General features: G+C 31.0%; 4 protein-coding genes across 5 annotated transcripts; 1 reads left to right on the top strand and 3 right to left on the bottom strand.

The window, feature by feature from the left end:
* Nucleotides 1-10,925: 10,925 nt before the first annotated feature.
* Nucleotides 10,926-14,340, bottom strand: LOC107644542 (RNA-binding (RRM/RBD/RNP motifs) family protein). 2 transcript variants are annotated; one of them, XM_016348423.3, is made up of 6 exons: nucleotides 14,047-14,340; nucleotides 13,757-13,797; nucleotides 13,441-13,604; nucleotides 13,231-13,330; nucleotides 12,474-12,643; nucleotides 10,926-11,682 (listed from the first exon to the last, which is right to left on the bottom strand). In XM_016348423.3, exons 1-6 carry the CDS (start codon nucleotides 14,208-14,210, stop codon nucleotides 11,173-11,175), a joined length of 1,149 nt encoding a protein of 382 aa, XP_016203909.1. In that variant the 5' UTR covers nucleotides 14,211-14,340; the 3' UTR covers nucleotides 10,926-11,172. The 2 variants fall into 2 exon arrangements, with proteins under 2 accessions (XP_016203909.1, XP_016203910.1); XM_016348424.3 differs by lacking the exon at nucleotides 13,757-13,797 and having other exon boundaries at nucleotides 14,047-14,322.
* Nucleotides 14,341-17,194: 2,854 nt separating this feature from the next.
* Nucleotides 17,195-18,817, bottom strand: LOC107641362 (uncharacterized). The gene is made up of 6 exons (XM_021103043.2): nucleotides 18,789-18,817; nucleotides 18,640-18,680; nucleotides 18,379-18,542; nucleotides 18,185-18,281; nucleotides 17,752-17,906; nucleotides 17,195-17,642 (listed from the first exon to the last, which is right to left on the bottom strand). The coding sequence occupies exons 1-6, from the start codon at nucleotides 18,815-18,817 to the stop codon at nucleotides 17,256-17,258; spliced, it is 873 nt and encodes a 290-aa protein (XP_020958702.1). The 3' UTR covers nucleotides 17,195-17,255.
* Nucleotides 18,818-20,809: 1,992 nt separating this feature from the next.
* EMB3012 (embryo defective 3012) lies at nucleotides 20,810-40,599 on the bottom strand. Its single transcript, XM_088486364.1, has 36 exons — nucleotides 40,226-40,599; nucleotides 39,399-39,664; nucleotides 39,074-39,240; nucleotides 38,782-38,998; nucleotides 38,117-38,463; nucleotides 36,066-36,242; nucleotides 35,716-35,845; nucleotides 35,472-35,620; nucleotides 34,880-34,991; nucleotides 34,211-34,797; nucleotides 33,981-34,104; nucleotides 33,629-33,903; nucleotides 32,795-32,902; nucleotides 32,538-32,600; nucleotides 31,912-32,103; nucleotides 31,642-31,701; nucleotides 30,962-31,030; nucleotides 30,591-30,737; nucleotides 30,369-30,488; nucleotides 30,123-30,242; nucleotides 28,881-29,036; nucleotides 28,726-28,788; nucleotides 26,999-27,108; nucleotides 26,233-26,641; nucleotides 25,719-25,821; nucleotides 25,520-25,632; nucleotides 25,163-25,234; nucleotides 24,227-24,302; nucleotides 23,039-23,146; nucleotides 22,775-22,916; nucleotides 22,616-22,687; nucleotides 22,304-22,520; nucleotides 22,041-22,107; nucleotides 21,831-21,922; nucleotides 21,482-21,542; nucleotides 20,810-21,361 (listed from the first exon to the last, which is right to left on the bottom strand). The coding sequence occupies exons 1-36, from the start codon at nucleotides 40,420-40,422 to the stop codon at nucleotides 21,006-21,008; spliced, it is 5,844 nt and encodes a 1,947-aa protein (XP_088342490.1). The 5' UTR covers nucleotides 40,423-40,599; the 3' UTR covers nucleotides 20,810-21,005.
* A 3,830-nt stretch (nucleotides 40,600-44,429) lies between these two features.
* Nucleotides 44,430-44,867, top strand: LOC148566253 (uncharacterized). The gene has a single exon (XM_088487473.1). It carries the CDS (start codon nucleotides 44,430-44,432, stop codon nucleotides 44,865-44,867), a length of 438 nt encoding a protein of 145 aa, XP_088343599.1.
* The last annotated feature ends 18,886 nt before the right edge of the window (nucleotides 44,868-63,753 follow it).

Genomic DNA, 63,753 nt, shown 5'->3' with positions numbered 1-63,753 from the left:
AATGAGATTTGAATCTATATTTTGGAGTATAAAATATCTCTCTTTTATCATTGAACTAGAAGGTATATTGTTAAAAGTTTTAGACATTATATTAAATATATTTTAAGTTTTAAAAATTTAGGGGGACATAATCTATGGTGTTCCCTAAATTCGCCTCTTATCACAATTGTAAGATAATAATGATGATTTTTTTTATAGGATAATAACAATGAAATTAAATACTACTTGAAGACAGTAATCAATTATTTGTTGATATTATGAAAAAATAAATAACATAGAGTATTGCAAAGTGTTTTAAAACAAATAAAAATAAGGTTCCTAAATATTGAGTAGGCTAACTATCTAGTTTCCCATATGAAGTCAAATTTTTATTATATTTGAAATTGCATTATTGCTGAACTAATTATTATTAATCCATAATTAATCCTAAATCACCCAAAATAAGTTGAAAACAAGCAACGAGAAATTAGTTTTATTTATTTATAATTGATTAAAAGGAAAAATATATATTATGATTGAATTAAATTTCACAACTTATCCAAACATCCTTAGTCGAATCTAATCCATATTTAGGAACAAGAATTTCCATTTTTTAAATTTCATTTGCCAATTGTCATTGACCTGTAGAAAGAAATAATAATTCAATTATTGAGGGAACGAGACAATAGAATTAGATAGTTTGTCTGCCCATTCCTATACCACATGCTTCCGTTGATTTTGTGAATGTTTCTTGCTAAAAGATTCACACTAATTTTTTTAGGTAATTTTTAATTGGTTTCCCTTTCTCTCTTTTTCTTAATTGATATATAGAAAGAAACCCCCTCTCCCATAAAAAAAGCTGCTGTAATTTAAATATTTGTAATTTAATTTTACCACCTATAAACGAAGAAAGTAGAGTAAATCTCTAAAATGGTCGTTTAGATTGAACCCGTGCACTAATGTTGCACCTCAGTTTTTAAATGTTCTAAATGCACTCTCCAATTTGAACTCCGTGTGAAATCCTGGTCCTTTCACTCAATTCCGGCATGACTCAGCAGCCGGAACACTGATCTGGCGCTTCCACCACCTCCACGTAGGCTTCATCACCCTCCACCATTACCATTGTTCCTCTTCTTCTCCCAACAGAGCCATTACCCTTCTCTCTTCTTCCAATCCTCTTTTCTTTTTCTCCTTTCCTCAAGCATTGTAGTCCTTTCCATTGGCCTAAGGCTGAACCACCACCGCGAACCACCATAGCCTCCACCATCTATGACCACCGCGTCCAACCTCCTCCCTCTATCATTTCCTTCCCCGTCAGGTCCAGAGACGTCGAGCTTTTTTCTTGGCGAACCACCTCCGCCGGGTCTGAACTTACTGTCACCGCCAATCTGCCATCTTCATCACCCTCTTCCACGCACCGAGCCCTAGCCCTATCGCAGCTGCCAGCATCTCCATCGCCACCACCATCACCTTCGGCCTTTATCCAGCGCCGCCACATCTTCCTCTCCCATTTTCTCTTCTCAGCTAAAGAGCCGGGTTCCTCATCACCGAACTACTGCTACCGCAATAGCCGCTGCAACCACTACTCTGCCGGTGTCCTCCCCTCGTCTGCTTCTCCTTGTCATTTCCATCACCCACGATGACTAACCCTCCTCTCCTTCCTCACGTTTGCCTTCTTTCTCTGTCTGACCACCCCAACTTCCCCTATTAGTTTAGGTTTATTTAGAATTTAGTTTTAATTTTCACCAGTTTTAGGCTTAGTTTAGTTTAATTATCTGTTTTAATTGATTTTAGGTGGTTATGATAGGTTAATTTAGTTTGTTGGATTCTGATTGTTACTGAAAGTGTATGGAAATATTCTCCAAACTTGAGGAAGAAGAGAAAAGAAGAGAGGAAAAAGAAAAGAGAAAGGGTTGCGGCGGTGGTTCTGAGATAGTGATCTGGAGGCTGGTGAACTGAGAGAAGGAAATGGTTACAATGCTTGAGGAAGGGAGAAAGGGAAAGGAGGATTGGAAGAAAAGAGAAGGGTAGTGGCTCCGTTGGGAGAAGAGGAGGAATGATGGTGATGGTGAAGGGTGATGAAGCCTACGTGGAGGTGGTGGAACCGCCAGCTCAGCACTCCGGCTACTGAGTTATGTCGGAATTGGGTGGAAGGACCAAGATTTCGCACGGAGTTTAAATTGGAGGATGCATTTAGAGCATTTAAAAACTGAAGGGCTACATTGATGCACGGGCCCAATCTGGAGGACTATTTTGGGGATTTACTCTATGAAAGTGGCCATTATCATATATAAAAAACGCTCAATTTAAGAATGTCGTACAAAATGATATGTCATAATTCTTAGTATCATAAATTATTATTTTGGGTATTATTTATTAGTTCAGAAAATTTATAAACAAATACAAAATTTTGTTCTCGTCTTTCATATTATGATATGTTGTAAGGCCAATAAATTGATTCAATATTTTACTATCAATTTTTTGGTCTAAAAAAAATATTTCTCTATAAAATTGATTAATTAGGATAAAATTTTATCCTTTAAGAACCTACATATATCTTTAATTTTGATGCATACGGTTCATAAAGAATCGAAAAAATAAATCAATGTGTAGATTTTATGTATATAATTTTACAAAATATTTTTTCTATGAATAGAGTTAAAAAATACAAAATTATACAATATATACCGTTAAAGGACACGGATAATCAAATCAATTTAAAAAAATTATGTAATTTTTTTGTTGGAATGAAAAATCCTAATTTAAAATATAGAAAATTTATTTTTTGCATCTGAAAAATGTCTTCTATTATTATTATTATTATTATTATTATTATTATTATTATTATTATTATTTAAACTAACTTAATTATAAAAACAATTTAGATGAGTTGCGAACCAAAAATAATCTCCTATAAATAAATTTAAATAAAATAGGTTTACAAATATCATTTGATAGCAGAGTGCTTCGTGGATGGTCAGGGCGTCAAAATGGGTCAAAGTTTGGAGCCATATCCCATCATTTGTTCTTAGATAGGGCCAAATTAGGGTCCAAAATTCCAAGACCAATATTATTTGCATGAATATTTTTATTAACATTGATAACTACAATGATTGATTTATTTATATTTATATGTAGTGCATCGCTGTGATCCTGAGTTTACTATCATCATTTGTACTTGTATATTTGATTAATGAAGAAACTTATATCGCACGGATATTTAAGTTATTTTTTATACATTTTTTACATTTTTTATAATGTAAAAGATATTTTTTTTTTTCATTTTTTATCAATAATTTTTAATATAAAAGAAGTTGCACAAAAGTGATACTTAGTGTTTGTTTGGGTACCATCATTTTAATAAAAAAAATCTTTTTTCAATATAAAAGATCTTTTTTTTAATGTGTTTGGCAAATTTCTAGTAGTAAAAGTAAAAATAAAAGCACTAGAAAAATAAAAAGAACATCTTTTTCGAGAAGCTATAATTTACATCTTTTTTTAAAAGATTTTTTTTAAAAAAAAAAAGATGTTTTTCATGTAATAAATAAACAAAAAAGTACTTTTATATCGTTATACCCAAACATAATTGATAGATAAAAAGATCTTTTTGCATGAGATACCCAAACATAAAATTACTTTTACTTTTTCATAAGATCTTTTAAAAAAAGATAACTCAAAAAAATATTTTTTTTAGAAACTCATCCAAACAAGCTCTTATAGTATTCATTTTTATATATTTTTTCTCATATATCTATTGTTACGTGGGTATCCTGAAGTTAGTGGGTTGGGCTTGTGAAACTGGCCCACGCATTTGATGGAGGTGATCTCCGACTAGGTTCGCGTCTGGAAGCTGCTCTTCGACTTATGTACGTGGAAGAGTAGGGGTAGTACCTGCAAAGACACTCTGATGCCTAAATTAGCAAAGGGTTTTAGCAGGTTTTGAGAGTATTGGAACTTAGCCATACCTGAAGGGTGTCAGTGTATTTATAATGGTGAACCAATAACTACTGTTGGAGTAGTTCCACCTTTTAGATGGATAACCGTCCCTTCTTAGGGGAGTTGAGATATGGCTCCTGAGAGTGGGTTGAGAGATTTTAGAGGCAGTTACTTATTGGAATAAGGATTATCTGCCAGCTAATCTTCGATCCGACTTCCTTAGAGCAAGTCTGTGTAGGATCCGACTTCTTGCGAGAAGGTCAATATTGAGTGAAGGCTAATTTTTGGATTGGGCCTTTTATTTAGTCTTGGACTTTAATGTTGGGTTAGGGTATGAACATCTATCATTGAAGGAGAAATTCTATTTCTAATATTTGTACCGTGTTATTTAAAAATTTATCTACTTTAAAATACGATTTCCATTTTTTTTTCTTGAGTTGAATAATCATGAGACTTTTTTTCTTCTTAAGATTAAAACTTAAAACTCTAAATAAGATCAATTTGTTTTGCAACCAATGAATTTGATGTTTATAGAATACCCTATGTATATGTTCATGAACATGTTAATTAAACCTCTTTATTTGGGAAATAAATGAAAGAATGGTACGGATCGAATTGCTAAAAGAATAATTAAACTTCTTATTTTTTAAATCATAAAACTTAAATTTTTTTAAATTTTTCAAAACTCTCTGAAAACAAAAGCGTTACAAAAATTTGAGAGGAATCACACTTGAGAATTCGAAAAAACTCACATGGGAGTTAGTTGAGGGAAAAAGCAGCATAGAATGTGGAAACTCCAAATTAAAATAAGTTTATAATATGATTGGCGGGAACAAAATTGGAAGAAGCATTCACATGCACACACGTGAACCTGACTTGTACCACGTTGATATTATTCATTTCCAATAAACAAATCAATCTTCAAAATTCCAACTAAGATTTATTTCTCTCTAATTTTTCACCGAGAAGAGGGACACCCCCACACCCATGTTTTTGTTTTTCACAAATCAAATTTTCTATTACTTTACTCTCTCATTCATTGGAACCAATTAGAGACATCACATTCAACTTTTGCTGTTTCTAACCACCCTCTAGTTTTCATGCAAGCCTACCAACAATTCTCATCAAACAACCTGTATACACACACTCAGACTTGGTTTAGTAAAACTTTTCGAAGAAATATTTGTGTTTTTTAAAAGCTTAAACTTCTCATTTTGTATTTGATAAATAAAAAAGATTACGTGTTTGTGTTTGCAGCTTTTAAAAGATCAGTGTACTTTTGAAAGCACATAAGATAGAAATTTTAAAGTTGATTTCTATTTTTTAAAATTTAAAAGTCTAATATAACTTCATATATTAACTAATTTTCAAATTTAATACTTACATTTATGTCTATTATAATATTTTTAAATTTTAAAAACTATTTTACCAAATACAATTATTGTTACTTGTGTTTATTGAAAGTTATTTTTAATTTGATTTATTAAACATAAATGCTACAATTTTTAAAAAACCATCTTTTAAAAGTTAACTTTTATAAGCTACTCTTGAGAAATAAAAACTTTACTAAACTAAGTATGATTTTGAAAATCGAATTAAACCGAGTAATTAGACCCAATTAAACCCAGTTTATAAAAAAACACTTGATAGCAAACTGGTTGAAAATCTAAAAAATCAGTTCATGGGTTGAACGAATACAGTTTTTTAATTTAATACTTAACCGATTTAAAATAATTATAAAAAAATTACTTTTTTTAAATTATATATTTTATGCATAAATATATTATTCAGTTCAATCTTAAATGAACATCTATCAGTTAAATTTTTAAATCTTTAAAGATCTAATCCCATTAGTTGGATAACCGATTCGATTTTTAAAACTTTGAATACTAACACATGTACATGGGTTCCTTAAGGTGAAAATAGAGGATCCCACGGTTCTTCTGTTTGGGTTTTGCATAGTGCAATGGTGGGACATCAATGGCCACAAAGTAATTTGTTAGTTCTAAAAATTCTAATGATTAAGACCACATACATGGTTTTCCAATAATCATAGGTCTCACTGGTCTTTTAGGCCTAGCCCCACTACAACTAATCCCATCTATTAATTTAACTAAGCAAAATAATTAAATGTCATCATATAATACATCAATTTAAAGTATGTAGTATATCGTCCATCAACTCAGATTTTAATAAATAATAAATAATAAATAAAATATAAATTAAATCTTTTTTAAAAAATATTAAATAATTAATAATTTTTTTCTTATTTTATTTTGTATTTAAACAATTGAACCAACTCTAAACAATTTTTTTTTCATATAAAAATATTGACATCCTAACATTTTTCATAATTTTATGTTAAGTATGTGGTGTAATATAACTCTTTTTTCAATCAATTAGGAGAAGAAATTAAATCCCCAACTTAGATTGAGTTTCTTGAGTTGAAAAACTCAAGGATAAGATTGACAGTCTGGGGTAGCCAGATTTTTTATTTTTTGGTTGTCTATGGTATTTTTTAATTCGATAAGTTAAAAACTGTTTTGTCGTAGATTTGAGCTCCAATTAAAAGTTTGTCATTGGTTAATGAATTGCGAACGAGTGAGTTGATTAATCGACCAATCTAAATTTGTTGGAGTAGCCAAGTTTATAACTTTATACACATGTTTGACACGTGTAATAATTAGGTGGGGTCTAGAAGACATTGTGCAACATGTGGGGACCACAATGATAGGAGATATAACCAATGACCTAAACATGTTTCTAACAATAATTTCCATTGATAACCTGTAAATTCATCATATATATGCTTTAATTTGGATCATCAATCATTCTAATTAGCTTTAATAAGTGGAATATGGTGGCACTTTTATAGCTTTCTTAAACATGATATTATGGACTTAATATACAATATAATATGTTAATTATATTTAGTGATTTTTTCAGCAGATACATGATATGATATGATATTTGACTAAATATATTAAGAGAATACATACATATGTCGTATATGTTGTAGATTTGTATTGTCTTGCAATGTATGATGAATATCTATAAGATTTGGAACTTATGAAAAGTTTTGAGAATATTATTTGCTGGCAGTAGAAAAATAATTTTATAATTTATATGTAGATATTATAATAATAATGATGTGAATGCTTTTTGTAATCATCAGTTTTTTTCCTTTATAATACATCATCAATACCTATATAACTTATATCGTCTTAAGACATAATTTTAAAATACGCCAAAAGTATTTTAAAGAATCAAATTTGGTATGTTATGAAGGTTTCTACTTTCTATACACACAAGATAGACTATGGTCGTCATTGGTTAATTATTGTGTACTTTTTGTATCATATAAATTATATATATCTCTCTATCTAGAAATATGATTTGATAGGCACGGAATGAATGATCGATAAGACACTAATATAACATAATCTTGATCAAATAGAATTAATAATGAGCATGTACTTAAATTTTTCATTCTTTTCTATTAGTTGTTTTTTTTTTTGTTAAATACTAACGTATTAGGTTAAATACTAATCTAACAAAATGTTATATCAATACCGAATAAAATGAATTAAGGTTAAAAATAAGAGCGGTAATACTATCCGAATTTGCGAGTCTACCTCGCTTCTATCCATTTGGGGTGAGAAATTATATGTCTCGGTGTGAGAGTGCGGGACGGATTCTTAACAAAACAGAGTCTTGAACAGAGCAGAAAAGTGCGGGATCGAATTTATGTAATACCCGCCCCTACTCATTGCAGTATATATATATATATATATATATATATATATATATATATATATATATATAATTTTAATATAAAATAATTAGTAAAATATTTAATAATATTAAATTATATTTAAGTTTTTAGTTTAATTTATGTTATATATGTGATAATAGTTATATAAATTTTAAATTTTAATTTTATTTGTTAGATTTTAATAATTATAAGAGTAGGGTGGGTGGATACCTATAAAAATAAATTAGAGTTTAATTTTTTATTATCTAAAAGTAGAAGTGAGGCGGATTCTATACAGATTATTATAGAACGGAAAAAAATATAGAAAAATAAAAAAAAATATAGAAACGTAATAGTTACTTGAGTCTAATAAATTATTTTCTAGAGAAAAAGACAAATAGATCCCTGACCTTTTGTCTCGTGGACATTTTTGTCCCTGACTATTGAAAAATACTTTTAAGTCCCTGACCTTCACAAAACTTGGACGAATTAATCCCTCCGTCCAAATGCCTCCGTCAGGGACTGATCCGTCCAAGTTTTGTGAAGGTCAGAGACTTAAAAATATTTTTCAATGGTCATGGACAAAAATATCTGCGGGGCAAAAGATTAGGTACCTATTTGTCCTTTTCTCTATTTTCTATATATATAGTTACATCAAATTTCTTCAACTAGTTGAAAGTTGAAGGGAATGGTATAATAGTTGAAAGTATTGATAAGAAGGAAATTAAATAAAAATAAGAGAGCATGAAGATGAATAATGCAAGAATCTTAATCTTGTCTGCAATATTGGCAACATAGGCTTTTTTTTCTATTATAAAGTTAAAAAAAAAAACCTTTATTTTCTAAAAGAAAATAGATAGAAATTATTTACTCACATTATTTTTTTTATATTGCTCTCATTTCGTTTATTGTATAAACAAATTATATTATTTTTTGTAGTTTGCTTAAATATTGGATGAACTGCAACTTCTAAAATGTGAAATGTGATACAGTTCGCCGAAACATGCATTAGCAAACATAAACAATAATGTCTAATTATTTTATTTTAGTAAATAAAGAAATTTTATTTATAAATTGGCAACATAAACGACAAGGGCATGAATAATACAGGTACTAGGCATCACAGGCTGTTGACCAATGAGAGAATAAAACACAAAGGAGAAAAAAAAAAAAAAACATTGCTAATTTGTTTTCCACTGAGTATTAAAATGAATTGTTGGGGGGCCATAGCTGATGAGGTTTCTGCCATTCTTGCCGGTGCTGCTGCACGTGAGGTTAGGACTACTTGCCATAAATTTCATAACTCTTAAAACAAATGTTTGGAAGCTATCTTACAAAGATACAACTTGGATTTTCTTTTCTTTTTTCTTTTCTTACTAATAGACTTCATTCATTACTCAAAATTCAATTTTTGGTTTTCAAAATGTATTTATTATTCCATGTAATGCAAGAGTAATTCTTTTCATGAATTAACAAGAGAGTCATTTTTTTTTTATCAATATTAGTCAATTTTTAAACTTTAAATTTTAAATCATGAATCTTAACTTTTAAAAGTTTAAGATTTAATATTAAGGATAAAAAAATTTAATTTTATAATAAAAATTTGATTAATATTAACTAATTAAATTTAATTTCATTTACTTATTCTTTTTTCCTTAATCAATTTAAAACGATAATGTAACTTTGATAGACTAACCAATCTTTGACTTATCTAATTTTTATGGCATGAATAAGTTAAAACCTAGGTGGTTTCCCCCACGAACCTAGTCTACTTTAGGTTGAACTCTTTTTTTGGGGGGGGGGGGGGTGTCATAGTATTTGTTATATCATATATTGGTACACCTTTGTTATTTCTGGGGTGTGTGTAGTTTAAGTATTACTTTGTTACAAAGATTCCATTCCCATGGGAATCAAAGATATCCAAAGGGAATGTGAGAATTGAAATGATGGTATTTTGATTCCCTGAAATCAAATTTGCTTAGGAATAACTTTTCAAACTTTGAACCAAACATGAGAATATGATGTTCCCATCTTAAAATTCCTAAGAATTATTTATAATTCCTCCAACCACACACCTGGATTAATTGGAAATAATACTCTAAAATAGTCTTTCACCATTAACCTCTTCATAAACCTTTCATAATAATTTATTTATTTTCATCAAGAATTGAATTATAAGAAAGGCTTCTTATAATGTTCGATTATAGACTCCAACTCTTACAAGGAAACAACAAATGTTGGATCACATACTTTGTTTGCAAATAAGGTTGCTCTCTCATGTACTACTAAATTAATTACCTAACACACTAGTCTTATGGGGGAAAAAAAATATATAAGTTTGCTAATAATAATAATAATAATAATAATAATGTAGTTACCAATATACAAGTTAAACCCTTGGAGAAAACTATGAGGTCTGTGATGTACTTTGTCCCCTTTTCTTAATCATACTTTCTTAAAATGAACGGAGCTTTTTAATTTGCTTTCGTGAAAGGAAATTAAAAGAGAAACAAGGAGATAAAAGAACTAGTACTACAAATCTCCTGGTATCAAATGGAACCAGACAAGATATACTCGTCAAGATTTTTGTAATGATACATCCCATTTTAAAATTAATACTCATCAAGAATATCTAGTACTTTTTTCCCAATGAGATGAAATGGTAACATTTTTTTTCTTATATGGAAAAGAAAAAAAAGGAGAGATTAGGCAAACAAGCATAAGTTCCTAGTTTTTTGGACAAAACAATTCCTCTTCAAACCAGCTTTCTAGATTTGAAGCTTCAACACTCATAAAATAGCACGAAAATGTGCTAATTGTTTGCAACTCATGGTTGTCTTGGTGGTAGCGGAGTGATTTTCAATCTTCTTCCCATATTCTCATGTCCATGCTAGGTAGTAATGTTTATTAGATTTAAGTAAATGTATTCTTCATATTTTAGTAACAGAAAAAGTTTAGGTATATCAAAAGCACCTCATTCTACCACCATCATAGTACTCCTTCAATTCTGAGAATACATCTGCTTTACACATCACTCAACAAAATGACTCTTACATCAATGGGGAAACAAAATGAAAGAAGAATCCATTCTTCTTTTGTAGTTGGTTTTTCACCTTTCTTGATTTCAGTAGGAAAAAAAAAAAATTCTCTTGCAAGAAGCACCCAAGACATACTTCATATCTTTCATGAATGAAAAGTCAGTAATCAAATCAAAATAAAAAGACAAGTAAAAACCATTGTAGCAACTAGCAAGAAATGACAAACAAAATTAATACATCCTCTTTGTAATTTGCAGCTCTTGCATCAATCACAACTAAGTTCAACAGGGAACCAAGGAGAATTTTAATCTAAAACTGAAAAGTAAACAGTTCGCAGAAATAAAAGTGTGCGGGACAAATTTTCTTTCCTCCCGAAGAAATAACCCTAAAGAAACACAATACAAACTCTGGCTTTAATTTGGTGCTAGACATCAGTCCTAAGATTAAAATATGCTTTACAAGCTTCTACCTTCCATAAGGATGATATCGACCAGCACCATATCCACCTCTACTCCCATAAAAGGAGCCTCCGCTAGCCCCTCCATATCCGCCACCTAGTCCAGCACCATAGCCAGTTTGATAGGCACCACCAGCAGAAGAACCACCTCCAGCAGCAGCACCGCCATATGCCCCATAATTCTCACTAGCTCCACCATACCCACCAAGATCATAGCCTCGGCTAAAGCCTCCTCCACCATAACGACCAGCATATCCCAAGGAAGGATCTCCTCTGTAAGGCCCCATTGCACCGGCATATCCTCCATACCCGCTGAATTCGCTTCCATAGCCACCATAAGCACCACTCCTACCACCGTACATGCCACCTGACCGATAACCACCAACACCAAAGCTGCCACCAAATCCATCATAAGCATCTCCGTATCCACCACCATATGAAGACCTTGAGTCATTATAGCGCTTGGATGACGTAGGTGGTGGGTTTGGCTTCTTTGGTTCAGCCTTCTTGATTTCCACCTAAAATAGAAGACAACAAACTTCCTTAATTGATAAGAAGTTTCGCATAATAGGAAAAACAAAATAATACAAGTACCTCAAGTTTTTGGATTAGTCAAACAATTAGATTACTATGTATAATATGGGGGAAAAAAACATGATTAACAAAGCAGCAACCCACAATAGTTGTCCAAACAGTGAAATCAAGAAACTTGATGACTCGGGATAAAGAATCACTAGAGGCATAAAAAACACTCATGCAGATGAGCTCATGCATTTAAACATGAGGAATAATACAAATGAGGCAAATTTCTGACTCATCAGAAAAGAAATTACGGCAAGAACTTCCTCCCCACACCCTACTCCTTCCACAAAGTTTCTGCACACTATCCAATGACCAATGCTAGCCTAGCCACCATGAAAATTCCACTCTATTCAAGCAGTATGCAGACGGAAGAAGCTACATCCAAATCCAATTATATACAAAAGTAAACAATCATAGCAAATGAATATTTGCCTAAAGTGCATCATGATTAACGATCCAAAAATATTTGGACATGAACAACAGAGCTATAATAAACAACAACCAAAATCCTTGAACTTTTAGAACTGTTGATTCTGCCAAACACAAATTTTAAGAAGCACTACAGGTTAGCCACAAAACCAAGACATCAGAAATTTACTCCAACATGAACTTCAAGATTTAGAGAGTCAACCATAGAAGTAATAGCCCTTTGAATTCCATATATGACATGTGTGCTATGTACAATAAGACAATGCAGAAATAAATTTAGAATTGAAAGATTCTTCACCTGAGCTCCAGCAAACTCAATCCTGTTCCCCATGGACAACAGATCATCAACAGCTTCCTCAGAGTCGAAGGTGATAAACCCGAATCCTCGAGAACGATTGGTGGAGTGGTCCCTCATTATTTGGTGATCCTTGACTTCCCCATAGCGTGTAAAGAAGTCTCTAAACTCATCTGCACATGCAGAACATACGAGTTCAAAAACAACACCAAAAAAAGTATGAAGCCATCTGTGCACAAACTTCATGATTGACAAGTCTCTTTTCTTTTAAAATCCAATAAATTCTTTTTGTGGTTGAGAAGCAGCAAATTGAGTTACTTAGAAAAATCTTTGAATCACAAAATTCAAGTAATGATGAATACATTCAATCACTTATATATTACCATGAACTGATGATACACAAGGCACATCTTGCATATGTAAATGATGTGCACACAAGTGATTCATAAGATTTTCTCCAATGCAACACATATTTGAACATATCAAATAAAATAAATTACGGAGCTCTGTCTCTGAATACAATATCAGAGCAAAACCACCAAACTCACGACAAATCCTAAATAGTACTCTCAAACATGAAAAACAAAATCGAACTATAGAAATCAAAACTTAGATAACTTCTTATTATATATGATTATACGTCCATAGTGTCCTAAAATTTTGGAGTACACCCTCTCATGTCAAGGTTTTGTGCCGGGTGACCCTTGTTGACACCTCCTATTCAAGCAGCAATAATTTGGTCACTAACGAGGCAGCCTACCTTCAGTCACAGTTGAAGGAATTCCACCTACAAAAATTTTCTTTGTCCTAAAATCCTTAGAGCCAACAGCTCCCCTTGGTATCGTGCGCTTAATCTCAACCTATATATGATCCCAAAACCATAAAAGAGGCCATCAAATCATACATCCACTAATCACTAGAATAAGTCCTAAAGCTAATAGATCATAAAGTGCAAACCTTAGTTCCTTACCTGTTTGCCATTGATAACATGATTGTCCTCAATGACTTTATCAACCACAGAGGGATCGGCGTAAGTTATAAACCCGAATCCACGAGGCTGGCCGGTTTTGCGGTCCTTCATGATCACAGAATCCGTAATCTCACCATATTTACCAAAGTGCTTCACAAATTGGGCTGCAAATCCATACACAAACACAACTCATATTGTAAAAAAAGAAGTTAAATGAGCAGCAAAAAGAGCACTAACCTGTAGAAGTGCACACTATAGAGAAGGGTTTGGAACCCTAAGAACTTATGATTCAGAAATTATAGACAAAAGCACTAACCTACGGTCGTATCTCTTGCTAAACCACCTATAAATATCTTTCTGCAAATTATGGGGCCGAGTTAAATTAGAACCAAATCTAAGAATACCAACATCTAACAACATAAACAACATATAACGAAGGGAAAGCAAAAACTCTTTTCACCGAATTCTCAAAAAACCTAATCTTTCCGAGGGAAAAGGTGAACTGAATTTAATTCATCAAGGTTGAATTTTCTTGCGTACGAAGAATACAAAAAGGGAATAATTGAAAATCTAGAGAGAGAGAGAGAGAGGAGAGAAGTAAGTTACCCAGGGCTAGCACCATCTCCAGAAAGAGGTTGAGAATTGTGGTGATGCTCGTGTTCTTCGTCTTCTTCATCTTCTCTTCTGTGGTGTTGGAGTTCGTGTTCGTCTTCTCTGTGGGAGAAGGGTTCTCCGCCACCGACGAATTGTTCGTTGCCGGCAGAGTCCATCGTGAGAGAGAGATTTAGGCAGCAGAGAACGGTGCAGAGAGAAGAGAGAAGAGGAGAGAGAGGAGAGTAAAACGTAACCCTAGATATCAGATTAGGTTTATATAGCAGACTCACTCACTCTGATTCCTTTTTATCTTTATCTACCATCCAATAATATATTTTTTCATAAATCAATAAAAATAAGAAAATATCTTTTTTTTTAGTTATCTTTTTTTAAAAGATTTTATGAAAAAATAAAAATAATTTTATATTTTGGTATTTCATGTAAAATAATTTTTTTATCTATTAATTATATTTGGATATAATAATATAAAAATATTTTTTTGTTTATTTATTATATGAAAAATATTTTTTTTAAGAAAAAAAGATGTAAATTACAGTTTCTCAAAAAAGATGTTTTTTTATTTTTTTAGTACTTTTACTTTTATTATTAGAAATTTTTCAAACACGCTAAAAAATAAAAAAATTATTAAAAAAGATCTTTTTTTATCAAAATAATGACGTCCAAATAAACACTAATAATTAAAGTATTATTTTTAAATTACTCAAATTTAATTTAAATTTTTACCCATTATATAACATAATACTAAGAGAAGTTTTTGTAAATTTCTCTTCTAAAATAACAATTATGACTAGTATAAAATATTTAATTTATAAACTAATATCACATTATTATAATAGAATATTATATATATACTTAAAATTAATTTAAACTGATAAAGTTATAGACTTATTTATGTACTTGAATAAGTATCCAAAATTTAAATTAATATAAAAAATTTAGTTCAAATATCTTAATTATTCTAGTATAAAATATTTAACATCACTTAAATAAGTATTAAAAATTTAAATTTTATATTGTATATATAATAATTTAAGAATTTTAGTCCATAACAAATTACACTTTAGCTTATTAAATTGAAAAATATTCCGAAAAAATATAATATATACACATTTAATAAATAAAATAATAAATTAATCGCCAATGAATAATAGCTCAAATGGCATAATCTTCTATACTCAATTAAGAAGTTGCGAGTTCGAGTCTCCTATCTTTAGTAAAAAAAAAATAGTAAATTAATTCTCACGTAAACATTAATTAATTAACTTTAATGTACCCCATTTGTCTAAGCATTTATATCATCATATTATTTTACATGAAGCATTATAATTTTACTTATTTAAAATTTCCTCGCATATTCTTATTTTCAAACGAAAAATGCTACCTTATTATCTGGTAAATTAAAATTAACAACAATAATAATAACAATAATAATAAAGTGTTATGTTAGACTATTTGGAGGAAAGTGTTTTCTATTTTTTAGGAGAATTTTTTTTATTAGGAGGTTTTTTCTAATAGCAGCTTAAAATAAAAATATCGTTTTTTAAAAAAGTTGTATCTAAACACCCTCAAAATGTTATAAAAAGTTTTTTTTTTTTTGCCTCTAAGAAACTAATCCAAGCAGCATAGTTATCAAATTCATATCAGACTAACCTATTCGACTAAAAAATCGGACTGGATCGATCGGTTCGACCGAAAAATCAATAAACCGAATTTTTAATCGATTCAGACTAATAATCAAATCGTACAAACAAACAAACCGGTTAAATTCAAAAAATTTGGTGAAAATTGGACTGAATTGCAGACCAAACCAGACCGATCAACCAACAAGATGACGTTAGCACGTACATTTTAAAAAATTTGGCGCAGCGTCACCAGTTTGGGTTCGACCTAGCACTCCTGGAAAATAAAGGAATTTGTAACCACGAGGCTAACATACTTTTTGATATTATAGATGTCTTTTTATAAATATATTATAACTTATTAAACATATCTTAATTAATAATTTTATCTTATTAACTCTTTTACTCATGTCAAATTTAAAATCTCCTTATACTTTTGTCTTTTTATTCTAATGAGTAATTTTATATTTAATTTAATTGATTTTTTATTTTATATTTACTCACTTAAATTAATTATTTTTTAATTTTACATCGTTATTAAAAATATTAAATGTTGTTAAATATTCTTTAAATTAAAAAGATAAACAAAAATATTTTTATTAATCATACCATATTTTTGTTATTGATAATTATATAATATTTATTAATATTAACTCTTTTTCAACATATATTTGATTAATATAATTAATTAATAAATTATTAAAATAACTTAATTTTGTATAAAAAAAATTATTATAAAAAAATTAAATTCTATATAATTATTTAATTATAACCGAATCAACCGGTTCAACCTATGACCCAACAATTAAACCAATAACCCAATAATCCAATAATCTGATCAAATTGATTACCGGTTCGATTCTAATAACTATGCCAAGCACACGCTTACTAAAGTGCTTTGTTTAAACTTTTTTGGTTTGAATCTACATGATAATTACTATACTCAAAATTTAAGTCCCATAAGAATATAGATGTTTTCTAACAAAAAATTGAACTAAGACAAATAATTATTGGTTAGAAATTGAAATTTTTTTCCTGAACCAACAATTGCAAAACACATTAGTGAATTTTTCATAATTACAACTAATATTTGTGTACCTTTATTTATATAATAAAAATGATTTATAGTTTTCATATATTATCAAGTAAACTAGACTATTCATGTGAGGTTAAGAATATTTGGGGATTATAGTTTACATAAAATTCAGAAAACATAAAATTCTAAAAATAAAAACAGAAAATAAAAACGCAAACCAAACGCATCCTAAATTTAAAAAAAAAAAAAAAAACTATTTAGCAAAATAGTAGCAAATGAATTCTTCTAACTAGAGCTAATTTGAATAACAATCATGCATGTACACAAAAAAAAAAGTCACTAAAATAAGCCCGAAACAAAATCCCAAGATGTTTCAATATACACAAATGTTATGAATGAAGAACAGAACCATGTCTATCTGCACAATCTTTTCATGTAGTAAACTAACACAATTCTAAAACATGAAGTAATCAAATGAACTAAAAAACTAAAAAAAGTTACTAGTAACCACAAATGTCATGAATGAAGAACAAAATCATCTATATCTATTCCTTTGACACCTTTGGATTATCATGGCCAGCATTCAAGGCACCACCTCCACTACTACTAGCCCCTTGAGAGACATTGGCTTCAGCAAAAGTAGAAAAATTCTGTCTCATTGCACCACCACCTTGCCCTCCTTCTTCTATAGGAACATGATAGTATTGTCCATAACCAATGGAATTAGGAAATGCTACAGAGGGTACCATAGTACCATAGCTTCCATAAGGTTGCCACAACTGATTTTGAACCACCCTGCCACTCGACGTGCTTCCCCCGGCCGGGTTAGAAACAGCCATTCGACCAGGATCGGCTCTAGCAGCAATCAATGGAACACTTACCCTACATGGAACCGTTGGTCCCCTTTTTTGGAGATGCTTGCTTATTTCCAACTACAATGCAAGATAAACAAAACTTGCTCAGTTCCAAGAACTTTCTCTTTTGAACAAAATAATAAAAATAGAATCTGAAAAGTGTCAGTTTTAATACAAGATTCCTCACTTTAAATCCATGAAAATTAATCCAATTCCCAAAACGTGCTATAAGATCATCAACTTGCTGAGGAGACTCAAAGTAAATGGATCCATGGCCTTTTTCCCTTTCTATGCTGCATAAACTGACTTGTCCATAATCACTAAAGAAATTTGCCAAAAAACCTGAGACAGAAAAATTAAGATTTCAAATATTTTCTATAATTTACTTCCACATAACTAAAGATAAACAATGACATCAATACAATACCTAAAGGAGTAGGACAAAGAAGTCGTTTTGCTTATAAACTAGTCTACTAATCATGCCATTACTTGTAGTACAAGTAATTAAAAACTAGACTAACTAACAAAGAAAGAAGCATGAACATATTAGGTACCCAAAACAATACTGAGTTAAAAGAATTTGAATTTTGATTAGAATAGTAACTGAAGAAGAAACAAACCTGGAGGCACAGTTCCAGGAATTCCATAAACATAAAGTATGTTTGCCGGAAACGTATCATCAACATTCCTTTTCCCCAGGCATCTTTCAACCCCAACCTATAACCAACCACAAGAAAAGACTTATAACAAATAATTCATGTAGCATAGGAAGAACAAGTCCTAATAAAGCCAAGAGCAATTTGCATTGTTTTACCTGACAACCATTAATAACATGATTCTCCACAATGACTCTATCAACCACAGAGACATCTTTAAAAGTTACAAACCCAATTCTGAGATTCCGCCTCGGGTTGCGGTCCTCCCTGACGGTACATTTCTCAACATTGCCATATTTAGAAAAGTACTTCCTAACTTCATCTGCAAAACTCAAATGGTAAGCAAGAAATCAATGCATACAATCCAAAATAGTCACCAAATTCAGAAAAAGAATATCAATAGAAGACAAAGCACTAACCATATCTTGTGGTTGGTGATAAACCGCGTACATATATCTTGCTGCAAATTGTAGGGTTCAGTTAAATTAGAAAAGAACCCAGGAACATTGACATTCATATCTAACTATACATTTCAAACAGAGTGAAGAAGAAGAAGAAGGGAAATTACCCTGGAACAAAGTTGGGATTTTGGTCCATTGCTCTCAAATCTAAAGAAACGTAATTTCTTGCTCTTTCTTTTCTTTTTCTTTTTCTTGGGGTTGAAGAAAACGTGAGCTCTCAAATTTTTGGAGATAGAAGAAAATGTAAGCTTAGGAAGAAAACAAGAGTAACTACTAACTAACGGTTCATATAAATTTTGGCGCCATGCTTCTTTCTTCTTTGTTTTTCCTTTTTTTTTTTTTTTAATGTTTTAGTTCCTCCTTAAATGCTTATAATTTTACACAATCTTTATCAAAGTTTCTATAGTTTAAAAAATAAAAAAATTAATAAACTTTAAAAGCTTCTAATTGAATAATTTGTAGTTTGGAAATTTTGTGACCAAATTCTTGTATTATTTGTGTTTTTTGGTATATTCTCAACAAATTTTGTATTAGACATATTAGTCTCTAAAAAAATAAATTGACAAATTTGTTCTCAATTTTGAAATATTAAGTATATTAGCCCCTAGCAAAATAGAAACAAAACTTGGATTTTTCAAAGCATAAGTTTTATACTTAATTTCATAAATTAAATGATAATTTAATTGATATAGTATTTTAGTTATTTTTCAAATTACATATTGTATAAATATAATTGGTCATTATATATTGTATAACTATCTGTTACTTCTAATTTTGAAAAAAAAATCAAGTTTTAACTCCTATACTATCTTGGAGGACTATACTTTATATTAATTTTTTTAACATCAAAAGTCCTGGTAATAATTTTTTAGATGCTAATGAATCAGATGATGATTTTTAATAAATTTTTAGAAATTGTTTAATGTTCCGTTTTACATTCATAAGTTTATAAAAATATAGATTTTCTAGAATTTGAACTAAAACACAAAAGTTGGATTTCTATTCTTATTTGTTTTTATTTTTTTGATATTTTATTTGAATCCAAATGGGGTATTTTCTTATTGATATTTATATTTTAAAATTAATACAATTAACTTAAAAGTAATAAATGTCAATAATCTATATCAATACTAAATCGAATCAACTATATTTGATTTACTATTGATATACTTGTAAACATAGAGAGTTGATTAAAAACCTTAAAGAATAAGGATTTGATTAGTATGTTAGTATGCTCAAGGATAATTTGTTATGGCAGCATATCATCCACTCCCATACTATGCATATATTAAAAATCAGCTAAAATCAGCTATCAACTCAGTCACTCATATATAATACATGTTAAAATATAAAATACATATTAAAAATAAGTTAAACAATACTTGTATTTATATAAATACGTAATACCTAATTTAGTAGTTGTTTTTTTTCCGTGTATATAATATTTTTTAATCCCTCTTAAGCGTCACTCACACCGGCAACAGTCCTATCACCCAAAACGCATGTCTTATTTCAGCCTTAATTATTTCATGCTTCATTGGTTCAGCGCATTTTACTTCTACCTACACAGCACGATAAAGGAAACTTGCTCAATTGATAAGAATTTCATGCATTAATAAAACAGAATACAATAGGTTAAAGGAAAAATGTTGAGTATTTTAGTAATTTTCGATGCCTCTCTCACATTAGCTAAAACAACAATCTTTCGGTTCTTTTTTTATAGGTATCTACAATTTTAAGATTTTTAAGATATAATTGCCTGCAACTTGAAGATCTATTGTGGTCATCAAGTTTTTATTACTACATCAAAATGCTCCATTAAATTCTACCCTTTAGATATATTAATAAAAAAGATGTTTAGTCTGGATTTAACTGGAATATCGATGTCCAACTTCTAAATCGAAACATTTTAAACAAGTCCCAAAAGACATCAGCATTCAGCATGCGTGGTAGTTTTCCAAACTCCCTTTTTAACACGCAACAAATTTTAACAAGAAACAGGGAAATTTCATTTTACCAGTCTCTTATGTATGGACGCTTTTTTTTTAATTTATATGGTTGTGCTTTTATTCTCCCCGGGAATGTTTATTAGTTTCCACCCTTTCACGTGCATGGTAACATCATCACATTCACAACAACATTAACCTAGCAACCATACAAATAAATGGACACTAATTAATACAGAATGCTAGCATACATTCTTAAATTTACAATACTAATTACCAAAATTGTCATTGAGAAGATTATACAACAATGAGTGCAAGAGTGCACTCCACCTATGTGTGATGAGAATAGTGGGAGGTGTCAATTAGGCCATGAAAACCCTAAAACGTATTCTGTGGATTAACCCTTCTCCTTTCTCGCTTGTAGTATGGAGTTTCATCAATAGTTCTCCTCACATATTCTACAAAAGGTTGTGGCGTCCGAGGAGACATTTCCTTTACAATGGCAGGGCTGCTTCTTTCCGGTGTGATAGGTGCTGCTGCAGCGCTGCTTGCGGTAGCCGGAGCACGGGTTTGTTGAGATCTCACTCGTCCATCCAAGAAGCCAAAAATCCACGCTATGAGAGTTGACAGCAGAAGTGTCCCCAGTAAGATTGCAATGAGGGCTTTATCAAAGGTTCCACTGGACGACGCTGTTTCCTCAGGTTCATAGTTTACACCTATTTCTACTCTCTGGCCTGTAAAACAGATCAAGAAAAATTAAACTTGTGATCATGCTCAGTCCTTGCATGTTTTGATAAGAAATTCAAAAATTGCTGATAGGAATCAAATTCTATCAGCCTTCGAGATTAGCTAACCAGTAGCTGGAAGTGTGACGATGATTTTGTCCTGGAATCTCTTGTTTTTCAGCACTTTCACCTGGAAACAGAAACAAGAAAAGGGGACCAGTTCAGCAATCAGTTGCAACTTTACAGGTGATAATTTTTTAGCATTTAACAGCAGCACAGAGAAAAGAAACACAAGGCTCATTTGAGGCAGCTCAGTGCAAAAGGCTTCCATCAAGTGGAATCAATAGATGTATGCAGCATTATTAACCTTAACGATGTGCCAAGCCACCAAATACCTTGGGAAAACCAATTGTGTACATCTACACTAAAAAATAATTTCAAATTCAGGTTTACTTTGAACCAGAGTAAAACCACTCGCCTCATATTGTGCCAGGCCTCGAATGCCAAAATCTTCTTTATGAATTGGACTAACCATAACCAAATCTTGGTGATGCCATTGAATTTCAACATCTACAATATGGTAGAAGGCAGAGGTCAAATATTCTGAAGATAGTAGCAAATATGCAAAAACTGGAAATTGGCAATGACATTCTTTTACTCAAATGCTAAAGCAAGGTATGTAATTTACCAGTATTTCCCAAGATGGTTATACTACTTCTGTTAGAGACTGGAGACAGATTCAGTTGCATTGAATTCTGAGGGAACACAAAAATTAACATTTTTAGCATCACAAACTAAACTTTTATAGTTTGTTCCACCACTCATATTTGAGGCATCATGAGATCGAGGGCATTCAACAGGAGAAAAAATAAAATCAACACTTCTGTCATGCAAATACTCAAGCAATGAGATGGAAAAAGACAATCCAATTTTGCTGTTAGTATGCCATACCTTGCCCATCTCCTTTACAGAAAACCCTCCAATAAAAAGTGCTGAAGCAGATCCCGAAATACTATTATGTTGTCTAAGGGAAGCATATATGGAGAGAGATATGTCTCGTCTCGAGCCTTCTAACTTGGGTACTGAGTGCACCAAATGCTCTGGTGAGTAAGGGAAGAAAAGACAGTATGTGTTGCCAGAGTCCAAATCCAGCCATGGCTTCACGTACCTTCAGTTAATTCGAAAAGAAAACATACATATAAAATAATGAACAGAGTGTTGAAGGAATTAAAAGATGAGAAAAATGAGAAGAGATCGAAATACCCCACGTATGGTGGATCTACTCTACAATCAAACGAAACTCCATTGTTTCCTCCAGGTGAACCAGCACTAATGCTGTAGGTATTAATATCAATTATTCAGTCATGAAAATAGATAGTTCCTTTCAAACAAAATGCATGTCTAGGATTGTAATTCACAAACCTTAGCTTCACGGGGAAGTTGTATCCTTTTGTAGGGTATGGAACATTAGTTAACATCTCTTTCGGAGCATCAACAGAAATGGTATCTCCTTTTAACACTGTAATTGTTGTTTGCAGTTTTGATCTTGCATACTGGAAAGACACTGTTGGTAATAACAAATTTCAACCATAAATTTGTATAAGAGTTTCTAAAGCAAAATCTCTAGGCAACGACAATTGCACAGTTAAGTTCATTTTCTGTACTTAAAAATTAATATTTCAGCACCTTGGGCTGAACCTTCCCCAATAGCTTTGACCATCCCAGATATTGGGTCAACCGATATGACACTTCCATTTGTGGTAAACCACTGTCCAGAAACAGTATCGCTCAAACCTAAAATATGAAATCAGAATGACATTATCGTTCATGAAAAAATAGAAAGGAGAAGATTGAAGGGTCGAACCCAAACTCCTTCAAGAAATTGAAAATAACTGTGCCATGCTGACAGACTTAGAGCAAGAACTGACACAATATCTAATACAGATACATCACATGGATATAGCCTGGGACAAATACTAAAAAATAAAAAAATAAAAGTAATAAGACAAGTAGGTCTCTGTAGAATTTTGTGATGGACATATAAATCCCTAAAGAAAAAAGTACCAAGTCCTTGAAAGCTTTTTGTTATGGACTTATAGGTTCTAGAGGGAAAAAAGTACAAAACACGTTCTTGAAAAATTGCAGCACTGGATTTATAAGTCCATGATGAAAAGACAAAACATGTCCAAGTTGCAATTCTTCAAGGACTTGGTATTTTTTCTCTCAAGAACTTGGAAGTCCATCACAATTTTCTCAAGAACTTACTTGGTACTTTTTCTTCTTCAAGGACTTATAATTCCATCACAAAAGTCTTCAAGGACCTATTTATCCTATTACTCAAAAGAAATAAAAAGCATGATAAAGCGACCAAAAGTTAAGTAAATGTACTGTCTATATAGTAATTGTGCTAAGTGACTTTAAGTGTCCAATAAGTTTAAATGCTTAATTTGTATGAGCCTATTTGAGTATGATATCGCAATACACATGCACTTGTCCTATTCCCCAAGCACACAGATACATACAAGGATACTAAAGAATTGAGATATCCAATTCTCATATTTATTTATTTTTACATTGTTTTACAAATAGGAGTAATGAAAAAACAGTGACTATATCATCATTATCTGTCTTCTATGGTATTCATCTTGCAAAAGAAAGTCTATGTGCTTCCTAGCTGAGAAACAACTTTTACTAGAATCCTACGTTAAGTTGCAGCTGCATGCATAATTCTTCACCTCATGTTTATAGAGAAGTTCATAATTCATACTTATCTATAGTGTAAATATTACTTCCATGAAGAACAAATATTTTTATTACTGTTAAGTCGGTTTTTTCATGAAAGTGAAAGCATTCCAGCAAATCAAAATAACAAACCTTTTACGCTGAAGTTAAGAGGGCTTCCAATGTGAATGACTGGATTTTGAGGATGTATATGAGCACCAACTTTAATCTGTTGGGGAAAAAAGCCTATTTAGATAATGCAACAGGACAGAGAAAGAGGAGAGAAAGATCTGATCTAGTGATATTAAATTGACTCTTAAGGTATTATTTCTCTTAAGTTGACAAAAACGAAATAGAGATGACGTAGATCTACAGAATTAACTGGTCCTAAAAGGTAAAATGACCTCGAACACAATTACCAGCATATTTTAAGAGCATCAGCATGATATGATTTATGTGTTGTCATAATAATACAGGTTTCCAAAATATTTAGCATAATGCATAAAGAGATCTAGACATAGGGGTGTTCATGGATCGGATCCGATCCGCATATCCGCATTATCCGAATCCGATCCGAAAATTGTGGATACCGATCTGATCTGCAAGGCTATCGGATCGGATCCGATCCGCACACTAATAAGATCGGATTGCGGATTTCATGTAAGTATCTGCATATCCGCAGATCCACAAAAGTAAATAAATAAATAAGTAAATATTCTTTTAATGTTTTATTTCAACTAATAATTATCATATATGTTGTATTATTTTATTTTTATTATTTAAGAAAAGTATGTTTAATAATAATTTAAGAGTAAACATGTTTAAAAGAGTAGAAAAATAGTATTTTATTGATATTCTTTTAATAAAATAAACTTTTTAAAATATTTATATGTTTTGCGGATATATTAGAGATCCGATCCGCAAATGTGCAGATCAGATCCAAGCTTAGAAATCGCAGATATTGGATCCGATCCAATGATTTTAGTGCGGATCGAATCGAGATTTTGGCCATATCCGATCTGATCCGCGTTGTGGAGCTGTAACTTGATTTTTCTAAACTACATTTTTTTAAAACAAGCAAATACTTACAAGCACATAATCTGATTTTTGTGGAGCTTCACCAATTGATGCACGCACAAGAGCTTTACCTTGTCGAATTGCCTTCATGAGTCAGCCAGGACAATATTTCAATTAGTTTATTTAGCTGAGCAAAGCAATTTCAGTGGATGTAAAAAAAAAATACTAAAGTACCAGACATCAGTCTGCACCATAAACAAACATAATATGGTCTTATGTCATCCCCACATGGATGAGCTAGTTCAATTTGATCACCAAAATAAAAGGGTACCAGAAATCAAAGAATATGCAAGCTGACCATTCTTGCACTGCTTTTGCTCAAGATTCTATAAACCATGAAAAGTTATTTCTGATGGAAACCATCAATACCTTGACATGTACAGTCCCTTTTCCATCAGCTGTTCCGTTTATGTGAAGAATATCAGGGTAGTTACTTTCAACATAAAAAGGCACTGCATTGTATGCTTCATAAAAAGGATTTCCTGTAGAAACATAGGAGGACACAACAGCCAATGAGAATTCAGTCTGAAGTTTCTAACTGTGATTCATCATTGAGGGGTATTGATACCTAAATAATCATAAAAGCTAGTTGGAAGATCAAATTCTGCACCAACAGCAAGGTTAACAACACTGAGAAGAACCTCCTTATTGGCTATTCTTATCTGACTGACCTGATCATAAAATAGAAATATTAAGATGTTAGAATTTCCAAACCAATAAAAATGTCAAAAATGCAAACGACATGGTCAATAAATAGATCTTGCTGTTTTGACAAGATAGAATGGTGCCTAGAAGTGAAACCCAAAAGACGTTGGCCATAACATTACCACAATAAGGCCAACTGATATTTCAAAAGCTTTTCTCTAACACAATGCAGGCCTCTGTACTCAACTAATGAAAACAAACTAAGTGGGGAAGAAGTTAAAAACATTTTGTATTATAAGTTCCATAGTGTGATGTCAAAAGTTAACAATTCTAGCAAAAAACAGAATGGATCAAAGATGAAAAATGTCGGTTTATACTCTCGAAGGAGTAAAGACCTCCCCTCAATAAAGAAGTAAGTGAAAGATAAAATTCCGTACCTCAGCAACCTTTACACAAGAAGCTATCTCTGTTCTTCCTGTGTTACGATCTTTAGCTTGAATGCAGGCAAGATTATTACTTGCAGTTGTTTTAATTCTGTCCCCATCAATGGATATGTCATCCTTTTGCAGAGAATTTTTCTCCAAACTTTTCAATAAAGAATAAATAATGGCTCCTTTACGATTATGACTATCAAACTGCGAATAAGATTCTGATGATGAAGGCAATAGGCTTGTAGTTTCATAATGGGGAGGAAGAATCCAGGTTATTGGGACCCCCAAAGCCAAGGGAAGATCAGGAACCACTGTCACTGATAAAGATGAACTGTAAAACCTTGACTGCGGCTTTGAACGAGAAGTTGAGAGTTCACACGAAAATGACACAGCAACACTGGTCTTGCCTGCAGACCTGAACAAAATATGAACTTATTATATATTTCTCTACAGTACTTTTCAAATTCTTTACAATGATTCATAAAGCTATTCAAAGTATGTTTCATATACACTTTTACACTGCTTCTTACAAGGAATTAATTTCAGCAGTGTAACGTGATATAATTAAACAATAAAACCAACTCAAGGGGTTGAGGATGTGTGCACAAAATATGTTGGAAGCATACACAGTATTATTCAGATTTGGATAACATAATATGATGTAGTACAGGGACTTGATAGCAATTATAAGATACAAAAAATCAAATCATTTATGTCCATTTTAAATATTTTTACACAAACTATATGAACAGAAATGGTGCACAACATATACCTTCCATACAAGACATTAATAAAGCCAAGGTCATTCTCATCCCCGGAACCACTAACTTGACTTTCTTCGGAAGCACTAAGCAAGCTTTCTGCCATTTTGAAACTCAATATCTAAATAAACAAAGCAAAGTCATTATTCTCTTTGAAGAACCCGATAAATATATGGAAAATAAGGGCAGTGAGATTTGTAAGATATAATCATTCATGTACCTCCTCCTATCAATTTAAGCTTTTGGGATAAGCGGCTTCAAGATATGATATCAAGGCTTTTGTGATTAAAAGGCTTAGAGTTCAATCCTTATTACCCCAAAAAGAAAGAATTTAAGCATAAGTTGAAAAAAAATATTCATGACATGACATCAAAGCTTTTCTGATTACGTTTAGAGTTCAATCCTTATTAGCCCAAAAAGAAAGAATTTAAGCATAAGGCAGAAGAGGGGAACAAAAAAGAGAAAGAAAACTTATACAATATACAAAAAATCATGCTTCAAGCCCAAAAAAAGCTTTTGCATGAGGGACGCATTACATAACCATTCAAGTATCTATTAGCTTAAGCTTTTGAAATAAGTGATCTCATAACATGGTATCAAGGCTTTTATGACCTTGATCTTTATTATCCCAAAAGAAAAAAAATTTAGCATAAGACAAATAAAAAGAAGAAGAAAAAAACATTCATGCAAACCCAAAGCCAAGCTTTTTGGATAAGTGCTTTCATGACATGGTTTCAAAGCCCCAATGATTAAAAGATCTGGAGTCCGATCCTTGTTATCCCCCAAAAGAAACAAATTGGACATAAGGCACAATAAAAAAAAAAAAAAAGAAAAGAAAAAGCTCTATGCACAATCACGCTTCAAGCCCAAAAAAGTCCTGCGTGAAGAGGTGTGTTAGATATTTAACCATTCATGCTCCTCTTCTTATCAGCTTAAACTTTTGGGACAAGTTCTGCTACAACAGGATTGTTCCCATTATCGAAAATGTTTTCATCACAGATAAGTCCTTGGAAGATCATGCTCGTGCAGTTTATTTTCATTAATACTTGAAAAAGCTACAGTAACTTGTTGGCATTATTTCAGCTTCAGGTGTGTCTTAAGGTTTCTGCTTGGATAACTTAACTGTAAATGTAATAGCTCGGCTATCAACTTTGGTAACTGTTTTTCTTAAGGTTGAGATTGGGATCTGTAAAGTATGGCTATATCATTGAAATAAAATTGTGGTGCTTTGGTATCATGATAGGCAGATGGGGTGACATGGTTGAGAATTAGCAACTCCACTATCAGAACCATAGATTCTGTGTAGATTGGAAACCTCTGATTTGTTGTAGTCTTTGACACTTTTTGTGTTTCAAGATACAGTTATACTACTAAAAGGGATATTGTATATAGTGCATGCTTCCAGCATGTGCAATGTGGTCCTTAAATACATAGGAATGCTCAAATATAAAAAGCAATGGGAAGTCTCAATTTGAGTTTTAACATCTTCATTTTCAGTAATGGTTTTTTTAGAGCACAATATATCCTTCCAACTCCATTGTATTTTTCTTGATAGGCATAACTTTTAGGCCACTACGATCTTTATATTCCCAGGGGTTACAAACTTTAGTATACATCACGTGATTATGTAACTTACGTTGCACTTGTTAACTGCTCCCTAATGCATTTGTTAGCTATATAGAAAAGAAAAGGAATTTTGTGTTGAAATGGGAAGATAGATTTGAAGATAAAACCAAACCTTTTCATCTTCAATAGTCCAGTGGTAATTTTTGCACAGCTCATAAAATGAAAACAAGTTTCCCTGACAATATCAAAAAGAACAGCCATTAAGATATAGATTAAAAAGGAATGGAAACTTTTCTCTTTCTTTTTAATTGTTATTTTAACCATCACCTCAGGAAATAATGGATAAATTGGCAATTTGCGGCCAACCCCAAGTTGTTCACTCTGCACATGCAATTTGACAGTAGATGGAACTCCCACCCTTAAACTGCTCTGTGCTTCACAAATAACATTGTTCCCGTTCACAAGCACACTGGCAATAATTGTCTGACAATAGTAATGTCGTAGCTTAGATTAAGATCTTCCACAAACCAGATATACTTAAATATAGGATGCATAAAGTACAACATGTTAAAAGAAATGAATATAAATCAGGTTTATTTCAAGCAGACAATTTGAATGATTTGCATGTGTTTCTTTTTTTTATTTTCCATTAGGAATGGCAAAGAAGAAGCACATGAGCAGAAGAAAGATATACACTCAAAATCATAAAATGTTAGAGATCTATGATTATGTTTTTGTAAAATAACGAAATGAACTGAATAATTAAAGCCATAGCAGATAACTACAATATTTTCCTTTTTTTTCTCATTCCTAAAATGTCTGCAGTGCCCCAACAGTAATTGTTCCATGCTTGCAAGGGAAATTTATAGCTTTCAATATAAAAGAATAACAAAAAAGCTTTTCATGAAATAAGAAATCCATTATGACAAGGAGAATAAATTAATGGATAAAGAATCCTCCTAATGTAAAAGCAAAACACAAACAAACAAAGAGAACATCAGCAATGCAAAGCTGCGTAGATCCTCAACATACCAATACAACAACAAAACAAAGCCTTATCCCACTAGGTGGGGTCGGCTATCCTCAACATACCAATAAAGGAAAGAAAAGTTTTCCTCTGAACAGTCCATATAACGTATAATGTATGAGCAAAAGGAAACAGGACAATCCTCATTTGCCCAATATTCCAAAAAAGCCATTCTTTTACTACTCTGACTAACACCCAATCAGGTGAAAATCCATACGCCATTGTGCACATAGCCAAAGCTTAGGTAGTGTTGAAAACATACTTTCACGGTTTTACCTACTATTAGGCAGATGGTGGCGTATATTATTATATATCAACAGCATGCCAGTCCTAATGACATGATCATTACAAATGCAGCAACAGAAACTACTGTGTTCAGCCAAAGTACAGAATCTGTCTTGTCTAGACGTAAAAAAGTAAGGTTTGCAATACATAATCAGCTAAACTATGCATAAACATGAATCTCTGCATTTTGCACAACAAAAATTAAAATTCGAGATAACATCAAGAAGTTATGAGTCTGAATGTATTTCACATCTTACAGTGTTCCCAACAGAAATTGCCAAGAGCCTTCCAGAATATCTATCAATACTTGCAATTTTATCATTTTCAATCGAATACTCAACATTAACACCAAGAGTTGGGCCTCCTTTCATGGCCAGCTGAGCAAACAAATTAAATAAAATAGCGTCACCACAAAACCAACAAAAATAAAACACAAAACAAAGACTCCATAAAAAAGAAAAATAAAATTCACACTGAATGCGCTACAGTGCTACAGTACATACCACATATGATGCACCAGGAAGCAGGAAGATATCACGAGGGTGTATTACTGGCGGTGCATATACTTCCACCTTAATAGCTTGACTCTGTATTATATGTCCAGAATGTTGAACAGCACTGACCTGGTTTCAATGAATTAAAAGAATAACTTTTTGACTTTTCAGGAGTCTAATAAAAATTGGATTGGTGAAGTTCAAGATTTTAAGGTTTGACAATAGACTTACATGAAGGGTTGTAATTCCAAGATGTCTCCCCCTTATTTTAAAACTTGGTGCATTAACATGTCCACCTACAAGACTTGAGAAATTGTCGGAATCCAGCAGCTCAAGTATACCATCCTCAACATGTACATGAAGAGTCATGTAAACAAACTGCAGGATATTTTCCAAATCATTAACTTGTGAATCAAAATAGAAAAAAATCACTATAATCTGTTCCTATAGGTGAATAGAAGACAATCACGTCCAAGAGGACCAATAAAATCAGTAAGATAATAATCATGTAGATCATATTCAAGTCAGTTCATATTACATCAGTGTCCCACACAATCAAACCATTGTAGCCAAAGCAAAAGAAAATTCAAAACAATTCGAACCTGAGAAGCAAGAAAATTCCTTCCATCATTAGTACCAGCCAATAAGTCAATAGTTTGCAAACCTCCCTCCTACAAATATCAGAATAACATCAATTCTAGGTTTGATAGATATCAGTAATTCAGTATATTACATTTTAAAGTGACAACATAATATCATAAAGCAGCATGCAAGCTCAATATCCACATAGTAGAAGTTTTCATCAGAAAATTCATGAGGAAATGTTCCCTCCTTTAAACTAATGAAAAGGAATTCACATTGAGTGCAAAAACCAAGATCAACAAGCGGTGCAAGCATTTATCCTTTCCTTTCCTTGTATTTTTTTCATGCCAAAGTAGACAGATTGTAATACAGATTTCCTCAGCTCTAATCAGTCAAGAAAGTACAGCACTTAATTTTATGACATGTAAAATAGATTCCATATAATTCTGTAAGAAATAAAGAAAACCCAAAATTGGTGACATTGTTAAGAACTAGATATAGATGATAATCAATTTGGTTGAATATGGATTAAATTCTTATAAGCTTTGAATATCATTCAGGATGGACCAGGCTAAGGTGTTATTCAGCTACCTTCCAGAGTAGTTACCCGTTTCTGTGGGAACATTTGATAAGTGTCCATTTTAAGAAAATCTCAAGACCCAGTTAGGGCTGAAACTAGAAAGACTTCGAAAAAAATTACCATCAAGCTAATCTCCTCTCCTGATGCGATCTTAATCCATTCTATATCTGCTACTTGGACCTGTAATGGTTAATAATAACAAGCGTCAAACACTAAATAACAGCTGATTATCGTACAATGGGACCAAGTTACATCACAGTAAAGAATACAAAGGAACGAAAATTTCATATCCTATTGACACTAATTGGTAATAACTTTTTAAGTCATGATACAACAAAAACGTATCCTTATCCACAAGGTGTTACAACAACATGGAACAAGGGAGCTTACAAGGGCAGATGCTCTTGGTGGAGGAGTTAGCCCAATGTCATACAAAGTCAGATTAGCTATCCCTAATCCTTTTGGAGAGAGAATTAGTTGAAAGCATTCTAGTCCTGATGGTGGCTGGGTGACTTCCACAACTTGAGAATCATTTGTAACAGCTTCCAAGAAACAGCTTCCACCAGTAATTGACAAATTTACCTGGAAGCAAACATATAAGATAGTTAAACAGCCCTTAAATAATAAGTCCAACACACTAAAAGTTTAATCAGTAGTGATTGACAACTTCCAAAAGTTACCCATGCTCTTCTTACATAATATGTTTTATTCACCTCTCCCAGTTCCCATGTAATTATATTATATATTGGGCCATGAGGAGTCCATGAGTATATCATCTATTTTATAAATATTTTTTGGTAGACTTTAATTTTTGGGTAGATATTTGTGTTGTCAATTAATTGTAATTGTTAAAATTCATGTCTACCGCTAATCCTTTTTTTTTTACAAGGCAATTTCACATAATATGAACAGTGAAATTATCCAAGGTGGTTGACTACTGTAAATTCTTGAAGGTGAAATAATTCTACCATAATGTGTTAGTGTTCAACAAAGAATTAGTAAATATATTGAGTTACCTTTGCCTTAGGATTGAAATATATCAAGTTGAACTCTGGATCAACTCTTAGGGTAGAAACTAGCTGCATCGTTGAACAAAGATATCTTTTCAACACATAATACAAACAATTGAGATATAGGTGATACAAAATCCCATCACAACTAACAGAAACGCAGCAAGACGTAGAACTAGACCAGAAAGCGAAATCATATTTAATCAAGAAAAGAAAAAAAGATCAGCTCCATATTGAAGAGTCACTATTACAGTAGATAGTACCTGTAACCGAATTGCATCTGTTAGCAAATTTTCTCTTTCACGAAACAGGTGAGATGTATTGTATTCCAAGCTGCCAATGAAGCCAGTAACAGTAGCACGAACAATGCACTAACAGACACAGCATTTAATGTCATGTAAGTTATCCATGAATTAGTTCAAGACTTCAAGGTAAGTAAAAAGGATTTGGATTCTCTAAAGTTTGAATTTCACTTTAGAGAGTAAAGTGTGATCTTCTACCCTTGAATAGTTTCTCTTTCATATTTATTATTGGTCCCACCTATGAAATCAATGGTGAGAGATCACACTTTATTCTCTAAAGTGAAATTCAAACTTTAGAGGATCCAAATCCAAGTAAAAATGATCAAAGATGGATTAGAAACAAGGGAAAAGATTCAAATGGATGTTACACAGTCAATGCATAATAAAGTCTCTGTTGAAATTTATTAAAAGTACTACACTACTCATGCAAGAAAATCTTTAAGCATAACTCTCAGACTAAACAACATTCCTATAACATACCAAATAGTAGCAACAACAATTACTCTTTTTCTTGGGTAGAGAAAGAAATTTATTGAAAAAGAAAAGAACTAATTTATAGATCACAAGGTATAAAAATTAAAATATTGATACACTAACTTGACATGTGCTAACTACAAAGTGTTAGTGGGACATACATGAACAAAAACAATGCCAAAGGCATGCTGAAATAAAATGGTTTTTTAGGACAGCAAGTTTCAACAAACAATCAAGTTATTAAAATACAAAAAGTTGCCAAATATAAAAACAGGAGAGACAGTAAATAAAATGACACATTTAACAGAAATATTTTAGTACCAATCCTGATTCATTTCGCAAGACCAAGAATCTCTCCCAGTTGTTGGACTTCACAATCTCAAAAGCATAATCCCAATATGCTAGTCCCTCACAACTGCTAAGCTCCCACCTCAAACTGAGAGAAGATGAGTTTGCAAAAGGTTCTCCAGAATCACTAATACCAGCAGCCGATACCCGAATAGTGCGTCCATTTGCCACAGTAACAGGGGAATTTCGAAGTTGCCCCGAACTACGGTCAGCTTGAGCTGCGGCTCTAATAATTACGTGTTCATTCACTGTAAAGCATAACTCAGATTATCACAATGTTGTTCTGTCGACGAGAAAAAACTCACATTGTACAAAAGATGTCAACCTGGTTCGTCAGCGATGACTACAATATGAGAAGGAATGCTACAAGTAACCGACAGCCAAACTTCAGCTACTGAAGGAAGAGGATGATCATCTCCCACCAAGTTCCCACGTTTGAAAAGAAGTTTCTGAGTCATTTAAAAGAAGAAAGGGTATTATTTGCTAACTCTTACATCCTCTTAAATTTTAAATACATTGAGAAACTTTCAACCATTAAAAAAGGCTGCAACTTACAAAGGTTCCCAGTGTTTGACATGAAACTCCATACAAACTGTTATAGCTACCAGATAACCTATGCACAAGAACTCCATTTTCAACCAGAGCATTATCCTGACGTATAACATTCACAGTTTCAATAAAATCAACACCTTTGTCCCACTGTTCAGGTCCACCAACAAGTAATATGTCTAAACTTGTCCCAGGGACAAGGTATAACTCCTCTAACGTATGAGATTGCTTATTACTTTTTGTTTGAGCCAAGTCAAGCCAGTAACCACCAAATTTGTTTCCATCACTAGCCTGTTGCACAATAAGGGGTACATATGCCGCAACACGAAATGATGCTTTTAAGACAACAGGACCATGACTGTATTCATTATATTCTTTAGAAAGTATGGCATGGATCACAGCATGACCAGGATTCAAAGCATATAAATGTGTCCAAGAGCAAGGAAAACCATCAGCTGATGAATGGAACTGAGTATTTGTCGCTGTTTCCAAGTATGATAAGTCCCGAGTTGAATTGACAATTACAAAAGACTCGCTTCCAGCTTTCCATTTAATCAAAGAATTAAAGACATTGCATCTATAAAAGAAGGCACCTGCACAGGAAAAACGAACATAAGCACAAAAGGTCAAGCAGTAAAGTGAAAGGAAACCTAATATTATTTAATATGGTATCACCGTTTGCTGCTTTCATTGTCACAGCAGCTTGAAGGTGTGATCCAACAACAGTTTCTACTGGAAAATTGTGAAGCACAACCATAGAAGATGGGATGGAGACTTCAACAAGGACCTATAAGAAGATAAAAACTACAAAATAAAAATAGTTTCCAATTTACACATGGATAAAAGACAGACAAATTGCACAGAGAAAGTACAATAGGAAACACCTGTCACAAAATATTTAAGAAAGAAAACGTCCCACTATCAACAACAATAATAAGCAAGCATCATGCCAGTAACTGGGGCTGGCTAAATAGATTAGAGGATGCCATACTGTGCTGTCATAAATCTTTTTTATAATCAAATCATTAAATTTGATATCTGTTTTAATAGTTTTAATTATCGTAAGTTGATAGATGCTACTATCTTTTTCCACTGTAGGCAATAACACATACCTAATTGCTACTATCTAACGAGCATCACTTTAACATTTAACTGATATGCTACAAAGCATGAGAAATGCAAAGCTGCTATTAGATTAGGCCACAAAGAACCAAACATTACCAATTTGGTAAATAATGTGAAAAGTAATCGACCTTAATGTCATTACCTCGTCATAATTTAGTGAATCATATATAGAAAACACTTTAATGGTAGCTTTACCAGGCTTTTTTGCCTGAACAATACCAAATGCTGATACAGATACAGTAGATGTGTCTGAAGACAACCATTTGTAGTCGCTCACTGCTTTTGCACAACCTACACCATATAGACATATAGGGATCAAAATTCAGTAAAAGATATCAGAAATAAGCTATATATCTCAAACTGATAGGACAGAAAAAGCTTCCAACCTCCTATGGCCTTCAACTCCACATCTTGATAAACACCAGGGGCCCAAGGCAATAAGATGGTTCTATTTTCATTTTCCAAAGTGAACATCACTTGATCACAAACCATAATCTCTTGCACAACTGTTATAATCTGTAAGGTTTAACAAACAGCATGATTTGGAAAAACTTAAAATAATATTGCTCAGTCTACAAAGCAATACACACCCTCTCACCACCCCTAAACAAAGAAGAGCATGACAACAGAGCATCCCATGGTCCATCAAGAAAAAAGAGGTCACAAATAATTAAAGACAAAGGAATTAAAGAAAAATATATGCTTCTGCAGATAATTTCGAAGAAAAAAGGATCACCTCCTTTTTGTTGTCGGCCCCAGCAGGATAGGTCAAAGAAGCTGTAAATTTTCCAAGTCCAGGGGAATAAGCTTTAAGGATTTTAGAATTCCGCCAGCCATGTTTGACAGCAATATCATTTGAAACCAAAAATGTTTTAAAGTATTTGTGGTCATCATAAACCTTAATATCATCATTCTGCAATACAATGAAAAATGTTGTTAGGAGAAAACTCACAAGCAAAATACAAAACAAATTCAAATAAGAGAAGAAGAAATTGCCTAATATAGATATATAATTAATAAAACAGATGAAACAAGGCCAGCATTGAAAATAGAAAACATCATACAATGCAAACAACACAAAACTGTACAACAATAACCAGTTTTTAAGAAGTTTCCTTATCATTTGAATATGAAAGACACAAATTGCAAACAACATTGAAAAGATTATGAGAGACTTCCTTTGGTGTCGAGCTTTGGAAGCAGGATCACTTGGTGAATCGAGAAGTTTGTTGCCATGATGCCATCCTAAAAAGAAGTCGTGGGCCTCGGCAATAGTGTCTAAGAACATTACTTTGGTGTAAAAATGGCTATGGCGTTTTCCCTTAGAACCTCAATCTCTTTGGCATCAACTTATCGAAATTATATGGTGTGGACAGGAAAGGATGGGATGCTAATTTTGATACTCATGCTACTCATTCTAGCCCTTAGAAATTCATTTCTCAAGGTTACACTACTTTCAAAACCTTGCCCTCCTTTATTGTAGGTGATGGGCTCATTTCTACTTTTGGGAAGACCATTGGAAAGAGATACCTCTTTAAACCTAGCTTTTCCTCATCTCCGTCATCTTTCCTTGCATGATTCTCCTATTTGGTTCTTTTACATTACATATGTTTCCTCTTTCTCTCGGGACTTCCAGTTCTTTTGTAACCCTAATGATAGGGAATCCTCTAAACCTTTGACTCTCCTAGGTCTCTCTGATGATTTTTCTTTGTCTTCCAACCTTGACAAAAGGATAAGGTCTCTTGACTCCTCTGGTAGTTTTAGTTGTACATCCTTCTTCCAATTTTTTACTCACTCCTCTAACACAACTTCTTTCCATGTAGATAAACGCAATTGGAAGTCCAAAGTTCCCTCTAAAGTCAACTTTTTTACATCGACAATTGTGCTTAAGAAAAATTAATACCAATGACTTGCTGCAGGTTTGAAGACCACATAAGACTATCTCCCCTAATGTGTGTGTTATGTCCGGGAAAATTCAAAGTCAAATTCACATCCTTTTTTTTTTTTTTTGCATTACCCAATTGTTGTATTCTTATGGAACAACTTTAGCATCTTTGATGAAAATCGGGTGTCCGTATAATCCTAGAGCAATTTCTATTGACTAGTTTGTTGGATTTGGTTGCAGAAAAGAGGCAAAGGTTTTGTGGCAAAGTTCATTTTTTTTCACCATTTGGACTTTTTGGTTGCAGCATAATGCACACACTTTCAATGAGAGATTTTCTGACAAACATGTTCTATGGAATAAAATTAGACACCTAGCTTCTAGTTGGTGTAAAGCTCATGATCTTTATAGGGGACTTTCCCTCAGACATGTTGAGACACCGGAAAACTATGCTTTATAGATAAATCTTGTGTTTTTTGCTTTTGCTTTTCTATAAGAGAACCCTTATCCGCCAAATTGTTTTATCCTTCTCATCATCTTAATGAACTTCTTTTTTAACCCACCCCACCCTGGACGCGGGGCCGGGGAAAAATTTTTTGCCTGAGTTGACATGGGAAGCAATTTACCTTTGTAGGAAACATTTTCCAAAGAAAAAGTAACAACAGTAGTCTGTTTTAAAGATATTGTCTGAGCCAACAGATTGACTTAACAACTAGTTGGATGACATAACATCTACCAAACGGACAGCAGTTCAATTTATTTTCTAGCATGAATATTTTTTTTAAGTTTTTCTCACCATAACGTTAGAATATAAAAGTATACAGTTGTAGTGATGCCAATCAAATACATAAATGGAAGCTTGTCGTTGAAAAATGAATAAGAGAAAGAAAAAGAATGCAACCTACCTCGGTGATATAAATCTCTTGTGCATCATGAGCATGTGCAAAAACTTTTATCTGGATAAGATACTGATGGCCAGACACAACATACCAACGAGCCGTTTGAGGTATGGAGTCGATTTCTTCGACAGGATCACCAGTACTAGATAAAGGTGCTAGAAATAAACTTAACGAAGCTGGTAGGACGACGTTTAGTGAAGAAACTTGTACATGACCAGCAACCCTTATGTCTTCAACAATGATAGCTGTCATTCCCAAGTTCCATGCATATGCTAATCCTGTCTTTGAGTCAACCTGAGCAACCGAACCATTTGAGACAGACCAGTGATGATGTGGTGACGGTAAAGCAACCACTACAAAAGCCAAATAAAATATTAGTAAGACTTTCAATAAAATGCTGACCAACAGCATAACAGGAAGCATATATAAAGCCAATTAATATGAAGAATAGCACAAGTGTTAGAGGCACGTATTTAGGGCCTATAAACCCATAACCATTCATCATTCAGTATTCAATGTTACTAAAAATTATCCTAACACAAAAATATAAGATTCCTCAACTAGACATGATCAGTTATATTCCTAGCAGCTAGTTCTGCAGTTTACATAATCACGGGAAAAAAGGATTTAAAACTAAGACAGCCACAGCTTTAAATGAAAAATAACAAAACCTTGAGGAACATTTCCCCGAGTGACTTTAAGCGTATAGGGAATGACTGCACCAACAAGGACAAAAACTGGTGAGGGAGGATCAAGTGACATAGCTTCAGCTACAGTGAGAACAATCTCATCAGACAAATTCTTCAACTGTGGCTCAAGCAAAAGCACAGAGACAAGCTCGTGGCCAATCTCAACTCCCCGTACTACATATAGATCTGAAAATACACCCTGCAAAACAGGGTTGGAACGAGTGTTAGCTGTGCATTGGCTAAACACGTTTGAACCTGCTAATCACAGACTTACATTTTCTTCAAGCATTATTTGTATATCCAAGTCACCACAGAGTCCTCCACAATCACTAAGGGGAGAATCCTTTAGAGGAACATTAACAAGGTGATGAGGCAATCCACTGACTTCAGGCATAAGGTTCCACATAAACTGTAAGCCGACTAATGAGGAAAACACATTTTCTGCAGTAAAATAGTGGACTTCAATAAATATTTTCAATCTGATCAAAACACAAGGAGAGAAAATTAAAATAAGAGTTTTGAGGATAACTAAGATAATATACATATATTTGTCAGATAATCCCAAGAAATATACAGCATAAACAAGAATTCACAATGACCTTCACTGTCAAAGGCACGGATGCGTAGTGTAGCAAGTCCATCCAAATCAAGCTTAATAGAATTATGGAATATCTGGATCCTGGATATATTATCAATGAAGACTTTGCATCGAACTACAAACCCAGTATTTACATCAGCAGCATAAACGGCAGTCTCCTTCCGACCACTATAAGGGGCAATTGATCGCAGCCTTGCACTAGTCGAGCACTTGCTGCTAGAGTTGTACTCCGGCAGTACATTTAGTATATCATGATGATCCCATGACCTAACAACGTATTACAAAACATTTAACAAACGATGCTCACGAAAGGACAATTGGAGAACTCAAGGAAGATTCAATGGAAGCTGAGACAAAGAGACTTGGAGAATGAGAGCATATTTCTCATTGACATGAATGAATGAATCATCTTACAGTTATTAGGTACAAAGCTGCTGTATATTGTTTTAATTTTTAACTTAACCCCACTAACAATGCATAGCACTAAGCCACTAACTAACTAATTAACTTTGCAACTCACACTGATCGCATTGTTATCAGGCTTGTATGTTCTTGTTGGTGTATGCATGTGTTTCATTTTTTTTCTTTTTCTTCTTTTTTTTTTTTTTTTTTGGTATCAGAAGGAAAAAAAATGTAAATAACTGAACTTATAACAGAAATGTATCATGCATGCAGCTCAACCAACTCCATGCAGCTTCTTTCAATTTATTCTCACAAATTCAAATTCAAAGTCGAAATTGTATATAATACTATACTATTACATAAAAAATACTTGAATTGTGCATATATAATACGCAAAAAAAAATGGAGGTTTGAGTTATTATTCACCATTTGAAGCAACCATCACTTCCTTGAAGCCTGTACTCGACAGGGTAAGTCATTTTGGGAGGCAAAAGAAGGTTAACATCTGCAATGTGCGGTCCAGAAGAACCACCATACGGCAACGTTTCATGCACAAATGCGATCAGCACCACCACACAGCTCAGCAACAAAAAAGAAGCGAAGTTTGCCATCATCTCCCACATGAACTAGCTAGTTTCGATCATGAACTACTACACCACTGGATTTTGCATTTCGTTGACGAATATGGTAAGAATCTGAGTCAAAGTGAAGCGAATTGAATTGAAGCGAGTATGGAACTGTGAGAGTGAAGTGGTTTTGATTTTTGGGGATTTTGAGGGTTTAGGGTTTTGGGGAGAAAAGCACGTGCAGGTGCACGTGCAAAGTTAAAGTGCAAGCGTTTTAGTGGGTCGCACGAGTCTATAGTGACAGCTGGCAGGTTCTTATTGGTCTAACCGGTCGGAAGCAACTTTGTCTAGCCCTGAAAATTAAAAAGGGCATTAAAAAAAGTTTCACAAATTTTGAATCTTATACAGTTTAGGTATACGCTATACACTACACTCGGTTCTCATTTTTATAGTTCTGATATAATTAAGGATCAAGGTTTGCGGAGAACTTTATTACTTTTTAATAAAGTTCATTTAGGTAATATAAAAATTTATATTTATCTATATGTATATGTCAATAACTCAATATGTGTCCTTGCGATTTTCGTCAACTTTTTTCGTATTGTTATGGTTGTAGAATTTTGTCAAACAAATAAAGCCCAATCTTTATGCACAAGCTTACTTAGCTGGGCTTCTTGGTATGCGTTTTGGTCAAGAATTCTTTAGTTACGTCATATTTTTTGATAATGGGAAGTGGATCACTCTTGGGCTTGAGTTTGAGAGTTTTTAACTTGTTTGCTTTTTAGTTTGAGTAAATCTTCAGTTCTGGACCACAATTAAAGTGTAATAGAAGGTCGAATTAGTGCAAAAAAAAAAGTTCCAGATATTTTTGTTTTTTCCTCAACGTCTCTCTAAGTCACTGTTTAGAGCCACCACCATGAGAGGTGAATCTGTCCGAAGAGGACACTCAAGACTGAACCGGAAATTGAACCAATTAGGTTATTGGATCATTGGGTTACTAATTCAACCGGTATGTTATTGGTTAAATCGGTTAATCCGGTCCTATATAAATAAAAAATAAAAAATAAAAAATAATTAAAATTTAAAAATTTAAATTTAAAATACATATTTGCACTAACATTTTAAGAATATTAACCTATTTCAAAATAATATGGAACAAGAATAATAAGTATTTTTTATTTTTACTCTATCATAAATATTTTTATTTTGTTTTTATATTAAAATAACTATTATTTTTAAATGTAATAATTTATTTATTAGTTTATATCTATTATACTATTATATACTACAAGTATTTATTCAAAAATAATATTAATAGATATTATATAATTATGAAAAAAATTAAGTGAGTTTATAATTATTGTTAAATAAAAATACAATTAATTTAAGAATGAGTGAGTTTATAACTAAATTTAAAATAAATTAAATTGAAATAAATTATTTGATGAAAGATATTTATATATATTATAATTTGCATATAAATTTACAAAGAACATAATAGCCCAGTGGCTGTAAATGGCACCTCCATTTATGAGAATAGGAGTTTGAATCTTGCCTCAAACATTTTGAACAAATTTTTAATTCCAATTTTCAAGTGGCTCGGTCAGACCGATCTTCACCGACTTTGACCAATTTTTAACGATTCACTCTAGGTTTGACTGGTGACCAGGCCGATATAAGATTCGGTTTATCAGTTTTTTGGTTAAACCGGTCCAATTTTAGTAACTATGGTCCTAAAAGACGAAGAATGGATGCATGGGAATACAGAGAAAAAGCATAGAAAAGTTCTCCCCAACAAGTCCTTCAGTGCGGCTTGCAGCTATAAAAGGAGGTTATATGCCAGAAATGGAGTGTGACAAAGATGACTCTTTCTCAGAGTCGGAAGAAAAAGACTCAGAGGAGGACCAGATCATAGATTGTGAGCAAAACATGAAGGATGGTCAAACCAAACAAAGAAGTCAAAGATCAACGGAGAAATCACAAGGCACATATATCAGAATTGAGAATATAGATGGGATATTTAATGTAGTGATAAATGATACGGGATTGAAGCAGTTGAGGAATCCCTGGTGGGAAACTTTGATTGTCAAGCTTCTCGGGAGGAAAATCTCCTTGCCAGTACTCACCAGAAGATCTGAAGCAATGTAGAGCAAACAAGGAAGCATTTAAGTGATAGATATTGGGAATGATTATTTCACTGTGAAATTTTATACTCAGGAAGACTTGGACTATGCATTAACTGAAGGGCCCTAGAGAATCTTCGATCATTATCTAGCTATAAAGCTATGGAAGCCAAACTTCAACCCTGTTAAAGCTACAATAGACAACATAACAACTTGGGTAAGACTTCTAGGCTTGGTTATAGAGTATTATGAAGAAGAAGTTCTGAAGAAAATGGGAAACATCCTGGGAAGAATAATGAAAGTTGATACAAACACAGCACAAAATAGTAGAAGAAAGTTTGCAAGGCTGTGTGGAGTTGGACCTGACTTTCCCTCCAATGTCACAAAATGCTATTAATGGGAAAAGTTATAAAAATTGAATATGAAGGGCTCTATAACATATGCTTCCAATGTGGAATGGTAGGCCATGAGAAAATAAATTGTTCACAGAAAGCTTCAATGGAGAAGAGTCAAAGAGGAGAAAAAGTGGCAGTTGAAGGAGACAGAAGCCACGGAAGACAAGAGAGGCCTCATAGTTCATGTGAGGAGGTCAAAAATGGAAACACAAAATATGAGAAGGGTAAGAAAGTAAGCGTAGAAGAAGACAATATGTACAGACCATGGATGGTCGTACAAAAGACAAATCGTTGAGGGAAAAAAGGAAAAGCTACAGGTGAAGCTAGTGGAGGTGCGGATGGAGCATCTAGAAGGAATCAGAATGTGGAATGAGGTATTAGGTTTGTTATTTTGAGTGAGGTAGGGAAATCCCCTATTATTGAAGAAGGTCCTAATGTGAATAAACAGCCATCAGACAAAGCTGATCACAATAAGAATGTCACACAACTCATCCCCAATGTTTTCACAAAGAGTAACGAAAAGGACCCATTACAAGGAACCCTAATAGTTGTTTCCTCCCAAGCCCAACAAACCTAGCCCTTGAACAAATCCTCTAATTCCAACATTAAAGTTATCAATCAAGCCCAAAAAACACAGTCCTCTAAAAGATCTACTTCCGCCAAGCCAAGCTCTAATAACCCGACCCAAAACCAAGTTCTTCTTCCCATTTCTAAATATAACATGGGCATCAATCAAGCCCACAAGAGCGACTCCACACCCGTTTTAATCTAGAAACCAAAGCAGGAATACAACTCTAACCCGACACAACTGAATAACCACCCTGACCCAACATTCAACACCAGGAATAACCATTTTATCAACAACCTTGGTCCTAACATTTTTTCTAACTCTTTGCCCAAAATCCAACCTTCAAACTTTTATCTTTCATCTAACATGGACGATGAAACCATTCTTGAAATAGTGAAACCAGATGAGGTCATGGACAAACAACAACAACCAAACCCAAAGCCTGCCTCTTGATCTAAATTTCATCAATACTAAAGTGTTGATTGAAGCAATGAGACATTATGAAAAACAGAGAATGACTTCTAACCCACCATATGCAACTCTGGTGCAAAAAGAGGAGGAGAATGTTTCGATAAATGAAGAAGCAGTAGTTGCCATGCATGAGGACGAAGAAGCCATTCAGATGGCAGTTTAGGTAACCCCTTCTTTGCTCTCCATTTTTCTATGAATATTCTGGTTTGGAACTGTAGAAGGGCAGTGAGTAAAGTGTTTAGTCGTACTCTATTGAAAATTATGAGAGTCAACAGACCTAATATTGTTATTCTATTAGAGACAAGATGTAGTGGTTATAAGGCGAGAATAATGATCATAAGATTAGGCTTTTCGTTGTTTCACATAGAGGAGGTAGTTGGATATAGTGAAGGTATCTGAATTTTTTGGAGAGATCAGGATATTTCCATAAACATAGTGCATTCCAAAATGCAATATGTTCACGTGAAGGTTCAGAGGAGACTTGAAAATGAATGATTTTTAACAACGATGTATGCTAGTCCTCAAGAGACTATTAGAAGGAATTTATTGGAAGAATTGAAAATAGTCAAAATTACTATATCAAAAGAGTGGCTTGTAGTGGGTGACTTCAATGAGATAGCAGACACATCAGAGAAAAAAAAGGGAGGCAAAGTAGATATTGAAGCCTGTAAGAAATTTAAGAAGTGGATAGAAGATTGTTTGTTAATTGACCTGGGAGCTGTTGGAGTGCATTTCACCTGGAGAGGCCCCAAATGGAATGACCTCAACAAATTTTTCAAGATGTTAGATCGTACTTTGGCCAATGTGGATTGGAGAATCAAGTTCCAAGAAGCAAGGGTGGATGTCCTCCCAAGGCTAAACTCTGACCACCATCCACTCCTTGTTATCATGGATCCCCATATTAGCAAAATCAAGGACAAACCTTTTAGATATGAAGCAATGTGAAATTTGCATCCGGGGTTTAAGGAGGTCATCAAAATCTAATGGAACAATAATTTGAGTATGAACAACTCTTTTAACCTCTTGACAGAAAAGTTTACTAAGTGAAATAAGGAGATTTTTAGACACATAGGAAAGCAAAACAGGGAGCTTATGAACAGAATTAATGGGATTCAAATATCAGCAAGCTATGGGCGTAATCCCTTTCTGGAGGACCTAGAGATAAAGTTAAGAAAGGAGTTGAAAGATATTCTTAATAAAGAGGAGATCATGTGGATGCAGAAAGCTATAGACCAGTGGATGGTAGAAGAGGATAGGAATACCAAGTATTATCATGGTCGCGCAATAATTCGAAGAAAAAGAAATACGGTGATCAAGCTAAAAGACCATAATGGGGAGTAGATTGAAGACTCAAACAAGCTAGTAGAGCATGTGATAAATTTCTTTAAAGCTTTGTATGAAGAAGGAAAATCAAGCAGTCCATCTATTAAAGGCAACTGTAGACCTAATAGATGATATTAAAAATAAGTTGAATCTTCTGCCTAATTCTGAGAATATCAGAGATGCTATTTTTAATATTGGGTCCTTTAAAGCCCTTGAACCAGATGATTTTCCTGCTGTTTTCTATATAAAAAAAAATATTGGGATGTGGTGGGAAAAGCCTAATTAGACTAGTGAGGTAGTTTTGGATGAACCTGACACTTATTAAGGACTCTAATGCAACTTTGATTACTCTTATTCCTAAAGTCAAGGTCCCGGAATCAATCATGCGGTTCAGACCCATCTCCCGTTGTAATGTTGGCTACAAATGTCTCTCCAAAATCTTTGTTGATAGGTTGAAACCAACGTTAAAGGACAGAAATGCACCATTCCAATTCAGTTTTGTGCTAGGGAGGATAATACATGATAATATATTGATAGCAAAAAAGCTGTCGCATTCAATGAAGAATATAAAAGGAAAAAGAGGGTTCATGCAGCAAAGTATGATTTTGAGAAGGCCTATGATCAGCATAGGTGGAATTTTTTGAAAGATTTTTTACTGGAATTTGGGTTTGGAAAACAATTTACAAAACCTAATTATGGCTTGTGTCACATCAGTAAAATACAATGTGATATCGAATGGAGGAAAGACAGAAGAATTTCAATCTTCGAGAGGCCTTAGAAAAGGCGATTTATTGTTTCCTCACCTATTTGTGATAGCGATGGACAAGTTGTCTCACGTTATTGAAGAGAGAGTAGAGAAAGGAGAATGAAAAGCTATGAGAGTTGGAAGAGAAGGCCCAATCATTTGACATCTATTATTTATGAACGACTTATTGATTTTTGGATAAGTAACAAAAGAGCAAATGGACAAAATTAATGATTCCATGAAAGTGTTTTGTACGGCATTAGTTTGAAGGTTAGCAATACAAAAACTGCTATCATCTTTTCTAACAATATGAAGAGAGAAGCTCGAAATAAAATATTGGAGGACTGCCAATTTCAGGAGAAACTTTTTATGGAAAGCTATCTTTGAGCCATGATAAGCAACTAAAAAAGAGGAAAGGAGAAATTCAAAAATATCTTGGAGCACATGGAAAGTAAACTAAAAAGATGGAAAACCCAGTATTTATCGCTTGCAGGAAGAATCACTTTAGCAAAGTCGATGCTCAACCCAATAGCAAATTTTGAATGCAACATAATAGGGTGCCAAAGAAAATTTGTGAACAAATTGAGAAGATGTAAAAAACTTTTATATGGGGAGACATACAGAGACATAGGAGAATTCACCACATTAGATGAGAGAGGATATATTCTCTAAAGAAAAAAGAGGATTAGGAATGAGGATGATGCAGATTATGAATGATTATTTCCTCATGAAACTGACTTGAAAAATCACGAAGGAACCACACTCTCTTTGGACTCAGGTTATGCTTCATAAATATATTTATGGGAGCCAAGAGGGTGGTAAAGTCGTATATAGATCAGCGGATTTTCGTTTATGAAAAGAGTTAATCAAGATGCGCCAGAGGTTTAAAGAATTGTGTAGTAGAATTATAGGCAATGGCAAAAGAACTCAATTCTAGATTAATCCTTGAGTCCCAAATGTGGAAAGACTAAAAAGAGCTGTCATCAATCCAATTTCCATGAACTAGAAGGAATGACACGGTTTCAGCATACGTGGATGAAAAATGGATGATGAGATTTTGAAAGTATGAAGGAACTGTTGCCAAAATCAATTTTAAATAAAATTAGAGTCATTCTTTCACCGATAAAAAATATGGAGGATAAGGTTAGCTGGAGCTTAACCTCCAATAGAGAATTTTCTATCTCCTCCACCTACAAGAAGTTGGTTGGCTAGAATACAAAAGAAAATAACAATTTCTAGAGGACTATATGGAAGTGGAAGGATCTTGAACAAGTAAAAGTTTTTATATGGTCGGTGGCGCATGGAAGAATTCTAACAGCGAGTAGGAAAGCAAAGATAATGGAAACTAGTCCGGGTTATCATTTTCGTACGAGTATTCAAGATACTATTTTATATGCTCTAAGAAATTGTCCAAGAGCAACACAAATATGGATACATTTTGTTAATCTTGCAACGGTAGCAATATTTTTTTGGTACTGACTTATAAGATTGGCTAGAATTTAATTTATACAATAATATGTAAAAGTCTACTGAAGATAAATGGAAGGATGAATTTATGGTTACATGTTGGTGGATGTGGAGTTGGAGAAACCAAGAAGTTTTTAATCATCTTTTGTGAGACTGAAGAATGCGAACCTAGTCATAAGGTGCTCAATAAAAAATTATGAAGAGGTTTTAGAGAGAAATCTGAAATCAAGAGGAAGAATAAATAAAGAACTAACTATCAATAAGTGAAAGCCACCTCCATTAAACTGGGTCAAATTAAATATGGATGGATCTATTTGCAATGAAGGGTTGAGAGTTGGGTGTGGGGAGCTCATTAGAACTCATAAAAAAGAATGGGTGAGAGGCTTCAGATCAAAATTAGGAAGCTGTTCAGTTATTCGTGTTGAATTTTGGGGGTGTATCATGGTTTAAAAGTTGCTTGGGAGCTAGGTATGAGAATGGTGATCGCTGAGGTTGATTCAATGGGAGTAGCTGAATGACTGAATAAAAATCAAGAGAATTCCATAAGTCGTAATTTTTTTATCAGAGATATTTGAGAGTTTCACAAAAGACCATGGGATATCAAGTTTCAATACACTCCAAGAAAAGGAAACCTATATGTGTAGATTAGTTGGCAAAGTTTAGCTATGAGAAACAATATGGTGTTTTATTCATGGATATTTCATATCCAGACCTTCTTAGCCTAATGACTCAAGATGTAAAGAAAAATATTATAACCCATATGAGCAGTAGCTGCTAGTCCTTTTGTGTTGGGTTTTTGTCTTGTTGGTATACTGAAAAAAAAAATCATCAATTTTAGAATTAAAATTGGGTATGTCTAATAGTTAGCTTAATATTTAAGTGTTGAAGGGATTCGAATCCTGTTTTGCGCATGCAGTAATCCATTAGCCAACGACAAATTATTATATAGAACTCTGATAATATCGTAGTATCTATAAAAAAATATTTTTTAAAAAAATTAATATAATCAATTCTAAATTTGATAATTGGACAGTATTGTCCGAAAAAATTATTTTTTATAAATATATTATTAGTTTAATTTTTTTATAATTAATTTTGTTCTTGCCTTGTTACAGCCGAACTATAATTCGTCTCCGAGAAGTGTGAGGCCGACCTTATCAACGAGTCCCAATATTCCTCCACCAGCAAACAGAACAAAAAGGAGGGAAGTACCTGCAAAAAGTACTCCAACACTCAAGTCAGTTTAAGGGAATTATTTGAAGGAGCTTTTTTTAGCTTAGAATGATTTACCTTTACCGATTTCAATTGTTTTTTTTTATAAGTGAGAGATGATAACGACAATATTCCTTAATTTATTGTTTCTGATGTAACCGATCAAAAACCATTTATTGCCATAAACTCGGTAGAACTGATGCGTCGGTTACAAGAAGATCAGCCGAATTATAACTCGTAACCGATCTATAACGGTCACATCAAATTTCATCAACATCCAAATTTTTTATAATAAACAATAATTATTTATTCTTTTAGCTTTTAATACGTGGGACATGCATGCCACATAACAGTAAAAATTATTTTATTGATCAATGTTCTAGGTAATAATAATAATAATAATAATAATAATAATAATAATAATAATTGAGGTAAAGTGAAAGGAAGGAAGTGTTGTGAACTTGTGATAGTGTGATTGGCATATGTATCTGAAAATGCATAACAATCATATGCTCTGGCTTTCTGGTCCCCTCTATTGCCCTGATTCTTGTGCCACTCTGCCACACCCTCATCAAAGTCATCAATTACATTTACATTAACATTAATATAAATGTCTTCTGTTACAAATATGCTAAACATTTTGAACGTATAATAAGTTATCTACAACATAATATTAGTTCTTCTAAAGGTTTTACACTTTAATAAGCTGTTTTCTCTTTTTGGAAAACATCCTTTTATTTTCGTATATAATATAAGAAGATTTTCATCTTGGATGTAATGCTTACTAGTTAAAGAATTTAGCTAAGTATGCTTATAATAATTAGTACAAATATTTTTTTTGGTTAACTGGTTATTAGTTATTACTTAAATTCTTTTACATAGTACCTTTTCTTTCTTTCTTTCCTTTTTTTTTTTCCAAGGGTCATAGTACTTTGTACATTAATCTAATTGAGTTTGTGTACACAATAAAAATGCAAGTGTTTTATTTTTTGTTTTAATGGGATATATAATATACTGAATGAAAGACAAAATAAAAGTCTGTGATGAGTGACGATCAAGAAGCTGTGTTGGCCCATCATCATGCTGAAATGGACGAGGACAGAGGACAGTGGACAAGGGGCAATCCCGTCATTTCACGTAGTTCTTATTTTAGAAAGTAATACCTACGAAAGAGTTTTAAGTGTATCGAAAATACCGGTATTCCAGTTATTTTAACTGTTGATCTGAACTATAAAAAATATATATAATATATATTAATTAAAATCAACGGTTGAAACAACTGGAATACTGGTGTTTTCGATACACTTGAAATTTTTTCAATACCTTAAAGGTATTTAAATGTAGTTATTTTTATGTAAAATTAATAGTTAAAAATAATTAAATAATTTGACAGATTTAATTAAATTATAATTTAATAGTTTTTAACTATCAACTTCACTTAAAAATAATTATACGTGAGTCTCTATTTATTCTTAATTATTAATCAAGATATTTTAGTTTTTAATAAATTTTAATTATCAAGATAATTAATAACAGAAATTAATTTTTCATATTTTTATAAGAAACTAATGAATTTACCTATATAAAAAGACCATTTTAAACATTGTAAAAATTGAATGTTTATGTATTTTTAAATAACAATAAAAAATAATTTAACTAAATTTATTACTCTTTAACATACAAATATAACATGAAAATAATTTACATCTAATAATATAAAAGATTAAAAATTAAAAAATTTGATTAAAAGTGTGTTAAAAGTTGATTGAGGTATTGATCTGTATTTTGTAATTGTGGGACACGACAGCCGCCATTGCCCGCATTTCGCGGGCTACAAAACATTGTGTCCTCTCGTCGTTGTTTTGGCGCCAACTCTCAAATTTTTGCAAAATCTCACGGGCACTTCGGGCAGAACGGGCACCAAAACGATGTGACTACCGTAACACTTCTCAAAACCGCGTCACAACCAAACAAGCCACGCTGGAATCCAAAATATGTTATATTTTGAAAATAGATAAAGTATATTTATTGTGTTTAAAATTTATAAAAAAATTTTAAAAATATTTTTAAATTTTATTTTATTTTTAATTTTATTTTAAAAAATATCAAATATATCTTTGATAGTTAATTTTTAAAAAATTTAAGACTAATCTAATAAAAATGCATGACAAAATAATAATTATATCTGATTTGCTTGTGTTAATAGTTATTTTTGTAAAATTATTGTTGAATTGGTTCTAAGTGTTTTAAAAAAATAGTCATCAAGGATATATTTGATGCAAATAAAAATTTTTTGAGACAAAATTAAAATAAAATAAAACTTAAGGTTATTTTTAAAATTTTTAGCAAATTTTAAAGACAAAAAATATATTTTACCCTTTAAAAATATATGTTAAGATTATAAATTAAAATTTTCTATTAAAACACAAAATGTTTAAATTTTTAATGTATTTATTTTATAATTATTAAAAAATTTAAAATATTTTACTAATAATAATTTTATTTTATATATTTTTAGAACACATATTAGCTAAACTCTAATAATAATAATAATAATAATAATAATAATAATAATAATAATAAGTGGTTAAAAAACTAAGAGAAAAGTTGATGTTAGAGATGTGAAAAATTTTCATATATATTAAATATACAAAAATTTACCCCAAAAAATTATTTTAGTATCATTACCTAATATTTTAAGTTGTATGTGTTAAATATTTTATGAAAATGAAAAAAAAAAAATTTAAGTGTAAATTAAACAATTTTAAGGGTATTGATTACATGATCTTTAATAACAATGGTATTCAAACAAATTATTTTTAAAAGGTAAAAAACATTAGTCAAATCTTGAGAGGAATTTTTTTTAAATAAATAAAATAAATTATTTATTTACTAATATATTTTTTTAGGTATATATATTTTTCTTTAATTTTATTATTTATCCTATTTGCAGTGACTGCTTAAGATGTGCATTTTTATTACTTATTTCATTAGTATTAACAATGAGATAAGTAATAAAATTAAAAAATATAAATATTTATAAAAATGATTTATTAATAATAATTTTTTTTTTCTCAATCCACCTTGAGAGAGATAGAAAAGGTATTATTAGGACTTAAGAGGTGTATGTATGTGTATTACTGTTGGGGTTTGAATGTCCAAATTTAGAATCTTTGATAAGCTTAGGATTCCTTAGAGGCCCATGTTGACATGTCTCTCTATTTTACCATTCTGCCCTTTCCTTCTTTCTATACATTGGATTCCTCCTTCTTTATCCAATTCACAGTTATTAATACTACCATACCCCCCTATACCCATTTTCTATATTTTATATTATTTTCTTTTCCATACAAATCCAGCTAGCCTCCAATTAAATGCTCTATACATGCATGGTACTCAACTTTTTCCTTATATTATTATTGCTTAGTATTTTTCCACTCATTGCATGCCATGGACCTTTTTGTATTTCAAAATTCAAAAATCCATACCAAAATTGAGAAAATGTTAGACTGCTAGATTTTCTTGAGTTTTGATATTTGTTTAAAGTAGTTTGTAACTGAAAAAATGAATGAATGTCAAAAATTATCAGACAAGCTGTCCTCTTTTTTTTTTTCTTTTAAATTTCTCCCTAAATAAACCATCCCTAATTTTGATGCATTATTGGTTCTCATGTAAAACATGTTACTCTTTATAAGTTTAATTTATTTGTCCAAAAGGACCCCCTAGCTATTGTGTGAGTATAAGAATGTTTGTTAGCTATATAAGCTAGTAATATATATTATTATTATAAAAATTATTATTGTACACTTTCATTTTTTATTAATTAAGGTTTTAGTAGCTTGCTAGATTCAATACTAATTATCCTACCAAGACTAAAACATGTTTTTAAGTGATTTACATTTTGGTAGCTTTTGCAGATTAAATTGTGTTTGATAATAATTTTAGTATTTTAGGGAAGGATAATAATTTTTTTTTTTTTTAATCTTAGTGTCTTGTCCATATTGTTATCTCCATTTTTTTTGGGAAGGCATAAAAAAATTGCTATTTCTAATTTTCTATACATATTTTAACAATAAAAAAAGATTTATGAATTTATTGTAAACTCAAATTTGTGCCTCAAAGACAATTTTCAAATATCAATTCACAATAACATTTATAAGTCATTTACCAAATTAGCCCTCTTTTAAATATTTAGAAATAATCCCTTGAACTAATCAACTAGGGAAAATAATATGACTTTCATTAACTAGGTTATCAAGTAAAGAAAAAGTATAAGAGATTAATATTTAAGTAGCTAGGTAATATTAGCTATTTTTATCATAAATTATACTTTGAGAATTTAGAGTTTAGCATTAGAATTTAAAATTTAAAATTAAAAACTTATTAATATTAATTAAAATTTAATTTTCTAATTGAACTAATAAGTAAAACCTAATTAGCATACATGGTTGAATTGAAAACTTGAAATTGAAGCAAGTAGTATTATATATGAAAATGCAATGCATGCATGCATATGAATATGGATCCTAGATATAGAATTGAGGACCATCCTAGAATCTATAGTGAGAAGTCACATCAATTGTTGGCACATACTAGATTATTGGTGAGCTCAGAATCCTGTCACACACACTCTCACTCTGCTAATCGGTTACCACTAAATGACAAAAACACTCTTCAAGGTTTCTGTGTACTTTCAACATTAATTAATTTCAACCCCATATATACCACCATATTCATATCTTACTCTCCCCTTCTTATTCACATCACATTCCTTATTTGTGTAATATTGCTTTCTGCCACTATGAGTCTATGTGATTTAATGAGGAGGACATTTATATATGAAAAAATTAGGCTACATACATATATAGGGTTATTATATTCTTGATGCTATCCATGCACTAAAAATATTGAGTAATGGTTTCTCTTAATTATTCTTTTCATTTTCAAATAAATAAAATTTTAAATTTTTACCTTTTGAATATTTTCTAAAATATATAACTTATATACTTAAATTTTTATCGATTTAAGTATTAGAAAAATAATTGAAAAAACAAATTAAGAATCAATGACTAATTCGTCACGAATTTGAGTTCTATTTAAGAGTTTATCACTTGTCAATATATTGCTGCATGTATGTACAAGATAAAATTCGAACATCCAACACTTACTTAAACAGACAAGTAAATTAACTAGACCAACCTAAATTTGTTATTAGTATTTAAATTGTCACATAGATAGTTAATGGAGTAAAATAACAACAATAACCAAAATACATAATTTTTAAAATTTCATTGAATTAAAATAAAAAAGTATAGAACATAAAGTCTAAAACAAAAAAGAATAGTGCATTTTACAGAGACCAAAATGTTAGAAATAAAAAACTGAATTGGAGAAAAGATTTGTGTATTATTGAGTGCATTTAAGTTATTTAAAATGATACCATATAAAACAGTATTTATAAGTGTTAAGAGAATCTTAATAATAAAGACGTAATATTTTATAATAAATATTCAGATATATTAAATAATTCTAATGAATGCTAATTGATCCTAATATATTATGACACAAAAAAATTATTCGAACATACATAATGTCAAAAAATATTTTTAATATAAAAATAGAGATGATATTTTAGTTAAATATTAATATTTAAAGTGTATTATATTATTGTGAAAATATTCAATACCATATACGTGTTTTAACACGCCCATCCCCTACGTATTGATTAAGATATTATCACGTATTCAACATACCCCACATATTATAACACGCTCCTCCATTCATCGCAACACATCCCTTCACATACAAAATAATCTTATTTGTAACAAAAATACCAATATTTTTTTCACATAAATAAAATTAGTCACATAATGTTACCACCGGTTCGGATTCAAAGAAAGATATTGGATATGTGCTTAGTTTTGTTTATTATGTATCCAAAAAGGGATATTAAAATATTATAATAAAAATATATGAAATTGAAGTTATTGGATGTGCCATCATTCCATGTATTCTCATTTCAGTCAATTCCTAATATTATTATTTTCAAATTTTTTATTTTAAAAATTGTATGAACGTCTAAAAATAAGGGATATAATTATAATTTTTAATTTTTTGTTCATAATGCTTATGGCTAAAAGCACTGAAATAAAATAAGATCATATTTTCTTAAAAGAATTTATATTGCAAAGGCAAGGAATTTTATAATTTTATAAAACAAACTAAATTGAATATATCTATACAAATATAGTTGTTATTAATTAATTAATTAATTAGTGGTATATTTAAACTATTTATAATTAACTAAACAAAAAGAAAATGTGTTAGTTGTTAAGAAATATTAATATTAAGATAGCATTTTATTATATTTAAAGAAAAATAATAATGTCTATTATAAAAGATGTAATGGAATTGTATTAAAATTATGTTGATAAACAGTACAAATTGTGATACTCTTAATCACAATGGATCACCACCGCCTATACATGTTTACATGGTGCCAATATAGTAGTCAGCAACACAAGAAATGCCAACAACCATTCAAAAAGAAACAGGACAAAAATAAAAGAATTCAAATTCTTTGAAACATGAGTACATGACAATTATATTGTGTCCTCAATATATATTTTATATTGATGATGTTTTTGGTTTAGATTTTAATGTTATATGCATAAAAAAAATTAGTTATTAAAACAGTTATTATATATTTATATATAAATATATATAATTTAATTTATTTTTAATATTTTTATTATAATTTAATTAAGTTAATAGTTAAATTAGTCCTTGAAAAATATGTTATTTTTTAAATTAAAAATATTAGTAATATTATATATATATATAAAATTTTGTTATAATAATTAATTAATAATATCAAAATATTTTACATAACCACCATGATAATATATATATATATATATATATATATATATATATATATATATATATATATATATATATATATATATATATATATATATATATATATATTGGGACATTTTATGTTTATTTACTAGTTTTGCTGGGTCTCTAATTAACTCTAATATTGTAACTATTTCTCCACTATAAATTAAATGCAAAGTAGCATAGACATGGAGTAATTAGGAAACCGAAAAAAAAAAATATAGATGGAGTAATTAAGGTTTCTTGGGAATTTCACATGTCCTTCCAATATATTATGGCATTACCATACAAGAAGTGGCACCTCTCCTCAATTATCCAAATAAACCGTACAACAAATAAAAGGTGCCAATATTCATTTAAGCCCCATTACAGTAATAAATTAAAGAATCAACTTGTATTGTGGTACAAATTTGTTTGTTTCGGAGGGAAGAAAAATATCACTGAAAGAGCTTGAACTTCAAACAAGACTGGTCTTACCAAACAGTTTTCCTACCTTCTAGCTGTCCTTTCATTTATAAAAATACATTTTAAAATAAAATAAAATATAATTTGAACAGATATATTAATGCCTTTTAGGGTGGAAAAACCAGATTTCATTCTTAATTAGATATGCAATAAATTTTACTGACATGAGTTTGGTTTTTAGTCTATTATAAATTATTTACTAAATACTAAATTTGACAAATAAAATAAAAAAATTAAAGATATTAATATATAATTAAAAATAAATAATTAATTTAATAAACTAAAAACGTTATCTTCACCCGCCCAAACTGATAACTATTTCTTAAGTCTGGATGTAGGTCTATTTTTTATCAGGTTAGAACCTTTTTTCCTCTTTTCTTTTTATTATTATTAAGATAATTTTTTAAATATATTAAAGTTGAATATGTAAGGACAAATTTGAATAAGTCTATAAATAATTATTTTTAATTTTTAAATTATGAAAAGTTATAGTATTAATGTGTTTGATACCATTTTTAAACTTAGCTTGTAATTTTTTAAATAATTATTTAAAATATTTATAAAAAAAATTAAAAGAGTAACTTTTTTGTAATAATTTTTTATTTTATTTTTAAAATAAATAGTTTTATGATTAAAAAATCAAATACAAAATAATTTATTTATAAATAATTTTTAATATAAATATTTATATTTTGAGTTTTTTTTTAAAGAATTTAATTAAGTTGTTTATTTAATTTGGTCTTAAATAATGATAAAAAAAATTGAGTTAGAGACTCCAAGTTAGACTTTTCAAGGATCTATACTTAATATTGGTTAGTGCAGAATTATATTAACACAAAAAATATGCTATATTTAAATAAGAAAATAATTTTACCATTATAATTTAGAGTTAACCTTTTTTCTTATTAACAAAATGAAGAAAAGTTTGAAAATTTTGTATATAATATCAATTTGAGTCAACCTAACTCATATCACACTCTTAGCCTGCTAAATATATTTTTTAATTAATAATAATAATAATAATAAAAAACAAAACCAACTAAGTGTGTTGAGAAACAAAGATTTCCTTCAACAAAAGTATACATGTGACTACATATGTGAACATTTTATTTTGTTTGTCTTTTTTTATGTTTTTTTTTTCCCAAGAGTCCCCACAAAATTAAATTACATTGTTATAAGATTAGGGACATGTATATATAGCTCCAAGGACTTATTTAATTTCTTTTGAAATATTGACCAACATATCTAAGCCATTCTTCACAATGTTGTTTCTTAACTTACTGAAAAAACAAAATTCAATCAACGAAAATGATATACCCTAAGGAGTTATGTCCTTAATGATAAAGACATTATTTATTATGTTTGGTTTAGCTTAAAACCGGAAGCTACAAAAAATATATTTATATAATGTTCCTTTATAGTTTCTCCCACGTGTGTTAATTTCTGGAAGCATATTAAGTTCAGCCACTCCAATATTGGAGTATATAATTAATCTTGATTTATTTGTAAATATATGATTTCACATCTAATGCATTTTTACTATACCATTACAATATACTACTTTTAGCAGTAATAATACAATGACCACTGTATCATTATTGCTATATATTATAATAATAATTATATATTTTTTAGAAGTATTAAAAAGATTTTTTTTGATAATTATATAATTATTGCTAAAATATTTTAGCTACAAAATAAAAGACATCTAATATCTAATTATCAATAAATATATTAATAGTTATTTTTATTAATATTAAAAATAAAATAAATAAACGCTAAAAATGATTATTTTACGTACATTTGAATCATTATAATAGTATATAATATATAGGTCAAATCATAGACAATAGAACAAAAAATCTAATAATATGTAAATGAGATTAAGAGTTTAAATTTCGCTGTTATCTTTAATGTAAATAAATTTGAAGAGAAAAGGGTAAAATCTACGATGCATGCACAGTGACACGGATATGAGATACGACACGATATGGGACACGTCGACACACAAATTTTAAAATCTTATAAGACACGGGGACACGCATACATATAAAATACAAAGTATTTTTTAGATAAATCGTAATAATATTTTGATATTTTATTAATATTAAAATATAAATAAATTTTTTTAATTATTTTTAATGTCTTATTTTAATTATATCAAGTATTTAAAATACTTTTTGTTTTAATAAATAATATATACTATATCTAAATTTATTTCAAGAATATATGTTAAAAATAAGATTAGATACGCTGACACGTGATGGTATTTAGGTGTGTTCAAGCGTGTTCGGAGAATAATTTTTTATTTTTTATTAAGACACGCGTGTTGGGCGAGTATCGATGAATGTCGTGTACGAAATGTGTCCGACACGCGAACACGACAACTTAGCAAAGTGTCCGTGCTTAATAGGATAAAATTATTTTTAAAAACAGTATACTATTTTAAATGTTTAGAAGTAAATTAAAAATAAAAAAAATTCAAAAAAGGAAGAAATTTTGGCAGGCAATTGTGTACCAGAAACCAGAAAGTGACATGGATTAATAATTATCCTAGCTAACTAATTCGGCCGGTTAATTACCAAAAATTAATGTTGATTTATAACAAAGTAACAAAAATAAATAAAAAAATCTTTGGATTTTAGACAATTAATTTAATTTTCACATACTGTTAGAGTAATTTACTACTTAAAAAATTATATAAATATATAAATTTAATTGAATAATCATATAAATTTTTATACTATTAATATATCAAAATTAAATTCTGACAATAATTAAGTAGCTAATTAACTTATTTCCAAAAGGAAACAAGTGACAAAGTCAAAAGCAAAATAGAATATATATATTTTTTCTTTCTTTTTTTTAGAAAATTAAAATTATATCCACTAAGAAAGAATCAAGCTACACACCACTTCTCTTTACTAAATATCCAATTTAAAAAATGAGCACAATACAATGTGACAAAGTTAAGACCATATTTATAATAATTAATAACTCATCACCTTATACTACAAACTTTACTATGTGCTTTCTTAAAAGAAACCTAATCCCTAGAAACTTTTTTCCTATTATGTAACAACATGGAGAAAGCATAGATAAGGTAAAAACTATCATCATCACCTTTTTAAACAAATCCCCTTGGCCATGCATCCGTATCTGCCTCATCCATAAACTATTTGGAGATTCTACCTATACTATTATATATTACTAGCTAGTACTACATCATAACAACATGCACATCAATTTTATAGCCTCTGTTGGGTTATTCGTGCTCCCCTACATTCCTTTAATTTTTTTTCTTCAAAAAGGAATTATTTCTAAACGATATTTTAAAAAAATCAAATGCCACATATATCATTTATCAAATAAGATGCATGTACATACAAAAAATTAATTAATAAATTGTAACGCACAATACAATCTATCGTCAATCCTAATCTAATTTTATAATAATTTTATGGTTTAATACTGTTGGTCCTATAGTTTCGCAAAATTTTTAATTAGATCTCTATACTTTTTTTTTTAATTGGATTTTTGTACCAATTTTTTTTTTCAATTGAGTCCCTACACTTTTTTTTTTTTTTATTTGAGTTTCCTGTACCATTTTTTTTAGTTGGGTCCTATATAATTAAGCCAATTACTACCAAGAGGGATCTAATTAAAAAAAAATTTAGTGCAAGGACCCAATTAAAAGGAAAAAAAAGTATAGAGACCTAATTAAAAATTTCGCGAAACTTTAGGGACCAATAGAGTAATTAAACCTAATTTTATATACAATGACAACAATAAAATTTTATTCTATTAGTTGAAGTCTATAAAGCACAGACACTTCGTTGAGTTGTCGTGTCTACGTGTCGGACACATTTTGGATACGACATTCACCGACACTCATCCGACACACGTGTCAGCTATATCCAACCGTGTCTTAATAAAAAATAAAAAATTATTCTCCGGACACGTTTGCACACACCTAAATACCATCATATGTCAGCGTGTTCAGTCTTATTATTGAAATAAATATAGATATAGTATATATTATTATTTATTAAAACAAAAAATATTTTAAATACTTGATATAATTAAAATAAGATATTAAAAATAATTATAAAAATTAATTTATATTTTAATATCAATAAAATATCAAAACATCATTACGATTTATCTAAAAAATAATTTATATTTTATATGTATATGTGTCCCGTGTCTTATAAAATTTTAAAATTTGTGTGTCAACTTATCCTATATCGTATCGTATCCCGTGTCCGTATTAGTATCCGTGCATTATAGATCGAAGTCGATTACAATGTAATTATATACTATCATATATTATGTTTATAATAAAATTATTTATACATAAATCTCTTATAATTATTCTGTATAATTTTCTTAAACTTTTTTCGTCTATCTAATTTTATTGCCACCTTGTATTTTCTACCTAATTCAGTCTGTCAATTTTCTTTTCACATAGTTAAATCACTTAAAAAAAAATCCTATTATCTTTCCAGCAAAATACAAAATATGAACTACCTGTATAGAGATATATAATATAGTAAACATATAGAATAACCAGATATTTACATTTTTAATTAAATTTCATAAGTAATATATAAAACTTTATATATAATAGTCAAATTAGATTTATATTTATAATAAAATTATGATTATAATTAATTTTTAGTATTTATAAAAAATTAATTATATTGCTATAAAAATTTATTATTATCCTTCTAAAAACTTGATTATTTAAATAATATATCACTTTATTTGAAAATTATAAGATAACATATATAAATATACACAAACGCACAAATGTGCATTGTTGTTAACTTTAACCTTTGTTGTTTAAAAATTAAAAGCATGCATTTAATTTGGAACAGTAGAAATCACATAGGATGCTGATGGAGTGGGCTTTTAATAATCTGAGGAGTATTATGAGGAGCTTGACCAAATGACCATTGCCCTTCGTACTCAAGACTTCAATCAAGCAAAGTGTGGGCCCTACAACACAAGATTAAAAGGCAAGCTAATAAGGTTGGCATACCATCAACCAAATTTGGTGCTCGAATATTCAGTTCATTCGTTCGTTTAAATAAGTGTCAGAAATTTAAATTTTATTTTATGTATACAATAATTTATTAGTTAACGATAAATTTTTAAATAAAATTTAAATTTATAAAAGATTAATTCTTAATATATCAAATTAAAAAATATCATGAAAAAAAAGCATACCCTCACAAAGTCGCTTCACCCTAATAAAGGTCAGGGTTATCAATATCAATCGATTGTTTACCATCTTAGCCATTAAAAAGATCTTCTATCTTTTGAATAAACTAATATTTTCGTACTTCAAATATAATATTATATATATTATATAAAATATTAGAAATTTTTAAATGTTTTTAGAATATTAGTATTTCGATGATTCAAGTTATTAATTTTAATTAATATATATTATATATTTTTTATAATTAAAATTAAAAATTAAAATTATTAAAATATCCGTACTTAAAATTCTTCTTAAAATATATATTAAAAATATATAAAATACTATTTATATTTATATATAAATATATAATAGCTTATCTATCTGATATGCATTTGTTAATTATATTTTACCTGAATATATTAAATAACTATGTTATATATAAATATATATAATGTCATTTATAAAGATTATGAAAATAAAAATAATAATATTACTTTACAAAAATTTAACTAATGTCTAATATATATATGTCTTATCAGAACTATTAATTAAAAAACTTAGTGTATAGGTATTATTTAATTTTAGTGAACATTTTAATGTTTAAGCAATTTTATTTTATTATTTACATAATTACATTTGTTTAAATTAGATTGTTAGTGAGAGAGTTTGACCCGTGTCTTTGGTCTTTTATGCTCCCATGGGGCCTAGGCGATAGAGAAAATCTATTGAATTAAAAAACTAGGAGCTGAGTCTGAGTTAGAGAATGAGATAAGGTAATCAGAAGAGCCAACTATAGTTAATATTACAGAGAGAAAAAAAAATCGATTTAAACAATTTAAATTTATTTTATTTAATATTTATTTATTATATGATACATTAAATAAAATAAAAAATAATAATTTTTGATAATTTTTTACTGATGTTTTTTTATTATTAAACATTCTCTTGAGATATTTGTTAAACTTTAACCAAGTTGCTATCTTTTAAGCTAATGAGTAATAGTTCAAATGACATAGTCTTTTCATATTCAATTAAGAAGTTGCGGATTCGAGTCTCATATCTTTGGTTAAAAAAAAAAATTGCTATCTTTTAAGGTTTTTTTTTTATTTCATAACACAAGTAATTATTAGTAGTTTTCAAAAACAATCAATTACCACTAAAAAGGAGCAAACCCCTTCACATTTTCCAATTAAAATAGCTGTTCTTACGCGTTTTTATACTGTGTGTCTGCCTGTCTGGGACATGAGTCATGAGATCAAAGAATTTTAACACCTAAAATAAATAAATAAATATTTTAAAAAAAAAGAAAGAAAGGAGAGTTTGTAGTTTGTATGTGAAGGTACAAGAAAAAAAGGCATGTTAAATAGATATCACACAAGAGGAGGATATACACTATACAGATTCACCAAAATCTGTAACCTTTAGCTTCAAAAGAAAAATTTAGTGCAGAAAAATTTTTAAATTGTGAAAACCACGTGTGTGTGTGTATGTATTCAAATGATGACAATAGTTTTATTACTAACCAAAAAAAAAAATTAAGGAGTTAAAAAAATAAATACAAACTAAAAAATTTTAATATGGAGAAAATATGTGAGTTTTGTTGGAAATGAAGTTTTTTTGGTGTATATATAGGTGGGTAGACGTTGCAGATATAGCAGGTACAATACGTAGGTCATGGGCCGACTCTGCACGCATGCAGCGTGATGGACATGTGTTTAAATCAGAAGCAATACACACCATGCGTGTTGTTCAAGTGGCGATCATCCAAGCAACACGCACCTTGTGTATTAAACACGTGTTAAACGCTGGTTGAATGGCATTACAACACGTAACCTACGAGGTTAATCCTCTGTCTATAAAAATAAAAGCTCGTTATCATTTTACTTCATTGCGAGAAAGGTGTTTTCCTGCACTATTGGTATGATGGAAAGCACTGCAAATATAGTGGTTTACCACAACGGTGAGGTTATACGAAATACATATGAAGGGATGAGTTTTGCGTGTGAGAATACATTTTCGTTTGCGATTCTGTGTACTATACTATAATGTTCGTGGAACTATAATACGGACTCTATCAGAGCATAGAGAGTGATATTTTAAAGAGGCTGAGCAACATTCTCTACAGGAGTCTGGTTGTTGTATTTGGCTGCTTGATACAGTTTGAGGTTATGCTGATCATTGACGAAACAAATATTCAGCGGATGTTTCATATTCACCACCAAACTCAGGTGCAACATCCAAGGATTGAGTTGTATTTTGAGTTTGAACTTATAGCTGCGGATGAAGTTCAACATGATCCAGATGTGCAAGATAACAGAGCTAAAACGTATGAAGGAATGAACAATGATAGCGATGAGGAGTTCGAAGTTAGGTACGAAGCCGGTGACAAGGACGAGGACGACGATAGGAGACATGAGACAATTAGAGAAACTTTAGTAGTTCCACCCGCAGTTAGTCAACCGATGGACATTCCACCTTTTATGCGTAGCTTAGATTTTGACGTCATG

This window comes from Arachis ipaensis, chromosome B5 (genome assembly GCF_059453495.1).
Source record: "Arachis ipaensis isolate K30076 ecotype BB chromosome B5, ASM5945349v1, whole genome shotgun sequence".
Classification (NCBI taxonomy): Eukaryota; Viridiplantae; Streptophyta; class Magnoliopsida; order Fabales; family Fabaceae; genus Arachis; species Arachis ipaensis.
This window is presented reverse-complemented; position numbering and strand designations above follow the sequence as displayed.

What these genes read in the sequence shown, in the direction of transcription:
- LOC107644542 (XM_016348423.3), bottom strand. Translation starts at nt 14,210, where the DNA reads ATGGACTCTGCCGGCAACGAACAATTCGTCGGTGGCGGAGAACCCTTC. An exon ending in GGAGATGGTGCTAGCCCTGG is followed by an intron (nt 13,798 to 14,046) that starts GTAACTTACTTC and finishes CATAATTTGCAG; the next exon opens with AAAGATATTTATAGGTGGTT. An exon ending in TTGAGTTTGCTGGAGCTCAG is followed by an intron (nt 11,683 to 12,473) that starts GTGAAGAATCTT and finishes CTTCTATTTTAG; the next exon opens with GTGGAAATCAAGAAGGCTGA.
- LOC107641362 (XM_021103043.2), bottom strand. Translation starts at nt 18,817, where the DNA reads ATGGACCAAAATCCCAACTTTGTTCCAGG. An exon ending in AATCCCAACTTTGTTCCAGG is followed by an intron (nt 18,681 to 18,788) that starts GTAATTTCCCTT and finishes TACAATTTGCAG; the next exon opens with CAAGATATATGTACGCGGTT. An exon ending in TTAATTTTCATGGATTTAAA is followed by an intron (nt 17,643 to 17,751) that starts GTGAGGAATCTT and finishes CTTGCATTGTAG; the next exon opens with TTGGAAATAAGCAAGCATCT.
- EMB3012 (XM_088486364.1), bottom strand. Translation starts at nt 40,422, where the DNA reads ATGTGGGAGATGATGGCAAACTTCGCTTCTTTTTTGTTGCTGAGCTGT. An exon ending in GGAGTTGAAGGCCATAGGAG is followed by an intron (nt 35,621 to 35,715) that starts GTTGGAAGCTTT and finishes TATATGGTGTAG; the next exon opens with GTTGTGCAAAAGCAGTGAGC. An exon ending in GAGGCCTGGCACAATATGAG is followed by an intron (nt 21,543 to 21,830) that starts GCGAGTGGTTTT and finishes TTCTGTTTCCAG; the next exon opens with GTGAAAGTGCTGAAAAACAA.
- LOC148566253 (XM_088487473.1), top strand. Translation starts at nt 44,430, where the DNA reads ATGTATGCTAGTCCTCAAGAGACTATTAGAAGGAATTTATTGGAAGAA.